Source organism: Pieris rapae, chromosome 5 (genome assembly GCF_905147795.1).
Source record: "Pieris rapae chromosome 5, ilPieRapa1.1, whole genome shotgun sequence".
NCBI classification, from domain to species: Eukaryota; Metazoa; Arthropoda; class Insecta; order Lepidoptera; family Pieridae; genus Pieris; species Pieris rapae.
The window spans coordinates 10987776-11059864 of NC_059513.1; the positions used below are offsets into that span (position 1 = coordinate 10987776).

The window sequence follows — 72089 nt, forward strand, 5'->3', positions numbered from 1 at the left end:
TTCGATGCTCGTACCCAAAACATTCTTCACATGGCAACAAATAATTGTAATCTTATCTTTGTAATCCCTGAGGTGCGAATTTTTTGTGAGCTGCGAAACCAGAGAGTTGTATGTAATTAAAATTCTTTTGGATTCTTATTGTGTTTACATAACTCTATCTTTTGTTTTTGTTAGCGATTTTTATAAGCTGTCACTCTGTTTTTAGTGTTTAGGGTATAAAAATATTATCAAAATTTATATTTAATTTTTACTGCCGGTCTGTTAATTTTTCGTTCACAGCATATGTAATTATGAAATAGAGTTTTTAAATAGGAACTATAAACGCGTATTAAAGATTCAAAAAATGTATTGACAGTTGTTCAGGTGTCCGTGAGACGAATCGTAAATAATCTTAATTTAGGTCAGAGTAATTATTTATATTAGTAAATACATACATATATTCGTGCTGATATTTTAATCCAAAAAGGGAACATCTATGTATATAGTTAGTTTCTTTTTAAATCCCCTTCTTATGGCTATGCGTACAAATACTCTTTTAATATAAACGTAAGTTTGACAAAGTTATGATAAAATAACACACACGTAAAATATTTGTGTATTATACTTTATGGCATAAATGTTTTTATACATTCACTGTTGAACACGAAGAGGTATACATATGTAGTTGAACATTGACGTAATAGGTACATATGTGAAAATGTTTAAGGCCGTTTCATGGTCGCTTGAGTTTACCTACATGTGCATTTATTATTCAAATTTGCTGAAGACTGAAATATTTTCCACTGTGTTTACTTAATGAATAACTACATATGTTAAAAGACATGGAATATAATATGCAACAATTATTCATATTATTAAATTAAAAGGATGGTTCATTAGAAGGTGTAAATACAAATGATTAGGTCATTCATATTTGTGGTTGAGGCTTAAACATTGTTAAAAACATCTTGGTATTTATTTGTAACGTAACTAATATATGTATTATCATCATATTGAAGATATTAGAAACAAGACAAGAAAATGCATCGATCTCATGAAGATCGATCGCAATAAACAAACATAAGGTAAACTGTAATAGCGTAACGGAAGCACAAGATCTAAAGTGCTTATTACACCATGCGATATTCAGACTGGCTTAGTAAGACTGTCTTAAAATCTAATTAGCAAGCTCGCTATTACACTGGACTGAATATCGCACGCTAACTCATTTTTACTCATTTGCAAAGCGTACGTAGTCGGTGACGGATGTCGCCATGTGACTTAAGAAACTACCTTAGAGTAGGAGTTGCCGAGTTTGAATGACAATTAAAATGTTATATTAGTAATTTATATTATTATATGTAATTTAATAGATACTCCATACATTCAATATGGCAATAAAAATGGCATGTCTCGGTACAAATCAAGAACAGAACCAGGCTGGCACACTTTAGTATGTTGTCATTAGAGAATCGCAGAAAATTTATTTAAATTTATTGACACATCGTTTGCAGCTAAGATATTCTATAATAAGATTGATTGTCCGAACCTTCTTTCTAAATTTAAGATTCATGTTTGTTTTTACCAATGTATCAGTGTGTCGAGCGTTGGCTAACTTTATCTATAAAAAATAAAAAAACATTCCAAAGTACTTAGTTTTCTTGCGAACACTCCATGGTGCACGCGGCCACAGAAAACAAACATGTACAAACGTCTTTGCTCTGCGACTGCCGCGCGCTGACTGAATGATTTAGCGTGCTAAGTCTTATTACACTACACGATATTCAGCAAGTAAGCCAGTAAGCACCGCCGAACCCATTCGGTCGGTCTAATTAGACAGGCTAACTGGCTAACTCTTATTACACTAGGCTGAATCTCAGTAAGACTGTCTGAATATCGCGTGGTGTAATAAGCCTTTAAGTGGATGGTCATACGTGCGCGCGCGCCGCTGTTTGTCCATTCCATTGATAAAGCTCGCAATTTCTGCCAGTCGAGAGCGAGCCGCAGTCGTAAACGCTCGTCTCGTATACACTCCGCGTATAATCGCGGTTTACTCTGATTTTTCGTGCACGAGTTTTATTCCTGGATCGACATTACTACTGTATGGCATGGTAAATTGTGTTTATTTTACAATTTTGGACTTAGATGCGGTATCGTATTACTTCATATTTTTTTACAAGTTTTGCTTTAAAACTTAAACTATTGAAATAATGTGATAAATTAGTTACATAATTATGTTTCTATTATACGATTATAATTTTTATCTATTCAGTTAGAAATAACTTAAACAAAAGCAATGTTGAACTTATGACACGAGCTGTGTTTGACAAGTAAACTATTTGTCCTTATCTCCCATAGCTTTTGCAAAATTAAAACTAGTTTCGTATTTTCTACTAAAACTAGGCTTCAAAATAATAGTATAAATTAAAACAGCAATTTCTTTCCCTTGTTTATATTTTTTCGGCTATATTTAAGCAATAAATAGGGCCAGGGTTATGTTTCACTGGGAATCTTATCAGGAGGAACAGCAGAAGGCTAATGATTTGCGCAATCACACATGTCGCGTCCGCTAAATTTGATTGTGTGTGAATCTTCCAGCTTTATAATGTTGAATTTATTAGAACACTTTGGGCTCTTAATTGTAATCGTAATTCCTGATTTGTAATGCTCTTACAATATTTGCTGGCAATTTTCTTACACGTGAATGTTATGTAATAAAACAAAAACCCTTTATCCCAACTTAACACATGTAAAATCAGTAAGTTAGGAGTTTATTTGTTTAGAAAACAAAACACCCATTGTTCAAAGTGGAATAAGAGGATAGACGGGTTCATTTATATTCGCGAAGCTCTAAAAAGTATTTGGAATGGATATATTTTATTGCATGATCAAATTAACGATTTACTTTTAAACATAAATATATTAAAATCGGACCAGCCGCTGATACAGATATGCTGTTAATTTAGAATATAGTTTTTATGATGAACATTTTTAGCTTTTTGTGATTAAATTATGTTTAAATGATATATTTTTTTTAATAATATTAAAGTTCTTGAACTGAATGTCCATTGTAATACTACGAATACATTTTTTTTAAATTGTACTTGGCCCTTTCTAACCAAAGAAAACACCCGTTTAATACGTATATATAATTACTTTTGTCCGTAGCTGATCTGCTATCTTTAATTTCTTAATTACTTCAAGAAAACTATTTTACGTCCCTTTACAATGATATACATATAGATATAATGAGATATTCATTTCAAGAACTTTATACATTTAACATTATTTTATCACATAAAGCTGAATGTGCTCATAATAAAAACTAGGATCTATATTAAGAGCTAATCTGTATCAGTGATATATGCTGTAATAATAATTATTTTAATTTTCTATCAGCTTCCTGTATCATTGTAATGTTCTATCTAATGATTCATGGCATTATCGCATGTTAATTACAAAATTTTGTAAAACTTTTATGTTTCCAACGTAGTACAAATGGCGTTATGATCTCGGTGATATTAAAATATAAGTCACACCTTGATATTAAAACACAGCTTTATGTTGTAATGCGTAAGTTGTTTGTATTGTTGTGATTAAGTTGTTGTCATTGGCCCTTAACACCTCAACATAATTGGCTATTGTATGCATGATTTTATTACCTCTGCTATTACCTAAAGCACGCAGAGCCTTCGTATGCACTTGTACATTGGTGTGTACCCCTTTGTGACAAAGCTTATTCTCGTGTGCTTTGAAATTTTCAGCGTCTTAAGTTATGTTACGTTATGAATTACAAGTTAACATGTAATTTTGCCTATTGTGCTAGTTATATAAAATGTTAGTGATTGCTCAATGTTGTAATAATGTTTAACAGTCATTTGTGGTTCAGTTTTATCACTTGTTATTTGGTATTCATTGCTCTTAAATTATTCGTAACACACCAATTTATTTGCTTTGCTTTTGATAGCAATATTAGCAATAAAGGTATAGTTGGTGCATGGGTTAGTAACAATTTAAATTGAATGAACTACGTCCAGAAAATGTGGAACGGATGTTATTTAATTTTTCATTTACTTTTCTTCTTGCCTTTTTATCTGTCCGTTCTAGTTAGAGGTGCGACTGCGCATCTAATAACTAGACAAACAAGTAAGATAATTGTGCTATCGCTGTTTGTACGATCATCTGAAACTGCTGTTTTACCTGCGTCCTCCACATTCCTGCTCTATTTGCTTAAGTGCATGTGTGTTTATATTGTAATTGTAATATTGCTACATTCAATTTGCATATATAATCGAAAATATAATATATACATATATGCAATATATTTCCGCGCATCAACACTTCCAGATGTCCCATGAAGTATTTCCAAAACAATTTGATTTAGGGTCCATCAAAAAAAAGCTGGCAAAGCACTTGCGAGCCTTGTGGCAATGTGAGTGTCCATGGGTGGCGGTATCACCTTAAATCAAATGAGCCTACTGCCCGTAGGCAACTCCTGTTACAAAAAACATTTTTTAGGTAGCATAACTTATTTATTGAACTTATTTTCTCCTAAAAATATAACATGTATATTTTGATCCAGAACATAATACAATTTATTATGGGAAGAGGAAATAAAGGAAATGTATTTTAAGTACAGCTGTTACCGCGATGCTGCGAACTGAGAACTTGGTGAGGCGCCACACATCAATAAACAAAGCACGTCATAACCACTAACGAGAACTTGTATAGGAGCGGTAGCCTACTGCGGATAAGACACGCCACTTTGTATAACGTTTTAATAAATCATATACATATATTATTAAAAGCTTTAGTATACATTTAGATCGACAACTGTTTAATAATCACCTTATTGTTTCAAAAGTTCTGCCTTACAATAATACAAAAGATCTAGCAAATCGTATCATTTATAAATTAAGCAATTTAAGTACGAAGTGCTCAATGTACAAGGCGGTGTAAGCTTTTGGAACATCAATATGTTTCTGCCGTAGCGCCGGGTTCGCGTGCATCTCAAATCACGCCAAGTAGGCCTTTGATCAGTGAAACACAACCGCTTGCACTTCCTACTCGCTATCAATGGCTTCTATCATCGCCTCTACATCATATCTAATATCGTATGGGCAATGCACCGTTATTTACTGGTATGTTTGTATGTACGGCCGAAATTGGTGGGAATATATCATCTTAAATATAACTTTGATTAGTGGAGAAAACTTTTTTTATGGTTTTAGTTTCGGTTGCACTATATTGGTTAATTCAAACGAGTAGTAGTTTAAAAAAAAATTAAGTATTACATTGTTCAGGTTAGATACTGGCTCTGTTTTCTTATTGTAGTCAATGATTTCTAGTTTAACATCGGTTAAGTTGATGATGATCCTTGCTTCTGTAATAGTTTTTTTGCGTAAAAACTTTGTTTCGTCTTCATGATAGAGCTACTTTGCAGATAAACGTCGTAAATAGAATGTACACGCAAGGTGTCAAGTCAGTAATTTGTTAAACCTGTCAGTACAAATATTTGTTCAAAAATCTCAGAGTAGTTTCGTGATTTTAATATTTGCTATTACACTTAAACATTAATATATTTTTACGTTACATTTTATTGGAACGTTTACTGAGGGAGGCACAGGAATTTCGTTCAGTTTATTGTATAGAGTTGTTTTAGGCGAGGGTTTTACACGGAATAGTTTGTGAAGTAAAACTAATTAAACAATGTAAAGTACATCGTCCTCTAGGAGTTAGTTGTATTTCGGTCGGCGACGCGACCGTTGGTGAATCCCTACAAATTGGGTCCGAACCTTCTAATTGGAATTATTCGGTTATGTGTCGTGCTCGCTATTCTAATGTAAGTTTTAAATTATCTATTGCTGTTGCTAGGAGAACTCGTAATCTATAATTTGCTTGTAATTGTTAAATGTGTGTTAAACGTTATTATCACAATTTAATAGAAAAACTAATTAAAGAAAGATATATTTGAATTTAAACGAATACAATTATCAAATAAAATGTAACAAGTTTTCAATTATTAACTATGATTTATTATAACGTCCCTTAAATATCAGAAATCTAGAATAATGTGATAAAACAACTCATTTCGGTTATCTGCTGGCAAATATTGAACTGAATTCGGTCTAGATATTAATTATTATCAAAATAAATGCACAATTATGTCACGGCCATGTTGCATCAGCGGAAAATCGACGCACTTTTGTCTTTGACAGGACTTCATGAGAACAAAACCATTTTTGATCGATATGTATATTTCTTAACGAATTATTTCTAGGCATTTTTAGTATTCACAATATGACTTTTTTTCTGTTTATTGAAATTACTGTCTAATAGTTTAAAATTCATCGTAATCACCTTGTCCTAGTAATAGATTAGCGTCACATCCTAACCTATAATGAAAATCGGGGTCGTTGTACGTCTGTTTGTCTATGATAAGGGTTATCAATCATCTTGATTGATGCGCTAGGTTATTTTTTAATTTTGCGATCTTACACCTAATGGGCACCTACTCAGGCGCTCGCAGCCCTTTAACTTTTTTGTAATGGTATCTTTTTGCTTCATCAAAGCAGAAATTGCAGGAAGTCCCTTCAGCGAGGAATAATTGTATATCCAATAGCCCAACAACACGTTTTATGCACAGTATTTTACAAGATAGTTGTTGCTTTTTTTATAATTACACGTTTCATAGTTATGACATACGTTTCATTTCTTCCCAAACACCACCAATTAGCTGTGCACCAAAGCCATACATAAGATGCCAAAGCTCGTAATCTTGAAGTTACACAATAGAAATGCCACAAAGGTTTATCTGGGAGATGATCGGATTATCTGTGCATCAATCATTATCTCTGCCGTGACCACTGCGCCGGCGCCGCACTGTCTGCGCACGAGTTCGATGACATTTGAACTGGCTGTGAGAGTTTCGGAGAAATTAAACGCTGACTCATTAATTTTTATCAATTAAATGCGAAATATGAGGTGAAAGACGAAGACGAGCTTTATGCTTATTCAAGTCATGTAGATTGTATGTAAGTATGTATGTACATGTAAGTATTACGTAATACGCCATATATCACCATTGATTAAAATCAATGACTACATATTAATTACCCATAATATTTAATTCGCAAAACACCTACATATATATCTGTTACCTGATAAAACAACGGTTACGTAATCTGCTGCTCCCTCGATACTTATTTACTGGATGCATTTGTATTTATACAACGGTGTTTGATAAAGCCGATCAAATTAACATAGCAATTACAGTTCTAACAAATGGGTGTCGATAAATTTTCTAACAATAATAAATCGATACTTGGACGACTCTCACGAGAGGTCCAAAAAAAATACTCTTTTAAATTGTGTTCGTAGTGAGGCTTTCTGAATTTAATTAAGAGCTTAGAGTCCTGTGGCGTTTGACCCTCGAAGTCCCGTTAAGGGGAAGGTTGTACTTGCTTTTTAAGTATTCTTGGATACCAGGTGACATAGCTGGTATCAGCTGTGTGAATATTTTTAACTTTTACTGCGTCATACATGCTGCAAAAATTATATCTGTATACCAATCGAATTAATATAATATATAATAAATCTCCTAATAAACAAAAGACCCTAAAAACATCTCTATATTTATATTTTATTATATTATTTATATTAATTAATTATTTTCTATTAACTTATATGACAAGCTCGTAAATATAAAATAAATGAAATAAAAAAAGCCTTTTATGCTGTCTAACTTGCATGCTAACTATAAAGTAAATGTACCGAAAGTAATGTAATTTTCGTCTCTATCTATTTATTTACAACTTGTCTTTCGAATAAGCCTCCTCTATTTTTCCCAATTTTGGCTTTCTCTTGCGGCTCGAATCTACATTGGACCCGCTACCTTTACCTTTAATACCTTTTTATATCGTCCACCCGTCTTTTTCTTATCTGCCTCTCTTGTTTCCCAATTCGTATTTCGTAATTTCTCGTAACTAATTTCTTAATAACGTAATTTCTCTCATCATATGGGACATATCCATCTCTACTTTAAATTTTTGGCGCCATCTTCATGTTTTTTAAAACGCCTAAGTTTTCATGTACTTCTTTCCATGCTTTTTTGCCAATTTTTTACTATATTTCCCCTATGAAAAATTCGTCAATATTCATTATAAAGGCACGTAAAACAGATGTAAGTAAATTTTCGTATGAACAGGTGTAAGTTGGTAACGTTATACTCGTACGTGGCCTTAATGCTATGAATATAAAGTAAGGACCAATAATAAGTATAACACTGCGCTACAAGTCGGGGTAGAGTAGTAACAAATGACTAGTCGTCGCGCGGCGCGCGCGCATCTTTATTAACCGATCAATTGAGGATCATTGCGCTTGAATTACTTCTAGTTTCATCTACTGGCTTATCGAGATATTTATTAATTGATCTTACAAGATAATCATTTCCTTTTTTATTTTATATTAAATTTAAAATACATTAAGATTAACATGTTTATATTAACCGAAATACCTATTTAATATATTTTACACTTAGGGTCTTATACGTCTTTCCTGCATATGGGGTATTTGAAATCAATTTGACAATAAAGACGAGGAGCGCAACTTGTGTGGGCACGATCTAGTTTAACGGAGCATATCCGAAGTGCGTGTATTGTCGCTAATGACCGCTCGTAAGCATTGCATGCGCACTACAATACTTCAATTTGTGACCATTGAATTTTTACCATATCACAGCTAAAGGGTCCGTATGTGTGTCCTTAAAAAGCTAAAATACAGTGCCTTATTAACAAGATCTACAGAGTCCAATAGATTGAATATTGATGCGATATCAAGCGTGTGGCCCACATTCAATGCACAAAAGTTAAGAACGTAAATCTTATCTAAGGTCAGTGTTACGAGACTTTGTCACTGATATATCTACTTTATTGTTTTGTTTTATCATTCTTATTGAAATTACTGCTTGACCCGCGATTGGCGGACTATTTTTAACTGCGAAAGTACACGGTAGGTTAAATGCACTCGTGATAAATTATGTAATACATTTTAAGATATTATAATAGGATCAATACTGAGTTTAAAAAACATTCCAAAACGTATGGGTATTATTTCTCCTAAAGCAAAACACTCATATGGAGAGATGGTCGAGCGTAAACAGAGTCCTGCCTCAAATGAATAGACCGTAATGAACTTGCTCCGGAGTCTCATCCACGTTGAAAATTAACCTTGAGTAACGGTACTCGTTACCAAAATATTTATTTATTTTAAGATCTTTGATCTTTTTTATATTCTTTATACCTTTGACGTTTAACTATTAAATGTTAACAGTGTATTTTTCTGTCGGTTCGGATGTTTTCAATGAAAAAACTATGAAGCAATTTATTCAAATAAATATCAATTAAAACCAACGTTGGTAATGGTGTCTGATAACAATAACCTACTGCCGTGCGACCAGTTCATCAGCACTTGATTTGTTTTAGAGACATATCAATGGTTGTATTTATACTTATTTTACATTTTGCTGTATGTTTTAAAACCCAATTTGTATTTTAACTCATAAACGGCACTTAGTACTGGCCATTGTGGTTATTGATATGGAATCACATACTAGAGCGTGTCGGTGAACAGTGATCAGTGATTGCAGCGAATGAGTCAGCCCGCCCACGATGCCTTCCTTACTCTACTTGTGTCGCGGTACCTACCAGAGATGCGACCTTGTCCCTAAACATATTTCAATTATATAAGTTATTAGATTTTAGAAATTCCCTAAAGATAGGCGAATCCTTAAGAGAAGAGCAAATGAGCATCTTTTATGCAGGCATGATCTTGGCCTATATCTTAACTTCTAGCAAGAAAGGCGCGCGATAGCCTTTATTTCACTATCTTACTATTATTATATTATTTAATTTGGGCAATGAAGTATTTCTTAAAAGGCCGGCAGCGCTCTTGCGAGCCGTCTGGCAGTGTGTCGATGGGCGGTACCACTTAACATCAGGTGAAGCTTCTGCCCGTTTGCTTCCTGTTAAACAAATAGAGACATGGTCCCATATGAGATTATAGTGTATGTTAAAAACGCTAAGTTGTAGTGAATCTGAAATGAATCGTGGTAGATATTTAAATGATGTCTAAGCGCTTCCGTGTTAGTGAGATGCCATCTGCAGGATTGTCGTAAAAATGAGATTGTTTACTAAATATAGAATGTGTGTATCGTATTGGCCGGGTCGTCGGCCGTCGTTATCATTTCGGCACGGATTCTCCCCCCGCGGCTTCTAGCCATCTGTCTCTCATTGTTTCAACTATTGTGTTGTACCCCTCTTGTGTCGGAGATTAACTTGTTTTGGCCACTTAAGTGGCTTAATTGAGGGTTTAAGTTGAATTTATGTCGCCATTAAAATCGTTAATATCAAGCGAGTTGAATAAACTTCTGCCGTTTCGTAAATTAACATTAAAAGACGATATTGCATCTCCATTACTTAGCTTAACTTTGCGGTCTAACTCTAGACTTCGTAGCTGGTACATACTCCACAGTTAACAGTATAATTGTATTCCCAGGGTGATGGTGTCACAATGAAGCTCCGACTGGTGGCTCTAGCACTGGTGGTTGCAGCGGCGGCCGCCGACCCCAGGCAGAACACGCCGCGCCCGAGGCATTGGCAACGCGGGGCGCGAACGCTGGCAGATAGATCAACGACTCAATTTGTGGGGTGAGTTTCAATACTACACCGCTATGATTAAACACTTATTTTTCTGGTTTTATTTTTCAATATTATTAATAGTTAAACTATTATTAGTTATAGTACATAATGTATGTAGTATTTACAATTATGTACATGTTCTCATGTATTGGATAGTTAATCAATAATAAGATGTAAAAGATCAAAGGAGCGGTCCGAACAGCTTGATGCGACGCGTGGATGTCAATTGGGTTTGTCTTATTGTCGCTCTATTGACAAACGCAGCTTTTCTGAAGTGGCTTTACGTAGATTATGATTGCTTTTTGCCTTTACATTATTATTGAAACTAATTAATTTGGTTATTTTAATTGCACCTCATTTGTTAAAAAAAAATTTAAAATTTCTTTTTCCTAAAAAGTTAAAAGGTTTTTCCTAGGGCATATACATATTTTTAGTCGGATAACAAGGAGTCAGGAGATGGTCTGCGTGAGGCATCAAGAAGGGTTTCGGGTCTAACTTTTATGTTGTAACAGTAGGAATACTCGCCACCAGTTGAGATATTGAACTTGACAGGTTTTCCTTTGACATTCCCGGGATTGCTTTGTGGAATTATGTATTTGCAAATGCACAAAAACAAAGACATCTGCCGCGAAACAAATCATGACTCACTCAATGAGTTGAGGAATGTCCGCAATGCGAGCTTAAATCACTAACATTCATCTAGGGTTGTGTCGCGTTGATTTCATATTAGAAATATACTAAAAACGTATATGTTATAAATGTGTATAAAGAACATTTCATAGGAAAACAAAATAAGTAAAGCGAATCTATAAAGAAGATAACTATAGGAAGGAATCACCTGAGCGAGTTTCTTCTAGTTTCCTTCATATTTTGTACCTGTCATAATTTTTAGCACTATCTATTCTCTTCGGTAAACTTACTACTAATATTTTTACCCTCGCCACTCTGTAGATTTAACTGTCAATCTACCGACTATTAAATATAGTCTTAGAGCCGGCGTAAAGACTATCTATCTGTCCACAAAATTTCTTTAACTTTATGTTCATGTTGCAGTAAACATTTTATGAAATTCAAGTAAAATTGTTCGAAATGGCTAACGTTAATTCATTAAAACGGTAAACGTTTATATTAAAAAGTCAATGCCAACCAGATAACCTAACAAATGGGTATCTTGATATCATGACTGAATTTGTTTACAAGGTAAGCTTAAAGCGAAAACCGCCTTGTGTCGGCGCGGGCGCATATTGACACGCGCGCGATGGAATCGCTTTCCCTGTTTACGTGCGTTCGCGTGGAATGCACTTTATGTGCATTATCTGATTTTATAAACGCACTTAGTTCAAAACGTATAGTTTATTTTAATTTTTGTTCAGAGCACAACTTAACTTATATAGATTGACAAATGATGATGAAACAGATACAGAACTCTGAGGCTCAGACCTAAAAAGGTGGTAGCATCACTGACTTATTTTAATGCTGTATTTAACTTTTGTTCGGTATAAATTCGATAAAATTCTTCACTTAGCCTATCTACATATGTGATACCAACCCACACACATTCATTTCATATAATCTATAATTCCATTAGTAAATAGTTTTCGTTACGCAAAGTAACTAGTTCAGCAATATTAATATTTGGTGCTAATCTTGTAAGCAGTCATCAAGACGTCATTCAAGTCCGCTCAAGAATATTATAATTAATGTAAACCCAATATTATGACACTTTTGCAAGGTTTCTGTAAGGAAATAATTTTATTGGATTTTGGTCATATTATGTTTCTATTCAACAGACGACGATATTTAGAAAAAAATATTGGATTGTGGATTTTTGTGAGTTTCCGTGTAACTGTTTCAATAAACAAGTTAATATCTTCACTGATCCAAATAAAATAAACAAAATGTTGTGAAATGATGATTTGCCCTGAGACCATTCTTGCCACGTAATGTAAATGCTCGTAACCTACCCAAAACGAAAATCTTACTATAAATAAGTGGCTGATGACAATAAACCTTTATTATTAAATATGTTTGATGTAACAACACTATTCGATATTCATATATGATTCTTTAAAAAAAACATCTCAAGCATTTCTTTATTTTATTTATTTCAGAAATACACACCTCAATACATACAATAGCCTCAATGCGACAATGTGAAGAAACATTTAATAAAATATAATAATATAATAACGAGAAAACTAAAATGTTTGCATAAATAAATTCAAAGCTCACTCAAATACACAAATATGCCCTAATCATAGCGGACTGTCAACCGAGCAAAAAGATTCCATTGACGTACATATATAATAATTACGAAGCATTAAATAATAGGATGTGTGACCCTTTGACCCAAATGCAATTAGCTGAATAATCAACAGGCATAGCAAATGATGCGCCTCTGATATCAACGTGAGACCGGCACTCACAAGGCTGTACTGATCATTTGTATTTTCACACTTGTTGAGATATTAGGTCAGACGGTCAGCAGTAATGGGACATGAGATTCTTAATTCATCTAGCCCTAATTTAACACCGTTACTGCAATATGTAATTAGATTTTAAACAAATCGTTGAATTATTATTTGATGATATGAGTTAAAAAGACTTTTCAATTACTTTTTCGCTTTAGCAGTCGTAATATTGCTTCGCAGCTATACAGTTCCTACATAGTACATCGAGGTACTTTAAATGATAGATGATTTTATTTTTACTCTATATTAAGCACTCGCGTACATCAATAGAATAAAAGCGAAATAATTGAATGTTAATTGATGTGTAACACATGACTGCAACGTAACAGTTGAAGAGGGCGCATACATCTGGCTATACTGTAGGGGCGTCCGACTATTAAGGAAATCGCCACGCTTATTAAATAAACTAAGAGAGCCTGGGCGTGTAAAATGTACAGCCTTGGCTCGTGCAGCTACTCAAGTCATTAATATTACATTATTTAGTTGCTATAGTTTTAGAAAACATTGGCCTTATTTGGCACCCTAATTAGTTAGTACATCGTGTGAGTACGGTCATAACAAGGTTTGCGCCGTGGTGGTGATAGTTTGCGACAGTTGAGCACGTGCGGTCAGGGCGACCTCTGGGCATTAGCGCCGCGCCACTAACCCTCTGCCCTGTCTTAATTACGACATTCGGGCCGCTCATTACGTCGCCGGTCCGGTTTATCTGCGAAAATGTGCAATTTTCTGAACTTAACTGAAGCTACACGTTAGGGAGCGTTCAACTATTACGTCACACTAATTTAAAAAAAATTCTTGACCATACATGGCCCCCTGTAACGCGCGGGACCGATTTTCTGTACCGAAAACCTGAAAGTTGCCATTTATGTATAAAGTACCAGAAAGTCGAAAATAATATTAAAAATAACGCATAATTCAATTCCCGCCCCGCATCGTAACGCTTTACCCAAGCAAAAAATTGAGTGCATTTAGACTTGAGGTTAATTGTATGTATGTATAATTTATTTACATGGGTAATTAAAATTTTTTTTTCGTTTTGTTTTTTTTCTGATATATTAACAAATTTTATGTATAAAAAAAATTGACTTTTCTATACTTGTTAATAAAACCTTTTTTATTTAAATAAAATATTTTTGATTAATTTAAATATTTATCGTTAATCACTACTGCATTTTACTTGTTTTTTCCATACGCCAAAGAAGTATAACTTCTAACGCGTGTACATAAGTACACACACTCTTTTTTATATACATATTATATATCACTATATTTAATTGCAGACCCCACGTGTGCCGCAGCAGAAACAGCACGCATTGCTGTCCAGGATGGACGTCGAGGCCTAATTCTTTACTTTGTGTTGTCCGTAAGTTGTCATTGTCTATTTAAAAACCGGCCAATTGACGTAATTCACTTTCGCTACTCTAGGAAATGCAACTGAATGTGACTCCTGTTTCAGCCTTGTGCCGGCCGGATTGCGGTTCGCCCGGTTCGTGCATAGCGCCGAACATGTGCCGGTGTCCTGGAGGCCTCGAGGCGCCATCTTGTGGCGCAGGCGGAGCGCTTTACTCCTACCCACGTAATGAGTCACGATTTTTATATTTTACCTTAGACAACTAATTGTGATTATCATAAATTATGTACTTATGGCCATAGTTATACATTATTGAGACAATTCCAGCACGACCACGCGGTGGCTGCCGTCGTATCTGCATGAATGGAGGAACGTGCACTAATGGAACATGCGCTTGCGCACCCGGCTGGTCCGGTGAATTTTGTACTGAACGTGAGTCACATATATTTCTAATATTTGTAAATGTTTTTTAACTCGAAATAAATTATGACACGATTCTTGTGGTTCTTTGTATATTTTTCCATTTTTTTACGATATTTCAGTTATACTCTTCGTGATATTTTTGATGATTTAAAGACTATCATAGCAGAAGTTATTTCCAATCTTGTAAGAAAACTAATAAATTTCAGCAATATGTCGGGAGCCATGCCTCCACGGTGGGCGGTGTATAGCCCCGGACCGTTGTGTTTGCTTCCACGGCCTATCCGGAACACGGTGTGAAATCGATCGAAGAACAGGTAGACCATTGTTTTGCATTATTGTCAATATTCTTTATAAAGCTCTTAAACCGCAGATTGATTAGGAAACAAGGAAACGGAATTCAGGACACAGTAGCAACAGCCAAAAAAAACCATTTATGTTTATTTAGATATGAGGCGCCAAATAAACTTACAATTCAAGAGATTTAGGTTACAAGCGGCCATTTCTCATTCACACATCCTGTTTACTAATTAATCTAACTCAGCTGAATCTATATTTCAGGCAAAAATTATAGCCATTATCAATGCTTTAGTAATTAAAAGATTGATCATAATTTTCGCGCATTTGGCATTGGCCTTTGCACAGTAGTTTCAGTGTTTAGTTTCACAAGATCCCGACGCAAATGATGTCATCCGACTGACGCATTTCACTTCATTTGAGGATATCTAAATTTGTTTCTTTATAGTAGCGATTAATTCTTTTATCGATGAAGAGGCAAGTACGTGAACGAGATATTATTTTAAGAGTTTTCTGTCAAAACATTAAGCTACATTTTACTGACTAGGCTGTTACATACTTATGTACGAGTAATATTAATGTTGTGAAGAAAGGGAGGTGCTGCTTTTCCTTCGACCTAAAGGGACTAATATAAAAATCAATACTCCTTTGTAATGATCATCATCATTACCGTAGGGCCATGCTACACGGACACTCGTGGCGCGCTGTGCACGGGCGCCTTGGAGGGCGTGGTGTGCACCAAGCAGCTGTGCTGTGCCACCGTAGGCGTGGCCTGGGGACATCCCTGCGAACGCTGCGGAGACCTCGACTGCCCCACGGGACACCTGCGGAACCTTGCCACCAAGGAGTGCCAGGACATCGACGAGTGCGCGGCGGTGCCCGGGCTGTGCGAGGGCGGCAAGTGCATCAACTCCGTCGGCTCCTTCTCGTGCGAGTGTCCTCCTGGCCAGCGGAGGCATCGCGTCACCAACAACTGCGAGGATATCGACGAGTGCGAGGATCCCGATATTTGTCCGGTATGTCGCCATTCGTCTGGGTAAATGGGTTTTAAACCGTTTTAACAGTTAACAATTAACTCTTACCGTACCCTTACAGAATGGAAAATGTGTTAACACGGAGGGCGACTACTACTGCCTGTGCAATCCTCACTTCATCCCGAGTCCCGATAAGAAGTTTTGTATCGGTGAGCGATACGGAAATGGAACAATAATAAAATTCAATATTTAAACGAAACGTGCGTCTGAAGAAATTTCACCTTTGCAGACGGTCGCGTGGGTGACTGCTTCACGTACCTGGGCGAGACGGGAGAGTGCGGAGACCGCCTGCCCATGTCTCTGTCCAACAGAGACTGCTGCTGCGGATACAACATGGGCAGGGCCTGGGGCGACCTCTGCGCGCCTTGCCCGCCGCGAGGCTCCGGTGAGTCGTCCGATCTGGACCGTGGGATCGAACGCTATCGTTCCGTCAATCCGTCGCGGTTTTCTCACCTGAGGGTTCGTTTGCAGTGGAATGGACGCACCTGTGCGGCGGAGGCGCGGTCCCCCCAGACTGGAGACGTAACGACACGACCTTGGGCTTCGGGGACGGAAGCGACGTTCCTCATCCAATCGCTAAGATCAACGAGTGCATGCTCAGGAACGGCATCTGCGGCCTCGGTGACTGCATCGACAAGGATGTCGGGTGAGTTCCGATCGTGATATACGCACATCGTCCTTCATAACCTTCATTACCTTCCATCGTAGGGGGAGGAGTTTCTTGCCCGTTCTTCTCGGAACAAGGCCTCTTGGAAGTTTTGCGAACGGATGGCGTAGCCTTGCTCTTTCACGAATTTTGTAAACAATCTTAACATTCATAAGCCCTAAGACGTATGTAATCAGTTTACATGAATAAACGTATTTAGATTTGATTTATAACGCTAATCGTATCTGACGTCACCCAGGTACTCCTGCTCGTGCTGGGAGGGCGCAGAGAGTACGCTACAAGACGGTAACCCCACGTGCATCGACATCGACGAGTGCGCCCTCGAGTACTGCAAGGGCGGCTCCTGCGTCAACGCGCCCGGCAGCTTCACCTGCAGGTATGGGCCAAAGCTCACGCGTGGCGCTTTCGAGCGCTCACAAGGTGGCGATTTATTCATGATTTTAATAATCTTTCAGATGTCCGCCCGGTTTCGATCCCGTAGAAAATGGCCTGCGGTGCAGTGACAAGAACGAATGCGAAATGACGCACGGAGGGATGTGCACAAACGGCGTCTGCACGAACGTAGATGGCGGGTGAGAATTTAACTCAAATAAAAAAAAAAAGGATTGTGTGGTTTTATGAAACCACGGTAAAAGTGAAACTTTTTTTCACATTATAGATTTTTAACTAAAATTTTTTGGAATAATAATATTCCATTATGGGTATAAAAATCACTTTATCAATCCTTATTTCATACTTGAAAAATTTGAATAATGATGGGTCATAATAAAAGTAGACTAAGTCTCCAACTAACTTTTATTGAACTCTGTGTCCTAGAGAGTACGACATACATAATACTTAACACTTAATAAACAAAATTTACATTAAACACTGACAAAAACAAACAAAAAGGCGTGGAGCGCTGGCACAAATGAATAATAGTCTATACACTACACGGTCAGCTGCTGCGAACTATGTGCGCCGCCATATTTGCCTTGGTAGCTATGACGAGCGTCTTTCACTTTATCCCTACTCCGCGGCCGACCGTCACGCCACGTGCAACACACAGGCGAAAAAGTTTGGGACGATGTAATAAAAGTTTCACTTTAATAAATCGATCGGTCGTTTTGAACGATTTCTCGCGCAGCTTCGAGTGTACCTGCAACCCGGGCTACGAGTCGACGGAGACGGGTCACGCGTGTCGCGACGTCGACGAGTGCGCCGACAACCCGCGAGTGTGTCGTCGCGGGCGCTGTCGGAACACGCCCGGCGGGTACGAGTGCCTCTGCGAGCCGGGCTTCGCGAGATCCGCCGCCGGCTACTGCGCCGACGTCGACGAGTGCGCCGACAGGTCGCTGTGCCAGGTACTGGAGACTCCCTTTCGCGCGATCTCCTAGGGCCCGTTCGCCTCCACTGTGTCCTCTGATCTCGACGTCCCGCCCACAGGGAGGCCGCTGCGTGAACGGCGAGGGTTCATTCCAATGCGTGTGCGAGGCGGGCTACCGGCCGACGCCCGACCGCGCCGCCTGCGTGGACGTGGACGAGTGTTCCGAGCTCCGGGTGTGCCGGAACGGGAAGTGCCACAATTCGCCCGGCTCCTTCCGCTGCGAGTGCCTGCCCGGGTTCACGCTCAGCAACGACGGACGCACTTGCCTAGGTGACGTCCCCGATTACGCTTTCCTCGTCGACCTGACGTATCGATCGTGTGAGCCTCGTTAATCCAATGTCGTGCGATTCCAGATGAGGTGCAAGACCTGTGCTACGAGAAATACGAAGACGGCCAATGCACCGGGCCCGGAACCACGCCCGTCACTCGCTCGCAGTGCTGCTGTAGCGCTAGCAAAGGTCGTTGTTAAATTAAAGTGAACGCCATATGTGTGGAAAACGTAATGACGCGGCGTTACAATTGGTTTATTCCACAGGTCTGCACCTGGGCTGGGGCGTATCCTGCAAGGCCTGTCCCCCTCGCGGCAGCGAGGACTACGAGATTCTATGTCCCGAGGGCTCCAGCAAAGACAACGCCGGCGCGGACATCAACGAGTGTACCATGATCCCCGGTGTCTGCCCCCACGGCACCTGCGAGAACCTGGAACCCGGATACAAGTGCATCTGCGACCCCGGATATCATCCCGACAAGGATGGCATCTGTAGGGACGTCGACGAGTGCGACATGCATCAGTCGGTTAGTTTGCCGATCATGCTGCGGTTCGACGCCTATCTCATCTCGTCTCCGTTTGATTCATGACATAACACTTCCTCCACAGTACTGCACGGGCGGGCAGTGCCGAAATACGTTGGGCAGCTTCGCGTGCGTGTGCCCGAGCGGCACTCGCTACGAGCCCGACGAGCAGCTCTGCCGAGACATCGACGAGTGCGAGGGTGAGCCCCCGTCGGACCTTCCCCAGCGCGGGGACATCCCGCCCCGCGCCCTCCCCGCAGGTTACTCTCCGCCCGCCGACCCTCGCCCCGCGTCCCACGCCTAACACGCGGACATCTAACCGAGCATGACCATGAATAGGGCCGGGCCATCTCGCCTCGTGCCGCGTCGTCACCGTCGACTTCCGTCTTCGGCATCTCACCCGGGCACAAAGGGGTCGACAGCATTGGCTTGATTCGGCATTCTCATTCAAACGTCTAGTTGAGAGTAAAGCTATAACTCATTTGCACGCTATCATCAGATTCAGGGCACCGCTTCATCAGACGTTTACAGTGGTTTGACAATTTATGATAGTTCTTTAAGGAAAATGCGATCCTGGCGAAAGCGGTTATTATTATCGAAACTTTACAGAACAATCGAACCCCTGCGACAACGGACGGTGCATCAACACTCACGGCAGCTACGAGTGCGAGTGCGAACACGGCTTCGTCCTGGATGCGTCTGCGCAGCACTGTCTGGGTAAGTGACGTGAAGTTGTCGTTAAAGGGGGTGCGACCTTCGTCGATCGGTTCTCGTCTCTCTTCAGTTGTTAAAATTGATGCGATCGTTATGCAGACAACCGTCGCGGGTCGTGTTGGCGCCGAGTGGTGGACGGGCAGTGCGAGGGTGCCGCCCCCGCGCCCCTTCTCAGACAGGAGTGCTGCTGCAGCGTAGGACTGGCCTGGGGCTCCCCTTGCGAGCCCTGCGAACCCGATGACTGCCCGTGCCCCAAGGGATTCGCCAAGGTCAGCCGTCGAGATATTCGAGCTCATCATCGCGAACGATGTTGGGGCTCAGATATTAAAGATTGAAACTGTGCAGTTGGACGGCGTGAACTGTCGCGACGTGGACGAGTGTATGCTGGACCCCGACCTGTGCGCGGGCGGACAGTGCGTCAACACGGACGGCTCCTACCGCTGCGAGTGCCCCGCCGGCCTCGCTCTCGACGCCTCGGGTGAGTCACAGTTCAAAGGGAAATATAATTTCATTTCGTTTCTTAATTATATTTTGATCCGCAACTCGTCAGGCAACCGATGCGTGGACACGCGCCGCGAGATGTGCTACACGGAGTGGGCCGGGGGACGTTGCTCGGGACCGCTTCGGCTGGAAGTGCACCGGGCCGTCTGCTGCTGCTCGTCGCTGGGCAAGGCCTGGGGAGACTCGCGCTGCGAGCCTTGTCCCAAGAAAGGTGTGTTTCGTGTCGAGCGAGAAGCCGTAACTTGATCCTTTGAACTTCAACACAACATACATAAAAGTATATACGACAGTTATGGTAAACATAAATGTTACAAAAATTATAGATTAAATGATAGCGAATTAGTACGAGATGTAAACTCGTTTATACTGAGAATTATACCATTAATTCCACTGTACTGTATTTTAGGAACTGACGCGTATCGGAACCTCTGCATAGCTGACGCGAGCGGCCCTCCGAACGTCTGGACCGGGATCGGCGGGCCGGGCGGACCCAACGGGACCGATATCTGGAGCCAAACCGGAGATGGAGACGGAGACGGTTTCGGCACGGGCTGGAACGAGGGGAACGCGAACTCGTGGGGCAACGGAACAGGGGACGGCCGGGGACCGGGTAGACCGGGAGTCACGCCCGGTCAGATGGAGATCAACGAGTGCGCGGCTTTCCCCGGCCTCTGTGGGCACGGCAGGTGCCGGAACATGGTCGGTACCTTCACTTGCGACTGCTTCCCGGGCTATGAACAGGTAAGAAGAACAAACAGTACACGGCGTTCAGCAGGCGACACAGTATCAGTAATAATGAGGCCGAACATTTTCTCGCTTCTTTGAACATTTGTGTTGAGACTGCGTTTTGAGTTAGGTGTGCGAAATTTCAGGATTCGAAAAACCACACTTGTGTGGACGTAAACGAGTGCGAGATCGTGGAAAACGTGTGCGGGGCGGGAGAGTGTCGCAACTCCGAAGGCGGCTTCAGCTGCGTCTGCCGCGACGGATACCGCACCGACGACCTCTCCAAAGTCTGCGTCGGTGAGTAAAAATCGGCTTTATTTAAATGACGATGTTTTTTCCCCAATGGAATAGACAGAATCCACAGTTCACCACACGTCCTGACATACCTGTTATAAGTCCTACTTGTCAACCGCTTCCCAGTGATCCGTTCTACATGACCGAACCATCTAAGCATTCTATTTGTAGCCTCGTCACCCCGTTCCCTTAAAATCTACACGCATCGTTACACAATGTTACACACACATACTTCTGAATACGGAAATGTATCCTGTATCTACGTCGGGATAAGCACTCATGTTTCTATATAATCTTCATGCTTTCCATTCGAAGTAAACATAACTAGTAGAAGTAACTCTCACTCACTCCTGTTAACATATGTATGTACTCCTGCGCAGACGTCAACGAGTGCGCAGAGAACCGGGCCTTGTGCCGCGGCGGGCGTTGCCTAAACACACCCGGCTCCTTCCGCTGCGAGTGCGGCGCCGGCATGGAGCTCGCGCCCGATCGCCTCTCCTGCAAGGACATCGACGAATGCTCCATCACTTCCGGTGAGGCGTCCGAGCATTTATTTATCTATTTTATTGACGAACGGAAATTTCTATACGTCGTAACTCATATTCGCACGTTCGTCGCAGGTATATGCAGCAATGGTGCGTGCGAAAACCAGATGGGAACGTACCAGTGCGTGTGCGACGAAGGATACGCGCAGTCCACCGTCAAGTCTCACTGCGAGGACATCGACGAGTGCTCGGAGGATCCCACCCGCTGCCAACACGACTGCATCAATACGCCCGGCTCTTACCACTGCGTCTGCCGGTATTTATTGACGGTCTCTTTCGTTGTTATGCGGTGTCGGCTAGGATGGCTCAGTAACCAGTGTGACGTAATACAGCGAAGGCTGGCACCTGCGCGCAGACGGTCGGTCGTGTCGCGACGTGGACGAGTGCGCGAGTGGCGGCCGAGTGTGCGGCGGAGGCGAGTGCCGCAACACGCCCGGCTCCTACCGCTGCACCTGCGCGGAGGGACTGCTGCCCTCACCTGCCGACGCCAAGCCCACCTGCCTCGACGTTGACGAGTGCGCCGATGTGAGTTAGCGGACGCTCCGCGAGAGAGACGACGATGCCCTCGCTCTTCGACTCGTACTGAAGGTGATCGTTTGCTCGCACAGATAGCGGACCTCTGCGGCGCCGGCGAGTGCCGCAACACCATCGGCAGCTTCGTGTGCCGCTGCCCCGACGGCTACAGCGTCAAGCCCGAGCAGGGCCCCGCCTGCACCGACGACGACGAGTGCGAACTCGGCACCTGCGACTGCCACCCCGCCGCCGACTGCATCAACCTACCTGTGAGATTTACCCGTTTACACACACGGCACCCGACTTCGATGGATGTTCGTCTTTTACATTCGCGTATGCCTTTCTCAGGGCTCCTTCCAGTGCCGCTGTCGGGACGGTTGGCGTGGGGACGGCGCAGAGTGCGAGGACGTCGACGAGTGCTTGACAAACAATGGCGGATGCCATCCCAGGGCCACTTGCCGCAACACCGACGGCTCCTTCGTATGCCTCTGCGACACGGGATACAAGGGAGACGGGTGAGTGTCGATATCGTGTCGACGGCTACGATCAGCCAAGAGGAGAACGGAAGTCAAACGAGTGGAGAGTTGTTCCGCATCTGTTGACTCTGGTCTCACCTTTAGATACTCGTGCGTGGACATCGACGAATGCGCTAACGACCCCACCCTGTGCGAAAACGGCCACTGCACGAACATACCCGGAGGCTACGAGTGCGACTGCGACGTCGGATTCACAAAGGCCGACGACGGCAAGTCTTGTCTCGGTGAGTCGTTTTTGTTTTCAAAGTTAACTTAGTTCGCATTCAGACGTCTCATCTCACCTCCACTAGTTTAGTCCATTGTAGTTTTAAATAAATAATGCTATCACTTACGCGAGTTGTTCATTAACTAATCAGATTTAACGATTCCAGATATGGACGAGTGCGGAACGTTCGATAACGTCTGCGTGTTCGGACGCTGCGTCAACACTTTCGGCATGTTCAAGTGCATCTGCGATAAAGGCTACCAGTCGGACAGCATAGACGACCGTGAGTGCACCCCGTGGACTCGCAGCATCAGAAATTCAGAGTTACAGAAATTCATTTCCTCTCCCCAGTGATGCCCGGGTTCAACTGCACGGACGTGGACGAGTGCAAGTCCCCGCAGTCGTGTCAGTACGGCGAGTGCGTCAACACGCAAGGGTCTTACCTCTGCCGCTGCCCTCCCAACTACGACCTGGTCTCCGACGGCACGGCCTGTTTCGGTAAGGAGCTCTCGGGTCCTATTTAATGTACTCGGTCAATGTCAAAATCCGTCTTCGTGTTCGTATAATTATCTTCACGTTTTGAAATAAGTATCGTAATGCAGACTCCCGCAAAGCTCGATGCTACGGCAAGGTGGACCTTCGCTCGGGAACCGAGCAGTGCCGGGACAGCGACGAATTGTCCGAAGACGGCACGATGGCCGCCTGCTGCTGTTCTGTCGGTTAGTCTTTTTGTATACCTGTTCGATAGGGATTTCTGATTAGCTAAGTGTTAGTGATTTCATTGACGCGTTCCGTTGCCAGGTGCCGCGTGGGGTAACTACTGCGACCTATGCCCCGAGCCTGGCTCGGAAGCGTACAGACAGCTGTGTCCGGGTGGACCCGGATATCAACCCGTTTTGGAGCCCGTGAGTATTGGGCGACACCCGATCTTCCCCTGTCGATCGACAGTATTCATATTTGTTTCATTTTCCTCTCAGCCGTCGTACGTGGTGACCCTGGCTGACATCGACGAGTGCTCTCAGCATCCGTCGCTGTGCCAGCACGGTACGTGCACGAACACGTTCGGGTCTTTCGTGTGCACGTGCGGTGAGGGCTGGCGGCTGGCGGAAGACGAGCTGCGCTGCGAGGACATCGACGAGTGCGCCGTGCCCGACGTGTGCGGCCCCGGCGTCTGCCGCGACATGCCCGGCTCCTACGTCTGCCTCTGCCCCGAGGGATACGTCTCCATGCCTAACGGAAGTGGGTGTCGTCTCCATACGTGTTTCGAGAGCTTCCTCGATCGCCCGTATGCCTAAAACTTATCCTTTCGTCGGCCCGCAGAGGAGTGCGTGGACGTCCGCCAGCGTCAATGCTACATGGACTGGGAGTTTGAGCGCGAACGGTGCTCATCGCCCGTGGGCGTTCCGCAGACGAAGTACCTGTGCTGCTGCTCGGTGGGCAAGGCCTGGGGAAGCCCCTGCGAGGCTTGCCCGGAGAGAGGATCGCCCGACCACGTGGCCCTCTGCGGGGAGAAGCCCGGCGAGTACATCAACCCCATGACCAACGAGACGCGCCCCATCAACGAGTGCGACATAATGCCCCAGCTCTGCAAGCCCGGCACTTGCCACGACACGCCCACCGGCTTCCAGTGCGGCTGCGATCACGGGTGAGGCATCATTTGAAGAGCCATCTAGACATTAGCGATATCATATAATAATCGTCGAACGACCTCTCGCGTGACAGGTACGAGCACGACAACACCTCTCACCTGTGCCGCGACGTCGACGAGTGCACGTCGCATCGGTCGCCCTGTCGAGGTCTCGCGCAGTGCGTCAATCTCCCGGGAGCCTACGAGTGCAAGGTAACCATCGCGGAAGAGACGGATGAGACGAAGGGTGGACGAGGTGGTTCTGCGCGTCTGTCACGTGTCATTTCTCTCGCAGTGTCCGGCGGGCTACCGGCTCACCGATTCGCTGGACGAGTGCGAGGACGTCGACGAGTGTGACGACGAGCGACTGTGCGAACACGGAGAGTGTCGCAATACGGTTGGATCCTACAGGTATTTCAAATAGGACTCAGGACTGTGGACTTAACGCTCAGTAATTAGTGAAGAAATTAGCTTCGAAGCCACAAAAGCCTCCGCAATAAGTGATTCCGTACTAATTCAATTTTATTATCTGAGCGAGAGTGAATATTAAAAATACTAAAAAGCGACAGACAACTGTGTGTGTGTCTGTGTCAGTGTATAAACTTTAAATTAAGTAAACTTTTAAGTGTTGTAAGAAGTTTTAACTTAAAAAGTTTCTATAATTATTAAATAAATAATGTAAATTAAATTGATAAAATTTATCTAATTTTGTAGTTAAACTGACTTACTTTTTTAATTTTTTGACCATCTAACATAGATGTTTAATTCAGAAAATCAAATCAAATACACACTAATTTTAAGTTATATACACTGTAAAATGCCTCTTATCTCATTCTCTCCAACGCCAAATCCTATGAATTTATGTGTCTGTCTTTTTCTACTATGGCTTTCTAGTTTCAACGACTTTGAAAATTTTTAAGTAAAAAAAAGAGTGTATGTACCTTTGTACACGCGTTAGAAGTAATACTTAAGTGATTAACAATAAATATTAAAATTAATCAAAAAGATTTGATTTAAATAAATAAATAATTAGTAAATACTATCTCCGTCGTATTCGTATTCGTTGTTTAATTGTACTGTTCCGAAATACGTGTTCTACCGAAATATATAACTTGAACACAATTATCGATTTCCATGCCACCTAGATATCACTTTACGATGTCGGATTTAGGTGTTGGTGTGCGCGCGGATCGTAAAAATTCACTCTCATCATTTTTCTCCATCGCGCCAAAAGAAGTATAACTTTCAAAAATTTCACTTCATAATAGTGTGTATATTCTCTCATTGTTTGCTGGCTTCTTGCATTTGTGTCACCGATTCTAAGAAAGTTTCATTTAAAAAATAACGGAACAAATTAAACGGAGTTGTGAACGAACAAGCGGACTACCTCGATATAGCTAATCTTCTTATCTGACTCTTCATTGAACTGAAAGTAAATTCTAATCATGGACACAAGTTATCTCCGAGGTGAGGAGGATTACCAAATGGCGGAAATGTGTTATCGTCCATTTTGACCTACTTGAGCTGTTCTGAACTTGTGAGTGACCGATGTGTGCCCAGGTGTAAATCGCTCGAGTTCCTTAGTTTTAATTTCAATGGCATTTCACTCTGTGCTGCTTGTTATATTGATATGCTTGGAAAGGTTAATTTTTAATGGTATTCATACGTTTGTGTGTAATAATTTATACATTAATTTATATAGACAAAACATAATTTATGATATTATGTTTTGTCTGTAATTCTTTGTATATCTAATATGTGAATTCAGGTGTGAATGCAAGCCCGGGTACACTCTACGTGAAAACGCATGTCGCGACGTGGACGAGTGCGCGCGGCCTCGGCCGCTTTGCCGCAACGGCACCTGCGAGAACAGGCCCGGCTCCTACGTCTGCCACTGCGACGAGGGCTTCAAGCCCGGCGCCAACAACGATTGCATCGGTATGTCCAGCTTTTCCAGTTTCACCTGAACTGTTAACAGTCTGTCGTTATAGTTACGGGTTTTCTTAAAACATCTGTCGACCGCTCGTCGGACACGAAAAGCTAAACGAACAGTGTCGCTCTCAGACGTGAACGAGTGTCGCGAAGGCGGCATGGTGTGTCGCAACGGGCGTTGCCGCAACACGCCGGGGTCCTTCCGCTGCGAGTGCGCGGCCGGATACACATTGACGGCCGACGGACGCCATTGCCGGGACGTCGACGAGTGCACGGAGCTGCCGGCCCCTTGCGGTCGAGACGGCTCACCCTCGTGCACTAACACCAACGGCGGGTCGGTACTCCGGCGGGACTGGGGGGTGAGGTGGTGAGTTCCAGCCGACGGGCGACGACTGACCAACCGTCTGACACTTCAGGTACGAGTGCTCCTGCGGGGCCGGATGGCGGCTGACGGGTCGGCGTTGCGTCGACCGCGACGAGTGCCGCGAGTTGCAGTACGTCTGCGCCGGAGGGGACTGTCACAACTTTAACGGCGGGTTAGTTAAACTGACATTTTTGAAAGACGGCAATAATATTCATTGTTGCGAGAAAATTAAAAGAGTTTTTAAAATAAAAATATGACATTACTCCGTCCGGGTCGTAGTATTTTAGATAGTTGTGTCTGGCTTCGAGAAAGTTCTTTTCTTCCCTCTCTATTGCGCATCGTTCTGATATTGTCACACTGTCTAGAAAAGCCACCTTTTGACAAGCCTCACTTTTCTCTCACCAAAGGGTATGATCGTTCCTCAGAACGGGTTTCCTGAAAACTTTATAATATTCTTTTTTAAAGTCATTAGAAAAAAATTGTAATAATTGCCGATGCACAGATACCGCTGCGACTGCCCCGCCGGTTGGCGCTTCGACGCAGCGGCCGCTCTCTGCGTGGATGAGCGCAAAGAGCTGTGCTACGACGAGTGGTCGGCCGGACGGTGTCACCGCGCGAGGCCACTGCAGCTCAGCAGACCCGAATGCTGCTGCTCTGAAGGTCACTTTTCGCTTTCAGTTTTCGTACGCTTATGTCCTTTATTTTCACGCGAATTCCTCCTTAGTTCTCGATTGACTCGACGAATTGCATTCGCAGGTGCCGCCTGGGGAAGATACTGCGAACGCTGTCCGACTCCCGACTCTGCCGAGTTCTTAAGAATTTGTCAAGGAGGAATGGGGAGACCCAATTTGACTCAGGTGAGCGGCGATCGGGAGATATTGTTCGACGAAAGGACGTCTGCGATCGACACCGATTCAATTCGACGTTTGTTTTCGAACGATGCAGGACTTGGACGAGTGCAAGGTGCGTCCGGACGTGTGTAAGGGCGGACGGTGCGTGAATACGGACGGCTCCTTCCGGTGCGAGTGCGGGCCCGGGTACGTGCTGGACGCGGGCGGCCTGAGCTGCGTGGACGCCGACGAGTGCGCCGCCGACCCCAGGATCTGCGGAAACGGCACTTGCACCAACACCCCGGGGGGCTACGAGTGCCGATGCAACTACGGCTTCACGCAGGGCCCGCAGCAGGTCGGCGTTTAGTCGAGTTCTCCGCGTCGCGTCGAATGCAATCTGCGAAGACTATCATTGAACAATCTTTGCAGACGTGCGTGGACGTAGACGAGTGCGCGGAGGGTCGCGCGGCGTGTTCGTTCCGCTGTCACAACACGGCGGGCTCGTTCAGGTGCACCTGTCCCTTCGGGTTCACGTTGGCAGCCGACGGCATCCACTGCCGGGACGTCGATGAGTGCGCCTCGGACCGCCACGTGTGCCCTCACGCTTGTGAGAATGTGGTGGGATCTTATATCTGCAAGTGTCCCGAAGGTTAGTCGCAGTTAGGTAACGTGGACTGCACCAAAAAAACTAAGCCATGTTTCGGCACCGGTAAATATGTTTTAATTAAAAATCCAAATCTTGAGATCTCTTTTTGAATTACCTTTGAATGTTAGTTAGTTTTTTTTCGAAGTATCGTGTGAAGAGTTTGGACACGCGTGTGCCGCAGGTTACCGACGGACGGCGGCTCCGCACGACGCGGAAGACGCGTGCGAGGACGTGGACGAGTGTGCGGAAGAGGGAGACCGTTGTGCGCCCGGAGTCTGCATCAACACGGACGGCGGCTTCTCCTGCGACTGCGACGCCGGATACGAGCCCAGTGAAGACGGACACTCTTGCATCGGTATCTCCTCGTTTTGACGTCCGATAGGTTTTAACGGATCGTGACTATAATAATGAGTGACAATCTCGCTTTCCGTTTAGATCACCGAACGGGAGCGTGTCACAGATCCTTGGTGTCGGGCAGGTGCGTGCCGGAACCTTGGCCTCGCTCCGTGGCCTCTACGCCCGCTCCGGCCACGCAAGTCACCAAGTGAGCACACATCGTTTATCGAGGACCACGAAGAACAGCCGAAAGCGTTTTCACGCACGTAATTAAAACGAATTCCAGAGCGCAATGTTGCTGCACGTTGGGCGTGGCCTGGGGACCGGAATGCGAGCTGTGTCCCGTCCCGGGCACTCCCGAGAGAATGGAGTTGTGTTCCCGCAGCAACTTGATCCCCAAGGGTGGTATCGGCGGCGGCGGACTGGGAAGCGACGGCACGACGGGCCTCGTCCCTGACGTGTACGGGGACATCGATGAATGCGCCGCCATTCCCGGCCTCTGCGCGCCGGGACGGTGCGTCAACACCATCGGAAGGTGAGACTCCAACGATGCCAAATGAGAATTATAATCGATAGACACTTTTGATCCGTTGCCATCGGAATAATCTTCGTCTTCCGTTTCCAGCTTCCGCTGCGTGTGCGGCCTGGGCTACAAAGCGGCGGGCGACGTGTGCGCCGACGTCGACGAGTGTGCGGCTCGGAGGTCTCCTTGCGAGCAGCTGTGCCGCAACACGGAGGGCTCCTACGAGTGCCTCTGCCGCTCCGGCTACGAGGTGGACGAGGACGGGGCCAACTGCCGGGATGTCGACGAGTGCGAGAGGGGTACCCACACCTGCCATCAGACTTGCACCAACACGGACGGCTCCTTCGAGTGCTCCTGCGAAGAGGGATACGAGCAGCGCGGCGACGCCTGCATCGGTGCGTCGAATCGTGGACGACATTGGCGAGTATTAATCGGACGCGAGTTCCGCTAATCGACCGTCTCCGTTCTTCCAGATATAAACGAGTGCCACGAGGAGGGCGTGTGCCCGTCCCCGGGAAAGTGCGTCAACCTGCTGGGCTCGTATCGCTGCGTGTGCCCTCGCGGCTTCCGCCTGGACCTGTCGGGCTCGCGCTGCCTCGACCGCGACGAGTGCGAGGACGGCCGCTGCCAGTCGCCCTGCCGCAACTACGCCGGAGGCTATCGCTGCGAGTGTCCGCCCGGTGAGCGCTCCGTCATCTTCTAGCTCCTCGTGCGCGGGACGCGTGTCTGCGTCCGCGGCTCGTATTGACGCTTGAGTCTGCCTCAGATTCGATCCGGTCGGCGAGCGGCGTCTGCGTGCCGCGGGACTCGTGTGCGAGCGGGCCTTGCGGGTCGTCGCCCTGCTTCCCACTGGGCGGTTCGTACCGCTGCGGATGTCCCGCCGGCTACGGCTGGGACGCTGGACACGCCGTCTGCCTCCAGGTACCGTCGCTCGCTCTCACGTGGTGGAAGCACGTCAAGAATATTGTAACGACGAGTGTATCCCGTAGATGGCGGGCGGATGCGCGGGTGCGTCCTGTCTCTTCGGATGCACGGCGCTGGGTTCCTCGTATCAGTGCGGGTGTCCGGCGGGTTACCGATTGGTCGGCGCCGGCCACTGCCTGTCCGCCCTGGACGGAGCTCTGCCGCCGGACGACATCGGAGACGCGCCCGTCTTCCCTCTCTCGCATCAGTACAAGGTCGGAGGAGACAACGATCTGATTTCCACCGAGGGATGCTTCAGTTGCAAGGTTGGGCTTCGCCGCACGTTCCGCGACTCTCGAACTCGGGAATCGCCCAAATCTCATCCGTCGTTTTCGCCTTCAGGTCAACGGTCGTCACCGTCGAGCGCCGGAGGAGGGAATCGTGTTCGCCAACGGCACCACGCTGGTCAGGAGACTGCGGCGGCGTAGCCGACGTGAGTCACGAGTCTTTCTCTTCCTTGCCTCGTGTCCTACGACGGGAGCGTCTCTCACTCGTCCCTGACGCTTTCAGGTCGTCGGTCGTTGTTGGAGCCGGAGGCCGAGCTGATCGTAGTGAGCGCCGACCCGAAGCAGACTCGGGGCCGAGTGCCCCTGCTGAGACTGGTGGGGGCGGAGGCCGACGGACGACCCCACTACCGCATCGCCTACGGGGACGACCGTCGCGACTTCGTTCTCAACAAGAAGGACGGCACCTGGGCGCTGCGGCTCAGGCGGCACCTCAAGACTAACGCGGTACGGCTCCCTCGGCCGAATCGTCTCGGTGGCCGGAATTCGTTCTGATATATGTTTTTCGACAGGTGTTGGAGAGGCAGCTCGAGCTGGAGGGCCGCTTCGTGTCGGCGGGATCCCGACGAAGAGGCCGGCGACACGTCCGCGAATCGGAGGCGCCGGCACCCTTGCGACTCTACGTGTCCGTTCGGATTGCGCCCCGATCGCCGTGAATCGTTCGATCGACGTTTACGCGACGCGACAACGACTCGAATTCATTTTTACTACTTTTTATTTCACACGATTCGTGACGACGATGACATCTTCCGATTGTCGTCCGATCGAATTAATCACTGCCATCGCAACCGATCGAAACCTGTCGATCGGGGATCACTGCCGTTTAAGAGTGGGTCGAAATATCGGAATATGTTATTCGATGCTATCGTGTGAGACGCTTTTAGAGGAGCGTATTGTGCGAAAGCTATCACAGTCTTCGTCGAGGCAGGCGCTGACGACGTCGGCAGTATTAATGTTAAGTAATAACGGAGTGTCGCCTGTCGAGAGTACTTCACTAGTTCGATAACCGCGATCGTCGCTGCGATACCGGTTTATCGATTCGAAGCACCGGCATCATTGCAAGGCCCGCCGACTCTGTGCCAGTCTAGCTGTTAAGTGACGATTATTTATTTTCTTTAATATTTCATACATTTGTAAAAAGATTATACGTTTTAATGTATTTAATTTATTATTAATATGGCGATTGACACGAGCGAAATCTAGTTTTGTCCAGTTCGAGAGATGACGTCGACGTCAGATCGCTTTGTTTAGGAAGGATTTTTATAGGTTTGTACGTTTACCCTCGTCGGCACGCAGTCGATGCGCAATTCGATAGACTAGGTTCATTTTGTAAATATGTGCATACGATGAAATGTGGTATATTTTTAATTAAGTTAAGAGATATAATTAAACCTTTTTAATAATATAATATTGGTGTTTTATTTCGAGAGCCGACCTGCGCCCGAACTCGTCAAATTTGATTTAACACGCGAATCAAGCGATCCTTCGCTTCCTCTGACATGTAGGCGCCGTCGCAACTTCTCTATGGCCTATAGAGAAAACTCTGTCGTAAAAAAATAATAAATCCGAAATTGTCTCAGTTGAATGTGTATCCTGTCAATATGCTTTGAAGTAATGAATTTATATAAATTTCCCAAATATCTTGGGCCGTAAACTTACGCCAGAACTACAGCAGGAGCGTCACGAGTGTCCCAAAAATGTCGAAAAAAGAAGAGTTTTCGTGTGAGATGTTCAGCAACAAGTTCTTCATGTTGTGTGCCGCGGGAGGCGCCGTGGCCTGTGGCTCCACGCACACATTCGTGACGCCTCTAGATCTCGTAAAGTGCCGTTTACAAGTCGATCCAGGAAAATACAAATCGATTTTTAAAGGATTCGGGATATCTTATCGAGAGGGCGGCCCCGCCAATCTCGTGAAAGGTTGGGCGCCGACGTTCATAGGATACTCTCTGCAAGGGGCTGCTAAATTTTCCGGTTATGAATTTTTTAAATATAAATTCGCCACTCTCGTCGACGAAGAGACGGCGTACTTGTACAGAACTTACATGTATCTAGCTGCCTCCGCATCCGCGGAACTGGTCGCCGATTGTTTTTTGTCGCCTTTCGAAGCCACCAAGGTACGAATGCAAACGACTCCAGGGTATACTTCACAAATGAGGAAAGCGATGCCTCACATGCTCTCCACTGAGGGTTTCGGAGTTTTCTTCAAAGGCCTCGTCCCACTATGGGGACGTCAGGTTCCTTACACGATGATGAAATTTTCATCGTTTGAAAAGGTTTTGGAGTATTTGTATACGAACGTGGTTCCGAAGCCGAGAGAGGAGTGTACGAAGGCGGAGCAGCTGGTTTTGACATTCACGGCAGGATATATAGCTGGTGTGCTCTGCGCCATTGTGTCCCATCCTTCCGATACTATCGTGTCGAAGCTAAACAAGGACCCGAGTGCTAGCATCGGTGGAATCATCTCGGAAGTGGGTATGTTCGGCATATGGCGTGGGCTTGTCGCGCGTATCGTGATGATAGGTACGCTGACCGGCTTGCAATGGTTCGTATATGATGGCTTCAAGGTGTACACGGGAATGCCGCGCCCGCCTCCCGCGGGAATGCCCGAGTCCCTCAGAAAAAAAATGCAAGGAAAATAAGTTTATATGCAAAATGTATCCGATAGTTTGAAATGGTGTGAGGTGGAATGTTTTGATGTAAAATTAATATATAAAATATTTTGTAACTGAGGGGTTTTGGCTTACATGAAGTAGTAAGATAGTGAGTACGTAAAAATAAAAATAAAGTATATAACAGTATCGTATAAAAATATTGCAAAATATTTTAATGCACTTAACATAAAAAGTTGAGACGGCTAAATTCATGTGATTTCAATGGTTTATGTGTAAACAAAATATGATTGTGGTTTTTCATTTGAACGTAACGTCGGCTATCCGGGGACGCAATAACAATAATATGGGGATTTATCCGAACATCGTGCCACACTTACCGGCTTACCCGGGTCCGGTTAAGACCCGGGCAAACGGTTCCTCTATGTTTTATAAGTGGCCGCTCGATCGCAAACACTATTCTGTCCATTTAACATAAGCTCCGACTTATCTGGGGAGCCTTATTTGTTTCTTCCTACGACGAGAGAGACACCAGATGAAATATTCACTGTTTTCTCAGAAAGAAACCCCAATTTGAATAAGGAAAATGTGATAGGTAAAACTATTTAAAAGTTGAATAATCTTATACAAAATTGGAACGAAGAGGCCAGGAGGTCCTCGGAATTTCACACAAATACCAATAATAAAGCGATCTAATAATAAGATAGTTTTGTGGAATTTAGCGGTTAGAAGTTATGCGCCGTACGTGATGCCGGGCGTAGAAACATTTCTCAGTGAAGTTCAGAGTTAGAAACAAATTCTACGTGAGCATTTTATAAATATATCTTCTTTGAAAGAGTTTAAGGGATTTAACGTATTATATTTCGTTTTATAATATAAATGAAAATGTACAAATCGAATGAATTGATTTAAATTTATCTAAAAGTGCTTATATTGTTAACATTTATTTATTTATAAAAACACTCCTGCCTTAACAGGTGACCCTAAATTGACACGAGTGAACAATAATAATACACTTTACAGACGAAACACAAAAGAAAAACATGCAATTACAAAATAAAAAATACAAGAAATTTACCAACTAACTGTAGGAACTAACCAAAATTATATTACTTTTGCCAGCTCACTCAACGGACAATGAAAAAGGTCAGCTAACTTATGTATTTTGTTATCTAAATTAACACACCGAATAACATGTGCCTTTTTCGAAGATGTCGCTTTCTGTCTACCCATCAGGCACATTGAAGCTAAGGTACTTATTAAGTACATGACGAGCAAGAATTCTCGGCGTACTCTTAGCTCGTTGTAGCCTACAGAACCAAGAATAAATAATGTTAGATACATGAGTAACAAATATAATTATACATTTACATTTGTACATGTATAATTTATATGAGATATATGCTTCTAAATAGTATTCACAATTGCAGTTCATAAGGGTCTTTATACACATCGTTGTCATTTGTTAAAAAAAATATTTTATACATTATACGTCATATTAGTGTTGAATTACAGTTCATACAAATGTATTTCCTTCACCAATAACGAACGAAGCCCAACGCCCAACAAATTACGAAGTTCAAACTCCAAACTGTTGCAATTTTAAACTGGCTGAGAAATTCTATCGGCATCTTCACAGATCATTTTTATTGTGAATATTACTGGGTTGAAAATAACTTTGCAAAAAATTTGTCCGGAAGTATACAGAGCTAAACTAGCTACATTTGCTATAAGTTTTAAATAAAACTCACTGAAAATGAGAGATTTGAAATAAATTATATACCTATTGCATCTTTGGTTTCCGCGGCATAAATCATAATCTAGGCTGTTTTAATTAAGTTGAACGTATTTCTTTTTAAGAATAAAATATTTCCATGAGGAAGGTCGTTGATGAAAGCTTTTCATCAATTTAAGCTTTGGGGTTTCGGGGGCGATAAATCGATCGAGCTAGGAATAAATGATAGAAAATAACAAAAAGGTGGTGTTTGAGTAGTCTCGATTCAAACTGAAAAATGTATCTTCCTGACATCTATCGGCGAATAATAATACTATTTTTTTTAAATTGCTTTAACGACACAACAACACTGAAGCTATTCCAGCATATATTATCTATATTGTTCATATTTCATCATTTTATAAGTATGTAATTCGTACTTATATATAATTTCCAAAAACACAATTTATAAAAAAATAAAAATACCGGCCATCCAGGTACTATATATTATATTATATTGTATATGAGAGATTCAGAATTCTATAAGTATTTATATTAAAGATTAACAATGAATTATTATTATTATATCTTGATTTTTCGTATCTTGTCTTTTTCTATAAAAATATACACTTTCTCTTGCCATCGATCAGTTGCAGAGCAATAATAACAGCCTCCGAGCCAACTTAATTGCTTCCTACCTCTTTAATCACTCTGTTTGTGGCCCGTAATTAAAGATTCACACAATGCGATGTTGAGTACCATTAGGGTTGGTCTATATTAGTATTTTGAGATATCCTTTTTAAAACAGATAATAGTGTACAACCACACGTAAGTATTTTAAGTTCGAACTTCCATTAAAGACTGTTAGTTGAGAATTCAACCACATTATATTTAATAAAATTGGGTAAAATTGATAATAGGTACTTTCAAAGGGTGTTGAGAAACTTTATTGGAGCTGACTTCTATAATAAATTAACAAACACTTGTAAAAGATGTAAATTTTAGCTGTATGGAAGTTGCCAGCCCTACTAAAACGATACGGTTTAGGGTGAATGTATATATGTGTTGGTGTGTACACTACGAGTACAGAGGACGATACAAATAGGGAATTTAATTATTTCTTTGTCATGAGTAACGATTCTTGGTATAAGATTTAATAAGTACGTAGTTGCTGATTGAGTTTCACTTGTTTAATTATTATTTAAGCTTCTATTTATTAGTAAAGTGAAGCAAAATAACCATATTATAATATGTATATTGTTATTGAAATATGTATTTTTTGCATTCGTAAAGATTAAAAATTGTTGTATTTGAGTAATCAGAACTATTCAAGTTTAATTTTTTCCTTCGTTGAGCGATTGTGGCATGTTGGCAGTATTGATTCACTGCATTTTTTTCTCGTGCCAGGGTAGTTCGTGCATCCTGCCTAAGTTGTTATCGAAATCACAATAGCTTGAAACAACTACTACGACGTAGTTAGTCAATTACTTGGTTTCGACCAAGTAGACCGCTAGCCGGTCTAAGTTGTAGTCTTAATTCAGTTCCGGTGTAGTTATCGCGGAGTTGCCTGCGGTCGCCGGCAACTCGCGGCGACTCACACCGCGCAAATGGTTGCAACTTTTCCAATTATCATCATGCTATAAAAAATTCATTCAAGGAAATTGTGCATATTTTACTATTTTGAAAGTATAAACGATATTGTAATGTCAAGCTTGGAATAATTAAATTAAATACGCAGTTTCATTAATTATATTTAAAGAATTCAAATTTTTCAATTGTTACAATTTTTTTAACAATCGTGAAATAATTTATTTAAAAATATTAATTGCATTTAAATTATAATTTTAATTTAAAAAACTGTGAGCTCTATAAAGCCAATTTCGCAGGGTTGTTTATGAAATATACATTAACCAATAAATTTCACGTATTGGGTGAATTCCGAGACGCATCAGTTGTGTAGGGATGTCACCCACCACACAATGGGATCGGAATTGTCTAACAACATGTGCCAGGGCTGCAGGTGCTTTTAGAACCCGTCAATAAAATCAAGGTTGTTATTGATAAATTAATAATATTTATAATTTATTAGCTTACGCCTTGAAGGTAATTTATTTGTGCCACGTGACCTATTAATCTACTAATCGTACTTTTTATTTTTTTAAAGAAGGAATTTTCCTGCTTATAAATATTTCCAAAAGCTTTATTTTTTGTCTTTCAAATCTATTTTATCTACGGAGGGTGGAAAGTGAGTAGGTAGATATGAATGTAAATAAAATAAGAGATACAGTTTTTTATTACAATACAATTTAAAAGGTTTTTCTTAGTATTACGAAACCGAGCAGCTACCAACCCTAGAACGAGCAAAGTGTAATGAAACAGCAACTCAGTGGACAGTGCTTGTTGTGCGAGTGGCGAACAGACAGGCGTTACACTCACTATTATCTACGAAAACAACTTTTCAAAATACTGCAAATCCTAGAAATATCTCGCATCCAAATAAATGTAATAAATCGTGAAATTTTTAAGTATTATAAAAAATATTTGAATTTAAATATATTTTGTATAAACTGCCTATTGGTAATGGTAGAATAGACATAGACTTGTGCTGCCAACGTACGTCTAAAGCACAGGCCATAGCACAGGCACACACCTAATGTTTTTAGTAAAAAAAGTTAAGATCACAGAAATAGAAGACCCCGGAAATGAACTGAAATAAAATTGTTCAAGGTAAAATACGACTTAAACTTTACCGAAATATACAAACTGTATATTCGTAAGACTTAAAAGCCGCATACGGTTGATTTCAGATAACCAAAACGATAACTTGTTTTCGCTCGACTAACTACTAACCAGGAACGGTTAAAAACTCTAACGATCGAGCGCACAGAGCTTTCGACCGAGCTTTGGTTATATGTGCAAATTTAGTTCATTTTATACCCGTTCCAAATCTCTAGGGGTCACCCTCAATACTTATATGTAGTTTGCAGGTACAAAATATGCTAATATTTCATTTAGAACATTTTTATTTTATTTTAAAAGGCTCATAACGTAACACATTCACAAACTTCAATGACGTGTGCACAACATTTAAAGGGAAACATTACAATGATAAAGAGAAAATAACTGATACATGAAAAGTAAAGACAAACTAGAAAAAAAATACTATTATGCAATTTAAACATTTTAATATATTTCTACGTTGCTACTGTCTGTCATGGATAAACAGTGGCTGCAGCATCTTACGCCTGAAGACATAAAGACTGTCATTTTGCCTTTTAAGTAAGCAGTTTTTCAGTAAATTTCAGTTGATACCCATTAAGTATTTATCAATGACATCACGGGAAATACTATTGTACCTCCTACACACCTCTGCGGTTATACGTCACTGGGGTAGGGTTACCAACGTGTTTAGGAAGATATAACGTATAATATCAAGAAACAAAGAAAGATTCTTTTGTCGTGTCTCCTCAATTTTAACGCTCTCCTTAGTACTTCAATCGGCCTCAGTATGCTTGATGTTGGCATTTCGAAAGAAGTCATATCCAGAGTCATCTAGAAAAAAAGCCAAACTGGCAAGTAAAAAGTTGAATGTTTGGGTAGTGTTATATTCCGCTGAAGTACAACGTATACAGATCTACAAGGCCTCTATGTAGAGACGTCTGCGTCTCTATGCGTATTCTACAAAGTGTACTATGTGGTCAGTGTTGTGGAGAATTGTTTGGCTTGAGCCGTCTTGCCTCATTTCAGCACCGTGCCAGCTGTATCAATTTAAAATTTCACAGCATCATCTTGATGGTTTCACAAGACACTTTCTAGCTAACTATGGAATCGACCCCAGATGGGTTGTTGCATCGTTGAGTACTGACTGTGTTTAAATATTAAGTAAAAATGTCGGACGACACTATTGACATTAAATTTGCCATTATTAATCGTGTTGTCTCTGGGCCACCTGTAATATGAAACCGTATCACTTTTATCAATTATTATATAATAAGACAAACATGAATAGTTTGTTCGACTAGATTTTTTCCAGTACTTCCAACCTCCGTTATATTTCAAGCAATTAACACAAAACTTTGAAAAATAATATACGTAAACATTCCTAATGAATTACTCTTTTAATTGGTGTGTTAGACCATATAATAGATAAATATTTAGAGACATTATAATGAGGTGGCAACCCTAATGCAGAGATTCTAACGAATTACTCTAGAGATTGGACCTTTTAAAGGAATTCAAGTGTAAAATTGAATTTTTTACAAAGTAATTTTGCATGGTTATATGTACGAGTAGGTAATTACTCTGAAGCTTAAAATGAGGTTACGAATTTTATACTTAACAAAAAAAAAGAAACCTAAATAAGTATATTTGTAACACACTTTATAGAGTAGTAAGTAAATTTCGTAGTTTAAATATTCTATTAGTAACAAAGGATCAGATTTGTCATCGGCCTGAAGGGCAGGACGGAAGCTCACTGCACTACGAGCGAAGTACGAAGTATAAGCCCTATTCTGATCTTGACTTTTCTTTACCGCGTGATTGGATTATCTGGATTCGTTAGGACATGTAGGGGCCTCCTACGGGGCTTTTTTCTCAGGAAAATTGATGCTTTTACGCACGAATTGGTTAGGATTATGTTAAGCGTTGTCGAAGTGTAGACGCCAACTTCATCCATTGGTTTATGGTAGGAATTAGGATATTGTATTTCATATGAAATTTAATTAAATATAAAGTCCTTTTCCCACTTCGTTATAACAGGTTCATATTCATTCATAAACAATAAAGCATATTAATAAAAACGCAAAGCAGGCCGGAGGCTGTGGCATTCGGCGGCCAAATGTGAAAGTTACAAACAATTCCCGAAAAATTAAAAATTCCGCGTAAAAAGTTACGTTATGCGGAATTAAAGTATTTTATTTGAATATTCCAGCTCAAGTATCAAGTTCTTGTTGTTGATTATTTTGTTGCGAGCGCTTTTCGTTCGACGAAGTTCATATGAGTTTTGTTATTAAAAACCTAAAGTGGACAATCGAATTGTTGCCAATCATGAGATTCAAGTGCCAGCGAAATTGTGTTTAAATAATCTTAAAATAATTCCAAAGAGGAGAAGCTAATATTTCGGTAAAGAAAATGACCTCTCAACAGAAGCAGTGTCAATCACTCGTTGACACAAGTCACATGGGGCACTTTTTTGTTTTTTATTGTTCCATTAATTAGTTAAACGTACTTCGATTTCAAGACAACATTGATGTTTTGCGATGGATATACATGCTCATTGTTTTCACAGAGAATGGCATCGATCGTTTTGTTCAAAGACACTCTTTGTTGTTGAATGAAAAAGTGTTCTGAACGTCATTTCAAGGTGCAGATGAAATGAGTTTTTGTACTTTTGTTTCTTCAATACCGACGGAGCAACTCTTTGACATTTTAATTGCAATAGTCTTTTTAAAATTAAAGTTAGTTTATTCATTTTAATAAGATCGTAAATAATATATTCCTTTGTAAGTGGGAACAAATTATAAAAGTAGTCTATTAGAACAGAATATTTGGCAATAGAATAATTTGTGAATAACCCACATCAGCGTACCAGTAAATAGAGCAATCAAAGGTATTGAAATATTTTGAAAACTCCCTCATGGGCCAGAATAAGTAAAGTAATTATATTTGAAAAGTTTAATATGAATTTGGGACGAGCTGAACAAGACCCGCGGAGCGATACCAAATATATTGTGTGGAATGAATTTAAATTTGTTTATGAATTTTGTTGCCTTTTTTATGTTTGTATAATAACAGTTAATAAATTTTAGAAATAATGGACTCGATCTTATTATTTTTGATATAAGCTAGAAATACATGATGCTCTGATTTTACCATCAATCAATCAGTAAGATCTTCCTTAATTCGCCAACATCCCCTGCGTCCTTGTTTTATTACGGTTTTTGATCGATGAACTACTCTCTTGATCAACTTTAATTAAGTTTTGTTACGAAGTTCTAATCTAGTTCAAACATGTTTCATGCTGTTACAAATTTTTCTTTATAGAACAGGGGCAAACGAGCAGAACTGGGAGAAACGGGTCACCCGATGCTAAGTGATACCGCCGCCCATGGACACTCTCAATAACAGAGGGCTCGCGAGTGCGTTACCGACCTTTGAAGTATTGATGGGTTCTTTTTTTTCTCTTCTTTTTTTAGTAATTGAAAAATATGACAAGTATACTTTATACCACTGTAATAAAGTGTTATGACAAAAAAATCTTTTCTATAACTGAATTTCTAGGAAGTCAATAACTAAAATAATAACTAACCACAAAAAGATATCCATCAAAATCAGGGGCACCAACATAGATAATGCAGAAGAATAAATGTATCTCAGCCAGATAATATCTTTCAAATACCTAACGGCAAACGTAATAATGTAGGCTGCAGTTAGCATGGAAGCGGATCTTTCCCCCAGAAATAAGTATTAAAAATATACAGACATGCTACTGAAATCTAAAAAAAAGGCTCTTTGTCTCGTGCATTCTTCCCACCAGGTCATGGATCCCGAACTAGGGACCCTAACTAATCAAATATTATCTTTAGACCTGCCAACAAAACATATGAACATGGAGCGAAGTAAAGAAATTCTTAAGGTAGAACTTGAGATAAAATAGAATTGGACAACAAAAATCATTGACGCAATATACTAGATAAATAAAAGTGGAATAGGTAGGTCACCTAATTAGGAGTATTAAAGAGAAGTGGAGTGGAGAGGATCGACTGGTACCCGAGAGGGAAGAGTAAGGTAGAGGATGACATCGTTATGGGTATAAGGATAACATTCTGAAAAATAGTGGTAGTCACCTGGACTAGTGGACGAGTAACACAATAAAAAATATAATATTACATTTATTTAACGATTGAGTAAGTTTTGTTGTAAAACTTTTAACTATTTAATATATGCGTAAATTCCAATTAAATTTAGCTGAAAATTTAAGCAATTGCCATTCGGAAATAAAAAGTATAATTCTTAACGAAGATGGCCAATATAATTTACAAATTGCTTTTTAAATTCCGCGATAATAATGAAATGATCAAATTATGATTGTACGCGGTACGATGAAATCAACAATTCAAATGAAGTATTATGAACGAAATCATAAACTTTGCAACATTCACGCGATAACGAAGCAAAACTTTTGATTGGGCTAAAATTCGCGATTCAAATTCAATTTCGTTTTTTTTTAATTCTTATAGATGTATAAAATCAATTTTAATGACCCTTAAATGCCATATATATACACTTACTCTTCTTAGAAATGCTTTCATCATATTTAAAACTTGAACGAACAACTAACTGCGGTAAAACAAAGCATAAATATTTCGTTGTCATATATGTATTTGTAAAATCGCGATGTCGGCGCTCGGCGGTCGGTATTCACTAAGTTATTTCCGCTTTTTCGCTCGCTGAATATATTCACCGATAAAAAAGCACTAAATCTTACCACTTTCTATTTTTACGTGTTATTTTATTGTAGTGTTTTGAGCCGATCCGTTAAATCAATTGTGATAGGTTTTGGTCGACCGCTTCACCACAACGATTTCATAACTTAGTATCTAATTAATATAAAAAAATACATCCTACTTAGGAAGATATAAATCACAAATAATAAGTGTTTGATTTATATTAGGCCCGCTCCTTGGCTCAACGATGAAATCAAAACTTTGATTAAACAAAAAAACCGCTCTAAAGCCAAGATGAGAACAGCCAAAACGGACAAGGATCGTGTATTTTACAAAACCTTATGGAACCGTTGCAACACGCGTTGTCGGGATGCGCAGAGACGACACATTCACGACTCCGTGTCAAATGGGGATCCCTCGAAAATGTGGAAATTTTTAAAATCTCTGGGTATCGGTAAGCCATCACGTACTGCCATGACTCCAATTTACCTCTCATTCTACTTCAAGTAATATCGATCTGGACTTGACACTTGACTATTTAACATCTCTCCTTCGTCCTAGTTTTCCGTCTTTCTCTTTCGCTGAATTCTCTAGCCAGAACGTTGAATCGAGTATTAAGTCTATTCATTCCAATGCTGTTGGCTCTGACCTGATTGGTCGTGCTATGATCATACTTAATCTCTCTCTTATACTTGCTGTAATCACACATATTTTTACTTTTTCTATTTCTACGGGTGAATTTCCTTTTTGCTGGAAGGATGGACTTATCTTACCTATCTCCAAAAAGGCTAATCCTAGTACTTTTTCTGATTTTCGACCCATCTCGATTCTGCCTTTCCTAGGGTACTTGACGACTACTGCTCTGGTCACAGTAGTCGATGATATTCGCGAGGGCATGGACAACAAATAACTCACAATTCTCACACTGCTAGATTTCAGCAAATACTATTAATTTTGAAATTCTAATGGGATTGCTTAGGTCAATTAATATTTCTTTTCACGCTGTTAACTGGTTCTCTAACTATCTTAACGGGCGTCGCCAGTGCATTAAGACAAGCGATTGTATATCTCAATGGAGATCGATTGAATCTGGCGTTCCGCAAGGTGGCGTACTTTCTTCTCTTCTTTTTGCTTTTACATTAACTCCTTAACTTTCTGTCTTTCAACTTATTTTCATTTATACGCCGACGATCTACTAATCTACGTATAATCAAGTCTCGATGATCACCCGCAAGCTATACAATCCACTAATTATGAGCTGGCAAAGATAGTGAACTAGAGTAAAAAATTTGGTCTTCTAATCAATCCCAACAAAAGTAAGGTAATAATTATTGGCAGCTCCTATTTCGCGACGAGGATTGATTGGGCCAGGATACCCCCTGTACACATCGACGGTGTAACTTTAAAAAGTGATTAACGGTGTAATTTTACCCGTACAGTAAACATGAGGAGGTTTTATTTGATCAAAAGTTTGAGTTTGAGAATAGCATATTAAAGAAGTTGGCCGCAAATTGTACAGTGTCTCCAGTATTCTTCGACGTCTAAGTAATTTTCTTCCCTTTGCATTTACTAGACTACGCTGATTCTTGCTTCTCGGATCTAAACGTTTGCCAGGATTTATTTATAAGGATTTGCTAAATAAACTGTATCCGATTGATATTCGGTCTAAGAAAGTACGACCGTTCCGTAAGCAGCTAGGTTGGTTACCCATTCATCAGACGTGATGCTCATATTCTCCATCTCCTATATTCCATCCTGTTCAAATCTAAAACTCCTCCCTATCTCAAAAATGATTTGAAATTTTTGGGAGCTCATAACTATAGCTTACATTCTTCTGAAAACTATATCCTTGAAATCCCATCTCATAACTCCTCCTTTATTGGCGTTTTCTTTAAGGTCTCTGCAGTTAGGCTGTGGAGTTTACTTCCCATCCCTATTCGCTTAGCTCCTTCTTTATCTTCCTTTAAATTTCTTCTGTTCAAACATTACCTGTCAACATCGTATCCCTAACATTCGTACTAACTACTAACTGACGTGAGACTGACCTTGATTCAGATTTTCGTGATTCATGTGCACTTTTTACTTTTCAGGGATCCAGTATCAGTTTAGTTTAATTATTTTTTATACCTATTTAGTTCCTTCTTAATATCTATAAGTAATATGTATTTTGCATTTCTTGCCTGCCCTATGTAATTTAATAAAAAAAAAATCCTTTCCCTCACAGTGGTTGCCTGGAAGAGATCGCTCGAAAGCGATAAGGCCGCCAGTTGCTGTCTTTTTCATTTAACTATGTTCAATTTTTATTGTATATATTTGTGTTAATAAATAAATATAAGTTACAATTCCGTAGTATATCCCAAAATACCGATAAAATTGCTTATTAACTTAAAGCCACGAAGCAGTGTATCAGGGGAGTTCGCTTACAAGTAAATATTTCAACGTGGAGGCAACAATTGTTGTAAGTCTAATAGACCAGTGCCGAAGCCTTCAAAAATAGTAAAAAACGAAAAAAAATTACAGTAGGATGAAACCCATTAGAAATGCAGGGGAATATGATTAAAATGAAAGGAAAAATAAATTACGGTCGATCCGAGTTCGGGAAGTGGGAGGGGGGTGACTTTTAAGGGGGAAAAATTGTTTATCTTGATTTCCGGCGAAACTACCAATCCTATGGAAAAAAGTTAAATGGCAAAGTTGTAGGTCATAAAAAGATCTACAACTTTGGTATTTACAATTTTTTCACATAACCTCAAAATTTAGGTGAAAAATTCAAAAAACCAAGTTTTTAGTTTTTTATTTATATCTTTTTTTAAAAGTTTTTTTTTTCTACGAAATTTGGTGAAAACTTACCTTATTATGTCCCAAATATACTGTAATTTATTTGATTAAAAATATTTATTTTTTCGCCTCATTTTAACTTAATATCAAAAAAGCACCCTAATTTTCAATCGAAAATTCTGACGTCAAAATTTCAGCTTTTTTCAAAAAGTTTGGGGGCTTTTTGTTCGTTGAAATATCTACTTTCTGATGGTGTAAAAAAAAATATACATTACTATAGGAAATATTATTAAAAAATGCAAAAAATTGAAAAAACCTCAAATTCGAAAATGTTCTTTTAATTATGTACAATTTTGAGGTATTTATTAAAATTTACACTTTAATTACTCAAAAAACGTAAGATTTCATGCTTCATTGATAAACGAAAAAATTGCAAATTAAAATATACTTCTATAATTAACAAACAAATAAGTTAATAAAGTTAATATTTAATAAGACATATACAGTATTTTGAAAAAGTTGTAGAATCTTCTGTAAATAATATTTGTAGATGCCTATTTATTGCTGTTTTAAGATAATTTATATACCTGAGTGACCTTCGGTGAATTTTGAATTTTTCTTTGAATAAAGTAAATTTCTCACAAATCACTTAGAGTAACTCAGCCTGCAGGTGTATTTTTAAAAACTGATGTAGTACACTACTCTGTATCTCGAATACTGGCTAACGGTTTTTACAGCTGCTACGAAATAGCAGGTAGCAGTAAGGCCCAGACCCTCCTAGGTCCATCCCCACTTCTCAATGAAATAACTTACACTGGGCTAAAAATCACCAAAGGTCACTCAGGTATATAAATTATCTTAAAACAGCAATAAATAGGCATCTACAAATATTATTTACAGAAGATTCTACAACTTTTTCAAAATACTGTATATGTCTTATTAAATATTAACTTTATTAACTTATTTGTTTGTTAATTATAGAAGTATATTTTAATTTGCAATTTTTTCGTTTATCAATGAAGCATGAAATCTTACGTTTTTTGAGTAATTAAAGTGTAAATTTTAATAAATACCTCAAAATTGTACATAATTAAAAGAACATTTTCGAATTTGAGGTTTTTTCAATTTTTTGCATTTTTTAATAATATTTCCTATAGTAATGTATATTTTTTTTTACACCATCAGAAAGTAGATATTTCAACGAACAAAAAGCCCCCAAACTTTTTGAAAAAAGCTGAAATTTTGACGTCAGAATTTTCGATTGAAAATTAGGGTGCTTTTTTGATATTAAGTTAAAATGAGGCGAAAAAATAAATATTTTTAATCAAATAAATTACAGTATATTTGGGACATAATAAGGTAAGTTTTCACCAAATTTCGTAGAAAAAAAAAACTTTTAAAAAAAGATATAAATAAAAAACTAAAAACTTGGTTTTTTGAATTTTTCACCTAAATTTTGAGGTTATGTGAAAAAATTGTAAATACCAAAGTTGTAGATCTTTTTATGACCTACAACTTTGCCATTTAACTTTTTCCATAGGACTGGTAGTTTCGCCGGAAATCAAGATAAACAATTTTTCCCCCTTAAAAGTCACCCCCCTCCCACTTCCCGAACTCGGATCGACCGTAATTTATTTTTCCTTTCATTTTGATCATATTCCCCTGCATTTCTAATGGGTTTCATCCTACTGTAATTTTTTTTGGTTTCAAAAATTATCGACACTGGTCTATAAAGGATTTATTAGCGAGATGCCTGACTCGCTGCACTGACACAGATGAGAATGTTTAATTAATTTATACTATGTTGGGCCATTACATTTGCTTTACGTGCTTTCTTTTCTGAAACCAACATAACTTCATCGCATTATTTATATTTGTATTTTGATTGTTTATACACAAGTAGAAATTATTTTGTATGCTTTTGTTAACATATAAGTTTATTAAGTTTCATTTGATTTTTATTAATATATTCTTAAATTAAAACAGTTTTTTGTCGTTTTATATAGAGAAATTCGTAGGTTTTTAATATAAAAAAGGCATTAATATTTCAACGTGGTAAAACAAAAGCTCCCGAAATTATTAAGGTAATACATACTTCAAGTTGTCATGAAATTATGTCTGAAAATGTATCCGTAAGTTTAGTGTAGTCGATGCAACAGCGAGGCTGTGTAACGAGATTATGTACCTAGTGGTCGTAATTAATTGCCACAATGGAAGGAAACCGTAAAAGTCGATAATTAATTTACGAAATGGGCTTACAACGCCGCTATTTGGGTTAGCGAGAAAAATTCAGCCGATCGACGGTCCGTCTTCGTCCTATACCTACTCTTTTTTACATATAAAAAAACTTCCAATTAAGTATTGTATGCATTATATGCTTTCTTGTTGCTGATGTGGATAAATAATGAGGGAAATGTCTCAGTACAACACAATGATACAATTAAGTGGTCTTGTCGAAGCAGGGCCATTTGTCGTGATGCCGCCTTTATGTGATGCCACAGGAGACCTTAATTTATACCATTTCAGAAAAAATAAATTATATATTTTCCGATATTTACAAGAAATATATACCTACTCACACAACAAATATTTTCATTGTAACCCGAGTAAATCCTCTCCAAGCGTTTCTTCTTTGAAATTTTCAATAAGTTTGCATATGTATACCTAAAGTAAATGAGAATGAATTCATGGGAAATAGTACATAAGTTAATTATGATTTAATAAGCGTACCAATTAACATAAGTTTTATAAACTTACTGCTTTACCCGAATTTACCTAACCTTTCATCCCTGCCATTTTCTAACACTAAATTACATAATCCAGTGTTTAATGGGCTCCGATTCAGTACAACCACATTCAGGTTGCGATCAGGCTTTCTGAGGCTCTGTAGTGGGTATGTCTGTATAGGTGTGAACAGAATAAATATAAATTGTATGATGAATTTGTTAAGACTGCTGGACTTGATATCTCTTTGAAATAAGGATATTAGATATTAAATATTTCTTGTTGCGGTAATTTGAATTAGAATAATCACAACAATACTTACGACCTATCTGTCATAATAATAAAGTGACGCTAACATTTAAAAAAAATATAAATTCTTCCAGTATCTTTTTTAATTGCAAGGGTAGAATTTTACGCTTGACCAACTGAAAACTGAGGCTCTGTGAGATTTGAAAAAAATTTTTTTTGCACAATTTGACAGTAATTTTCAAACGATATGTTTACGAAAAAAATATAATCGGTATACACGATTGAGAGTCTTTCTAAACCTGTCACAAATATATTCAGTTTTGGTAGAACTGAGGCCAGTTCGTGAGCTCCACTTTGATCAGTGCCTCTGCAATGTGGAATACTATTCAGGCATATATACAGTTTAAGCAATTCCGAAAGCAGGCCCATACAGTCTGTTCTACCCGTCAAAACAATTGCATAAGCTACCTAATTATTGAATATTGCCTCAAATATATATTTATACACCTCAACAATAAAAATACTCCCCTCACAACGAAAGACAAAGCACTTGACAAAGGCCGATACGGGATAACCCGATTGATCGTCAATGAGTCGAAATTCATTTATCTTCATTTATTACGCCACACTAACTTTGAACTGTATAATTTGATCGATAGAGTTCTATTTAGCGAAAGCATTCAAGTACTTCAGATTATCTTCATTTAAAGATGGATGTAATGATATAATTAGTAAATTGACTTTGCGTTTTGCGTGAATTATTGAATGAGGTTAACATAATGTCAGAAGCAGATTTAATAGATTTTATAAACGAAAGCCGGTCTCTTTGAAGTAATCTTTTTGATACAATAAAACGTTAATAGTACATAATGGTTAATTAAGTTTAGTTGTAGGTTTTAGTGGCTTAAATTTCTTTTCCAATAAAAATTCTTTTTTAAGCTTTGCAAACATTATAAAGTTGATGTATTCTCTTTAAGTGGTGAGGATCTTTAATGAAAACTCAATTTTAATAGTCATAGACTATATTTATCTTGTAATTGTATCGATTGGAACGATGAATAAATACCTAGGTATAGATGCAACCTTGTCCTGGGCGTCCCTCGTAAAACAACGAGCGCTTTGATTAAATCTGAAGTGATGAGGAGTACCCGGTGCCAACCTAAAGAGCCGATTTAACTTTTCCCTCCCTGAAACCATGCTGTAATCAATGCACTGTGTTAATAATGAAGATAAAATATATCTAAATCGAACAAAGGCATATACCTAAAAGAATATTACAAATTAAAAAAATTCATCTTACCTTATATACTTTATTGGCAAAACGGACCAGAGGCTCGCTTAATGTTAAGTGATAGTATCTCCCATACATTTCCACTAAGCTCTGATACTTAAGAGTGTATTACAAGTAGACTGTATTAATCACTTGCCACTTCTTTTGAGAAACTAATCTCATCTATTCTGAGAAGTATTTTTCAATTCTAATTTTTATGATTCGACCATTTTAATTTTTAAGATTCGACAATGCCTTACTTTCAGAGGTGATGAACGGTAATCAATGTCTTAAGATATTCAGTTATAGAACGACTGATTGGTGGAATGATAAATACAAAAAAAACATTCTAGAATTTAATTTAATTAATAATGTAACCAGCCTCGTATACTTATTGATACACTTTGTTGTAAGTGGAGGTGATATTCAAAGTTTAATCTAGGAAGGCAGGTAGTTTCTGGACATGAATTAATTTAGAATAGCTGTGGTCCGGCGATCTGACAGCTCACCCGTCTTACTGTTGTTGTTTAGGCCACTCAGCAATTCGCACTTTCTCAAATACTAATTAAAAAACATACTTATTGTGGATAATGTATGAGTGTATTAATAAGGATAAATAGCAATGTCGTGAAATAAAAAAAAATATTTTGATCCGTGACATCTTCCAATTAACATTGACAATAGTATCCGACTGATTTTGATTAATTATAAATCAGCGAACAAATTAGGTTTTACGGCAGTCAAACCGCAGTCATTAGGAAAGTTCTCGGTATAACTGCAGTCCAGACGCAATTTATGGCCTGTTACTAGAACTGAAGCTCCCTTACACACTATAAATCTAAACATCTTAGACTCGGTATTACTTTAAGGGAAGATATGAACGAATATATTCTCATTATAATATATTTGGAATAGTTTAACCAAAATTATTCATTAAATTAAGTAATACAATCATCTACTTCGTTAATATATATGAACGAAAGAAAATTTCAACTAATTGTAATGCAAGCAGTAATTTTTGTTATAATACTTCGTTGCCATACTAAGTAATTACGAAAGTTAAGTAATAAGTATGGAAATGAACGGTCTTATACGAAAGCATTATGCTAAAAAAGTTTATTTTTCTTTCTATTTGATCTTAAGTATAATACAATATTCTACTAGATATTAGATAATGACAGAAAAGCAATTTATATTATCAAACATTGAAAATACGTTTACAATAGATGCCCTAAAATCAGCCTTCTATTTTGTTGCATTTAAGAAAATCGAACAACAACACGTGTAAATCTAACAATATTTAACTTTATTCCGTTTCAATAAAGTACAAGTCCGTACAATTGAAGCGAAGTAATGTATTCTAAATACATTAAGCCCGTCTCAAGTTGAAACGAATATAATTTATTCAATTCAAATAGAGTCATTAATCAAATCAAAGTGGAATAGTTTACATCTGTAGTTCGCTCTAATCAAATTTAAATATTGAACAGAAAGTTGTAGTTATTATAAAATACTCCAGTGAAAATATTTTTACAGTATTTAATCAAGTGTGTTTGAATTTTTAAGTCTATTATCAATAATATTATGTAAAGCTTTCGTACGTACTCATTTGAATAAAATTATATTTTAAAAAATAAAATTCAGAATTATAAACTGAAGTTTGAAATTTCTTATCTTAATATTCAAATATAAAATGTTAAGATAATATACTAAATTTGTGGATCAAACGGACGTAAATAATTTTCAACTCGAATTGAATTTTTTTTTTAAATCATAAAAATATTTCCTGCCGTTTAAGAGGGGTTCAGTGACAAACACGCGTATAGTTGAATTATAAAAATAAAATATATGACTAGAAATAAAATAAAGACTAGCGAATTTACAATTTTAGCTCTGGGCGACTCCAATGTATAAAAAATATTTAAATTTGATAATATCAGTTTAATTTAATATCTTATTGTTATTCATTAAATATAATATGCACATGCAACATAGCATAACCAGAAGCAAAATTAAAATTCTAAAATAATATAATGAATAAACCTATAATTCACCAGTACTATCGCAATTTAATTAGGCGATCCAACTAAAGAGATGCCTAACTAACTATTGAAGAGAATTTTCATTTAGTTGCAGAAGTAATATCTTTATAATTTCGAGTAAATCAGAATAAAGTATTAATATTTGAAGAATCTTTATGTCAGTCGAGTGAAAAGCCATTACTGGGCTTTCGCAATAAAATTGTCAGTTCGCTGTAACTAGTGAATACGGAATATCACAGAACCTTTTAACGGGCGTAAAAGTGCACCAGCATTTTGTTACAGGGCTGTCACAGTGCGAATAGATTATTATTAAATTGCATTTCATGCATTTATTATCTGCTAAAACGTTTTAAACTATTCCAAGATGCAATTCCTATGACTAAAGAAATTGAACCAGCAACAAATGTAAACAAATCGATATAATTACCAATATTTCAGCTTATCCTTTATATCTAATCACTAATGTCACCTGGAGCAGTGTCATATTAAAATTGAAAAACTTATACAACTAACACACTACTTCGGTCGAGAGGACTTTTTCTTTTTCCCAGCCCTGAAACCCTTCTTCACATTCAGCACGTCTTCACACTTGTTTCATTCGGGATTATAATACGGCGGGAGTGTTCTGCAAATCGCGCGTCGTGTGAACTCGCCCGCGCTTTGTTCTCATTCAATTTTGTGCTTTTGTTCTTGAACCTTCGCAGTGGGACCCCCTGAAATGTTTGTTTCTGATTTACTCTGTTGTGTCTCAGTTCTTTCGGCAGTGTGGAAATTATTTTCAGTGTTGTACTATGTTTTATGAAAAGAACATGTTGTATCTCCACTCCTCTGCATGGTGCATGTTGTTTATAGGTTACGCTTACATACAATACTTAAATATTACTACAATTTATCTACATTATCCACATATGACTTATTTTGGACATCATTTTTCTAATGACATCTGTTCATTTACGTATAGTTGATACGTTTAATCAATGAAAGATCCTGTGTAACTTGTTTTGAAATCGACTAAATTAAGTATGTAATTAGAAAAAGACTTCCCACGGGAGTCAGTCCGACTTTTGCAAGTTATATTCATATTTATTATTATCATTTATGAGAATATTTTGTAGATGCGGAAAAATATAGATATTTTTAAAAATTATAGTAGCATCCATAATTATAGTACTCGTAATAAAATTAACACGCCAACCACAAGGCTGCATAAAACGAGTAATTATTTCCAAGACAATTGCATACGTTTTTTCAATTTAATCCCTAGTAAGATAAGTGTTGTCAATAAATTTAAATCGTACATAAAAGTAAAACTTTTTTTATTTCTTTATTTAAACGACCCTAGTGCTTGAATAAGAATTGCTCCAGTATAAAGAGGTAAAGTGACTGAATCTCTCGGCTGCTTTTCCAGACTCTGGAGCGATCGTTAACATCCACGACTGTTTTAATGTAAAGTGATTTTAATGTAAAAAGATCACAAACCGTGATCCATGTGGTATCAAATTAGTATTATTATTATTCAGTATAGTGCTCAGTATTCTTATTATTTTCTTTTGTAGCCAAGTTCACATTTCAAGGATCGTCATGCTCACATCGTCATTGCTTGTGGCGGTGCCCATGCGTTGGGTTTCTCTCTCCCTAAAATATAGCGAGGGGTCCGATGCAAGTTATTTGGATTAGGTATTTGAGTGTCGTTTCCACAGGAATGTAAGTGCGTGCTCCTGTTTCACCCATGCCTCTTGCTGATAGAGGATCTTTAAAAATCCAAGACAAATCTTTGTTTTTAACTTATATTATTATTTTTTTCTTAAGATGTCATGTGGAACATGGTGTAATGGTTGCAGCTCATTACAGACGTTGTGTAAAAAAAATAGCGATTAAAAAAAGCGGAGACTTTATGGCCAGTTCTTCTCTTCCGTTTCACACCCTTGATTTGAGAACTGGCAGTAGATGTAAAATTAGATGCATTTACACTGTGTTACCGATATGAATAAATGATTTTTGACTTTTACTATTGTTGCTTCAATATTATTTTCTTATTTCATTCGCATGTAGCAGCGGCGTAGAAGCGGTGTAGAACCAGCGTAGCAAATTTCATATCAATATTAAAAAGAAAATACTATATCTTAAAAGTATCTCTACATCGTAAGACAGTGGTTGGAAATTGAAAGGTATGAAAAACGTCCCATATCCTCGAGAGCAGCGGAAATAGCTGTTAAGATTGGAACGCAGCACGCTCTATCGCTGTGTATATCCGGTTCGCAGCAAACGACCACTTCGCTTTACTTGTTGTGCTCGCAATCTTATTTAATATCTTTCGCTTTCCTTACGTTTAATCTTATTTTTCTTAAAAATATTATTAAATTTTGTTCTATTAACGAAGCATTGTCGAAGAGACGAGAATATTGCAAATTTGAATTATTTTATTTATTACTTTTTAACGTAAATGCAATATGGTTCACTGTAGAGTATTTTAGCGAATTTTGAATTAGCTTAAAAACGGTCTATATATTTAATTTATATATTTAATTGTGGAAATTTACGGGGACGGAATGGCACTTTTACAATATTATATACTAAATGTTATTCTATTGTGAAATCCAAAGAAGGTCAAACCCATTGAGAAACGTTTTTAGGTAAAACGAGTGTAGCCGGATGATAGGCCTTTCATTAAAGATAGTATCTTTGTTATAATAAATAGGCTCACGGCGACCCTGGAACCCATTAAGGAGCCCATAAAAATACTTCGACCCATATTTATAAGTCTATTGGAATTTCATTAGCCCCGGAGGTTCAGGAGAATACAAACAGTAATGAAGTGTCGGAATATGGTGAAACTACTTAAACTTTCACAATTTTTTGAAACCCCTGAATTAAAAAAAAACATTTTTTAATATATCCAATATTATATTATAAAATTGTTATAAAAAGTTAGCAAAGAACACATTATGAATCTTATATAATACTATTATTTACTATGAAATTATATAGGTAATTTCCAAATGAATTGTTCCAAATTGTACTTTTGTAAACTACAAGATACTGCTGGTTTTACTGTGCCGCGCGGTAAAAGCCAAGACATGTTTAAAGTTCATTACAATTTAGTTCATTATGTAGATAATAATAAAGCTGTTAAATTAAACCATTTTAAAAAGACATTTATTTTTTTAATTAGAAATTACCTAGTTTACTATAAAAATATTAAGCTTTTAAGTACCTCGTGATAATTTTAACTATTCATTAGAAAATACAGATGATTGTAAAGTGTGATTATTGGGAGCGAAAGGTTATTGCGTAGTGCGTTTGAGTAATTAAATATCGACTAAGCGTGTAAGGCACAGAAGGTCTCACTTACTAGAAATTTAATGAGTCACATATAAATTCAAAATTTTCCAAAAAGGTGATTTGGTCCTCGATTTTCCGAGAAGCCTTAATGTAGGCCTGGAATACAAAGAAGCTAACTAGCTTTTTTTTACTTACTAATAATATTATAGTAAAATTTACATATGAAAAAAATATTTTTTTACAACTTATAGTTCACAGTGCCTAAATTCTATAGATACGGCTCACAAAATAAATATTTGTACATCTGATCGAAACTTTGAAATAAAACATCAACTTTTCGTTGGCTGTAAAGAGCCCACGGGCTGCCATTTATTTCAGCAAGAAATTACTAAATAATTCGAAGCAAGATTGAAAAAAAAAACTAATGGTAAAAGTTCTTTCATTAAACCGTAGTTAGATTCTTGGAAACCTTAAAACCTTTGAAGGTAATATAAGCCACTTTGCCAGGAAAAATATAAGTTCGAACTTATATTTTTCTTTTTACCAAATTGATAAGGGCTGATACTCTATAATTTCCTGTATCGTCAGTGTTTAGTATAACTGAATATAAACTGATCGTATTATACTTCAATGGCATTAATTATAAATTTTTAAATTAAAATATATATTCAAACCATCTCATAATAATTACATAATATCAGAATAAATTTATTTACAAGAAAAATAAGCAGATGATATCTTTTAGGTATATTTCCTTCGTAGAGTTTTTTGCAAATTCTTATTTATTGGAAAGTTGATAGCGTAGCTTCGGATTACCGAGCCCAGAGGTTTCACAATTTCCTACTTAAGATAAATTTTATTACTTCCCTATTTTGGATAATGCTATTTTAAATCAAATACGTCGGTTTCTTATTTAAACTTAACTCAAGCCTATTTAGGCTTGCCGACGATTTGGTTTATATACTTTGTACATTTTTAAACAGCTGACAGTTCAATCCTAACAAGAGGACTAACGTTCAGGTCGTAATATTCTATTTATGCTTGATTAGAAGGTATACTGCTTTCAATATAATTACAATATATATAACTATGTTGTGACAGTAATAGAGGACTCCATATAGTGCTTCTTTTTTATTAACTAATTAATTAATTAGAAAGCTTTGTGACAAGGCATAATGTTCCTTCTACGCCGTTACAAATCATCCATGATGGGGCACAGATATTTCTGTGTCTGTAGCATCTATGTAAATCATTGTCTTTTAGAAGAGTATGTATGTAATTCCGCTTTCCCACGATGTTTTTCCTCAAGCTTTATAAGTGGTACTTACTAAATTTTCAAGTAATATTTATTGTTCCTTTATGAAACTAGCAATTCCGTTGAGTTGTTTCAAAGAACTTATGACATGCAATAAAGTGTCGCGCCACTAAAACGAGTAAGGGAAAAGGACAAAATGGCGTCGATCGGAGCATGATAAAGCACACGAGCCAATTTGGAAAACCGCCCAATTGCTAATAAAGGAATGGTTACAATGAAGTTATCCTGAATTAGATTATGACTGCAACTAACTCCGGTGGCGCGCGTCGTTTGGGATATTTCAATGAGAATTCAACTTGCGGGCTTCGAATGTTCACTTTTTATGCCTTTTTGTAACTGTGACGAACCGTAGCTCGGTTTTTTTCCCTTAAACAATTTTTGTTGACTGTAATCTTATGAAATAGAAAATTTCATTTTTAGTAACATGAAATATGTATGCGTAAGTGATTTTAATTCATAATATGATAGTGCTTGGCATCTGCTTTGTAAATAAAATAATGACAGTTTCAAACGTTTTCAGTGAAATATGCAAATTCTTTAGCATCTCTTCTAGTCTATTTATACGCCTTGGGCATTTAGCTTACAAGTAAATCGAGTGAAAAAATAAACGTAAGAGTTAGGAAAAGTCGGAACATTGTTATCAGTTGTATCTATAGAAAAATCAGCGAAGTAGAAAGCTGACGATGCGTGCGTTTCATTACGAGTTCGGTTTTACGAGGCCCGTAAATCTGATTCGGCTGCCACTACTCTTTCTGCCTCTTTCTGCCTCTTTCTGCCTATGATAACGGAATTTTCAATTGGGATCCTTTTTATATATATATGATTGAGATATCAACATTTAAATACAATACACATCGGTAAAACAATTAAATTTGTTCGAATATTGTGAGACAAAATTACACAGATTTAATCAATGGCAATGGACATGATCGATTTGGCCTCGCGTTTCATATTTTCCGTCGCGAGCAAGGAGTGGCTTAGCAGCTGCAAACAAAGATTACTTTGCAATTGAAAACAAATAATAATAAATACAACTCGGAGCAAGGAAAATTGCAAAAAGGGAAAAACATGTACCTTCCGAGTTCCTAAGATATTGTACGACGCCAGATGTTCCAATATGACTATTTCGAAATATACTTGTTTTATTTTGTACCATATCTTATATACGTTTTTGATAACTTGGTCGAATGATTAAACTATTGTTAATATACTTCTTCAAAAGAATTAGAAGACCAATCTCTACCCGATTACAAGTTTCAGATAAAAGCGATGTCTGTGTGTAGTTAAGTCTAATTGTGTTTGTCGTAGTTAGTAGAATCCTTGCCGCGGGCAGCGTTTAGTCTGTATTGAGTATGTGTGTGGGTTAAAGCAAAAGCAGTGAACCCAAAAAAACATGGAACTGACTATTATTTTTATTTATTATGATTCACTACAAAATATTAATATTTTTTAAATTGTTTCTAGTGATAATGTAAATAGGAATAAAACTAAACTAAACATGGTTTTGTATTTAAGCCCTATATCTAACGGCTAATTCAAAATATAGTAAAATGTAAGAAAAGTCGCTTACATCCCATGTTTGGTACCACTTTCCAATATTGGGTATTATTGGCTATATTTGAGGGAAATCAACCTTTGTTCACCACAAGCAAATACTGAAATAAATATGAGTTTGATTTCGGAATTATTCCACTTGCACGGTCGATCTTTATTCGCATTAAGGACATTTTGGACATTTAATTATTACATAGACTTATTATATATTTAGAGTTCGTAACTCAAAGGCGGCGTTATAAAGTAATTGCGCGTATATTCCAGTTTCTTCAGTCTAGGGCATCGAGTCTGTAGCAATATAAAACAAGCGACGCTTTATTTCGACATTTGTCGCGAATAAATCACAATTTGAAAGAACTATGGCGGTGCTCTGCCAAGAACGTCGCGAGTTGAGTGTTTTCATATTACCACACATACGACCACATCTTTTGAGCCGACCCTCATGATCTAAAGGCGGTAGTTATCAAGCGTTTTATTAAAATAAGCAAGTATTATTCATGGTGGCCGTAAGGTAGGCCGTATTGCAGTCAAATGTCCTTCATTCATTAAACATTATTCATCAATATTAACAGTAAACTGTAAGGGTGTATATTATAAAAACAATTAAATTTAATAAAACATATGTGAGTATTTAAACGTATTTAAGACAACCAAATCGCAAAATGTTTTATTACAAAATGAATACGCTAGGTTGAAGATGATCCAAAACGAGGCCCGTATGTTTCCACACAACCTGGCCGCATTCGCATCGCCAATGTTGATATGAACTTTATATTCTTCACATTTACATAACCTATTTTATGAAAGACATTGTTTCCTGCGCTGGTGTGGCGCTTCTTATTGCATTATATGTTATACCGCTGTCATAGCGATACGCGAAACGTACCGATTTGCGACCAAACGTGCCTTTACATCCAGTACAATTTGAATTTGATTCTGATGAGATTTGCTGAAACACAAATACAGTAAATCTCAGCGGAATGAGCTTCAAATCTTCACACCTGATCCCACAATGATTAAATTTAAATTTTCAGTGCGTAGGATGTGTAAAAAGAGCACCCATGTCGACAACGCCACGGGACGCCATAATCCGTCCGGTGACGTCATAAAACGTCCGAAATCGTTTATTCATTGCCACATCAGAGACCCTTGTTAAAATTCTATTCGTTTTCCCGCGTATTATCGCAGGGAGCCATGTGGGATGTCACTAGTTATACGAGGACACTTTTTTATTAGAAACTCTGATTATTAGTTTTATGACAGCCTCTTCGCCTTGCCCTCCAAGATGATATTCATAAAAACAGGGAAACACAATTTCAGATTCTCGCAATAGATATTCATCTTCCTTTGTAACCGAAACATATAATGAAAATGTTATTTAATAAAATTTAACGTACAATTCAGCAGATACTATTTCTTCTTGTTTTAAAGATTCATACTTTTCTGTTATTATGAAAGATAAATGTCTTCACTCGGAGTACACGAGTTTTCCTTCATTTGCTAAGAAAAAAAAAAACATATTTATCTCACGTATAACGCGCTATACTTAAAAAAAGTAAATATTGTATTATAGTGAATCAGTGTGCGGCTAAAACCAAGCTAATAAAGACAAATGTTCCACCTTCCCCATGATTAATGATCGGACAGACAGAGCTTTCTCTATTATTACTTTTTGCAAACTGAACAAACCTGGCTATCGTATACCTGAATTCTTGGTTAAATGTTTATTACTTTTAAAATGTATGAATGAAAAGCTGTTGCAGTTTACTCATTTTAATCTAAGAACAAGACAAATAAGGCTTAGGAGTTGTCGTCGGTGGACGGCGGAGGAAGCGGAGGAAGCGGAGGAAGCGGGGCCAGCGGGAACGTCACGAAATGCCAGGGTTTTGTGTCGGTAACTTCGTTCTCACGTTTTCCGGCACCAAATCAAATTTACAGCCTCACCGAACTGAATAGAACACTATTTTGACAAGGGAAAAGACTTCTTTTTTAATCTCTCTAAAATACTTTTCAACTCTATATCGAGGTCAGCCTCAAAATGGGATTCGAAATACCGGGCATGCCCCCAGGAAATAGGAGTAAAATTTGTGGATGCATATTACTCATCGGTATGAAATATGCAAAAACCATGTTGCTTCAAATTTCTAAGAAGAGAGTATTTTATACCTAAAGGCATAATATATAAACAAATGTCTTATACGTATGGGAAGCAATACGCTGAAATCGTTTTGAATAAAATCTAAAAATAAATTGTACCTGTGAGTAACAATGTGTTCATCAACATGACGTCATCCTTGTAACAGCCTCGTTTAAGCGTAGTTTCCCTATTAATCAGTTTTCGTACATCGTATTCAGTTCATCAATCAGATGCCATTGTATCCACCGATGATTAACAAATTCCCACATATTTTATATCGGTCAGGAAATTAACTCGTGAGCCAACGGGTCAAAGTGACATGTCAGCTGATCGCGACCGCCAGTTTACATTAAGCCGAATTAGCTGCTGTGGCCAAAATTGGCAGTGAAATATGGTTTTGATCGCGATGATACTTTGATTTTGGATTATCGTGGGTGATTTATATAATGATAATTTTCTTTAAATGTTGCTTTTTATCGGCGGTTTCGGTTCTAATCTAAAACGAATTAACTATAAACATTTATGATTCAATTACCAGTCATTTCAACACAAATGTTTATGTGAATGTGAATTAGTATTAAATAGGATAGATTCATTTTTTTTACCAATTTCATTAATATCTTCTCTATAGTATCTTTTTAATAAGGTTATATAAAATAGAAATTATTTTTCTACAAGTTTTAAACTCATAAATACACTATGAACATTACCGATACAAAGCATATGTAAATCAGAGGGGTTTTGGGTATTCACACGACACCTAATCTACAATATGAATGGCGGTGTGGGGCCAACGGGGCGTAATGAAAAACCCAATATCGACGCAATTATTGCTTGTCGAATCTCGCGTGCCGGCCCTCTTGACTTCTTATTATTTTTCAATTCCACCTTTTTTGGGTATATTTTAGGGTGCTTACGGCATAACTGGCATTAGTGATTAATCTTGAAATCAATTTGCTAGGAGTCCAAACGTTTATCAAGTTACGCTTTTTTATTTACTCATATTGTTAGCAAATAAAAATAAAACTCCCGTGGATTCAAACTTAATCGAACGGCATTGAAGTAAGTATAAAAGTTTTTGTAAAACTCAGATTAAAGAAATTTAAAATGTCTGAAAGCACCTGTGTCGTAGTCGGACTGAAAGGAAGTAACATGGCGGGAGCTCGTTGGAAACAAAATATTAAACCGTTCCGCGCTTCGGCGAGCAGTTAGCGCAATTTTAAACTTCACAAATCGAAAATCAGTTGAGAAAATTATAAGCGGAGAGTCACTGAACAATTTTGCTCCTTTAATGTCCAGATACTTAGTTCGTTATTTAAAAAAATAATTGTATTATTTTTCGGTTTAATGTTTTTAGAAGATTACCAGTTGCAATTAAAATAACAACAACTACAGGTTTAAGTGGAACATAATATGCCCCGGCTCAATGCAAACCTGGCGTCGTGGTTCCGATATCCATTTGTGCAATATTAAAGGGTCTAATGAGTGTGTACTGGATAATAGGTACATAGCAATGTGTGTGCTTCATACTCCAGTACTACTTCAAGTGTTCAATTGTCAATCAAAATGTCAGTATGATTTTTTTATAACAATTATAGTGGCTATTAAAATGTTGTATATGTAAAACCAACACTAGATCTAAGAGAAAAGGTACCTAATGGAATAACGTAAAAGTCGACGTAAGTCAGGATCGACAAGATTTTGCGCTCAATTTTACAAACCTGCAACTTTCCACGACAATCTCTCAAACTATATATGGGTAGGTGCGCCTATTTTTATCGGCATTTCCTTTATTATTAATATTTCATATTGGCTGAGATTTATTATATAATTGAAAGATTTTATGTATTAAAGTTTCTTAATAGTAAAGTTTGCTTATAAGGCTATAGGCTACACTTTTCACCCGTCAGGTTGTAAATGTACACTGAATACACTGAGTAGAGAGAGTTCTCTCGACAGTATCTTCAAATCTTAATCGTATCTTAAAAGTAATCATTGAAACAGGCATGGTTCTCCATAGTACCTACAATATATTGTAACATTATGTGTTGTAAATATATTTTATATTACCATTTACATTACCATTTAACAAAAGCTGGTCATGCGATCTCGTTGTTTCGATGTAACATAATAATTTTGCTGTAGTCTAAATAAAAGATATATTTTGTATATGAGGTCTCGGTAACCGATAGCAATGTTCTTACAATACTGTTTGTAGAGGAGCTAATAATGTTTGGTATTGAGTTACGCTCAAACCTGACTTAAGGCCAAGTTCTGAACGCTTTTTCGTTTAACCGAGAGAAATACTTTGCAAGTAGTAAGTATTTAATCATTCTTCTATTCATGCAGTAGCTAATAAATAACATGAAACGTTACTGTCATAATGTCATCATCATATGCAAAAAAGGAAGAATAATAGAATATAAAAAATGTAAAAGGTTGTTCTGTTTTCCAGAGTAACGTCAATTCGTACGTATATAAAATATTCAATAAGGTGACATCTATTAAAGTCAAGCACAGATATTGGGAATGCGCCGCCCCTTAACGTGTTTTCCTGCGAGGATTGGGTATGAATATAAAGGGCCGATACAATATTACCGGGACTTCGAGCAAATAGACGATTCCGGTAAATATTAACTTATCAATATGAATATATGCTGTCTTGCGGTAATCTTTTTATTTTATCATATGTCTAAATCAGTGAAACATTTTAGAAACCAATTACATTATGTCGGTTTGTGTTGAGAGTTCATTTTGAAAATGATATAAGGGTAGCGTTTATTAGAACAAACGTAGAAGGTGGATTCTTCGTTTGGTTATCGAAAAATCTATTTTGTAGGGTTTGTACTGTTTGTGTATTGATTTCATTCAGTTGAGTTTATATGAGAGTTAACATAAGCGTTGAATAACAATGCGCTAACTTAAATGAGCAAATGTGAACAATTTCCTTTTAAAACGACTTATAATTCCGGATCTAATTGGTCAATTTGTCCGTGTGTGAAACAATGGTGAAGTTGTGTAATCTCATAAGTGAGTTCAGGTTCGCACAGCACAACGTCAGCCGCGCTAAGTTATTTCACGAGCGATTCTCTGAGGAGTATAATTTGATTAGCAATGCTAATGTACACTGGTGGGATTCCGACTTACGACTTGGCACATCGCTGCCACTGTGACGTGCTGCATTATACTGGCTGCATTACTAATTAATTCGTAATTTATTTTATTCTCTCGTATAATAAGAGCTTGTGACAGAGAAATATACGGCTATTAGGGCAGCTAACTGTTTCATGTTTTACTATTTTTTTAAACTCTTGAACGATTCGATATATTAGTAATATTCAATTGACTTATAAACACCGTCATTATCAGATTGCACTATAATGATATATATACATATCCGAACACGTACCGTCTTATAAATATAAACCTAGAAACAATTCTGGGAAGGCAGTCATAAGTTGTACTTTGATAGAGCAATATTAACAGATAAAAAATACATTACAATGGACCAGATAACTACATAATAGATAACACACATAACTCACAAGAAACTAAAAAAATATCTAATAAAGTATCATTTTGTCCAGAACCGGAATAATACCAAAAGCTGATGAAATGGACATAGACAATAGACCTTCCAAAATCTATACACATTCCTCAAAAAGCAGTAATATTAAATACAGCAAGAATAATGCAGTAATTCTTGTAAGAAAAAAACAAGTGCTAAATACCCCTTTCGGAAAAGTCTCCTACTTGATATATTTGTACGAGAGGGTTTTAATTATAAGCTTAGAATGTATATTCCAAGGTCATTACCCTTAGCCTGTTAAGTTCAATTAGTTTCCTAGTAAGCCTTTGATCCACTTAGAGACTAATTTATTGAGTACGGCTTGTAGTCATCTTGATATAAGATGGAATTTGTTATTAATCAAGCTAACGACTGGAAAATGTCTTTAATTTTAAAAGACACTTGTCTTTCGAATCATCAAATAGCATTCCTTTTGTAACTGATTTAAATTTAAGTAAAAGTTCATTATTGGCGATACATCCATACACTATGGGCGATAAAACGTATTTAAAAAGAATAGAAAATACTCATATGCCTTGCTTTCTTTACTGATTAATTGTTTAATTACTTATATAATATATTTAATATAGGTAATTTTATAAAAACAATTTATGTGTCCAAAAACAAATTCAGAAATGCAAATCCAAACCTTATTGTTTTAAGAAATAATTCAAAACTCAGCAACACAATTATACTTCTCTTATTTACTTGTATTCATTTCATTTGTATTGGTGTTTGCGTGTTTGCAAACATTTTTATTAAAACTTCGCCAAAGTGAGAACGCTCCGATTAATTTAACTTTTTATGACACAATTTTTTTCTGTTGTTCTCTCAAGAACCATTTACTATGTGCTAGTACTGGCACGTGCTGTGATATACCTCACTGATTCACTGAATTATTATTTTATACGATTTTAGACATCATTTTCTACAAAAATATTAAATTACAAAACATATATATTCTGACTGTACTGTTTGTTTAGGCGGGGTATATCAATATTAATTGTTTATTTACTATGGGTGTAAAATAAATAGTGATAATACGATCTTTGAAAATAATAATAATCTGGCAGACATTAATTAATATCACATTAATAGCTTTTGTTTTTTTTAATAGAATTAATTTGTATTTTTACCGCGCAATAATAACGAGTCGTTTTATTGCGTTCAAGTAAGAGAACAGAAAGAGAACAATTTTTTATTTTTAAATATTATTTAATTTTTTTCTTGACATTCATTTAACCAAACTAAGAATCAAACGGTTAGGCTTTTTAATATTGGTAAAGATATATAATATCTGTTCAGTTTGACGAAATCAGTAAAACTTAAATTAGTATTAGATTACTACGCTTAAGGACTTATGCTAAGATTCTTAACCAGTTAGAACTGGTTAAATCACATTTCTGTAGAAACAACGAAGATTATATAAACACTTGGTGGACGGGTAGAGGGCTTAAGACTTTATTTGTCTCGCTCCACCACAAGTCAGGAGTGAAGCTGTATAAATTGATTTTTAGACTAAAATCCACATTTTTATTAATTAAATACAATTAATTCAAAAGCACGATCACCGAGACCGACCATAAAATCATCAATTTAAGGGCTATGGAGAGAAAATTCAAATGTACACACATTATTGTATCACAGTAGAGCGTCAGATCGCGACGGCGTGTGACTTGTGATCAGAACGTTGAAGCCTACGTCTTAGACACAGTTCGTTGCGTAATTTCAGTGAATGAGCTCTTAAGGCCCTCCTGTCCTGTCCCTCTCGAGATCTCCTCTTAATTACTCTTCACCTGAACGTTGTCTTAATATGTTTTTACAGAGCACGTAATTTATGCTTTACTTAGCTCGCTTCGCTATTTTAAGGGCTTTATTCAAATTATAAAGTAAGTTTTAGTAATGAAACGAGCAGTTTTTAATTAAAAAAGTAAATTTAAAGCCTCAAAGTTCGGTCCATTGTGAAGTTCACCAGTTTTCTGTCTGCTCATTAGCTTGCCAAATTAGTTTGTGGTTGTCTACTTTATTGTTTAATTTCGAATTTACAAATTAATTTAGCTTAACAATCCGTAATTGTTTAGTATTTATAATAAGTTTATATATGTTTTCAATTAAATCAAATGCATCCTAAAAGTGTATAGTAATGAGGAAAAAGTTACGTCCCCCAAACTCCGGATATAAATCAGTCAGTGTCAAAATGTAAGTACAATTTGATTACGCAAAGGTACGTCCAGTTGGGAGACGCGAGAAAATTAAATTTTATAAGTGGATCTGCTGAGGATGATTTTGGCAAAGAGGCAATTTGAAAACAATCCTGAAATAAACTTCATTTTAAATGAAAAATTTAATTTATATATAATATGTATACTGTGCTTACATGAATAATATAAATTTTAGATGTTTTAATATAGATTAGTATTGTACCAACACTCATATTAAATAGTCGTGTCTTGAAGAGCCTCGTTTCATTGCAATACCAGTATCTTATAAAGACATACGAATACCAAATAAGGTACAATAAAAGGGAAATATGTAAAATTATGATACTTTAAAAGTACTTGTCAGGTGTCAATTGTACTTTCATGGATGCCATAGAGGTATCAGAATTTCCATAAGCTGAGTTGGTCCACATCAACCAGCACCATAATTTAACACATCCCATAAATCCAGTTTGCGCGTTTTGTCCGTAGCACAGTCAAAGTTAACGGTCGAACCGTACAAGAAATTGATAAATGTCTTTTCCCACAAGATCAAACAATTAGCAAATTGAATTATCTCAGATATAAATTGTGAGAGCTCTAGACGCTTTTGTTATAGAAAGATGAAGTTTTCAATTTAATTCCGAATAAAAAGTTTCAAAGTTTTAATCCAATTTCAGTTATTCGAACGGAAACGTTCTCTGAGTAGTTGTATAATTTTGCTCGTAATACTAATAATAGTAGCCAACTTAATAGTTTACGCTTTTTATTTGTGCTCTTCATTTTTATGCTTAACAAAAAGCTGCTATTTTCAACACTTCTAATTATGTTGAAATAACAGAACGAGTTTTCGTATTACTCATAGATTGAATTAATACGAAATGTAAATATAGTTTTTTGTATTCACAGTATGTTGTTAAACTAATGAAACGTTAATTATTTCTGCATCAAAAAGTTCTGATTGATCTTTGGTAATGTCCATTAATACTGATATAAAATGTATATACATTGTTGTAATAGAAATAGATGAATGCTATTTTACCATACTTAAAATGCAGACAAAATCTCTTCGTAATAACGCTACAAATAAAGCAGTCTGTTCAAATTTATCTTTGATATAAAAAGTCGAACGTGATTTCCAAAATAAAAATTTATTTTATAAATTAAATATCTGACGTTAAAAGGAAATGAAAACAAATGGAAGGGCCTTACGTGCCGAAGAGCCGACTTGCCCGCTTAACACGTTCGCTGACAGTGAGCACTTACCCTTGAAACCACATTACGGCAGTAGAATTTTCCATACTAAATGACAAACGTTCCACGACGTAGTGTGATGGTGGCCATATATGTGCCTGTCAAAACTCGATACTACGTCGATGGACGTGAACGTTTCTCGACGTTGTGTCATGTTGGACATGTGTTTTCCTGCCCAAATGTGACACTACGTCGACAGATGTGAACGTCTTACGACGTTGTGTCATGTTGTACATGTTTTTTCCTGCCCAAATGTGACACTACGTCGACAGACGTGAACGTCTTGCGACGTTGTGTCATGTTGGACATGTGTTTTCCTGCCCCAATGTGACACTACGTCGACAGACGAGGACGTCTCTCGACGTTGTGTCATGTTGGACATGTGTTTCTTTGCTCGAATGCGACACTACGTCGACAGACGTGAACGTCTTGCGACGTAGTTTCATGTTGGTCATATGTTCGTCTGCTTAAATCCGACACTACGTCGAAAGATTTCAAGCCTTTTAAGAGAAGGTAATAAAACACATATTTGTGAAACAATCATCTATTCTCAAAAACAAATCTCCATGAAATCTACTAAAATTGAGTTATAAAAAAACTAACTTTCATAATTAATCAACGTAAAAAATAAACAAAATCTTAGCTATTATCACATAAAATGGCAATTATACTTGTTTCACTACGATAAAAAAATCGACAAATCGTCTGAAACTTATTTAAAACTAAAAGTAAATTAACAAACAGCTATATATTTCTTAAAGGAAAAGAAATCACATATCCTAAGTGGAGTAAAGTCTATAAACTTTTTAATACTTATTTATGAATTGAGATCAAAAGTCGTAGTTACTAACAGTCCTTGCAAAATCTCTCTCGTTAATAAAATCACAAAAAAGGAACGTAAATCTACAAAATGTGCAATAATTCAGACAAGGGTCTCTTGTTCTTCCCGTTCAAGGAGTTTGTGATAATCTTGGAAACATTCAGGACATAGCGCAGGAAGTCCCGGGCAACCAATGCACCTGTAGCTGGTTTCAACTCTCTTCTTGTTCTTAGAACACATTTTACACATCAGAAATGAGTATTTTTATATACATATACTTTATTCTTCCTTACCCAAACATGTTCACCTTTTTTTAATTTCCTGTCCACCACATCTTTTGGATTATCTTTTCTGTTGACACGAAGAGTACCGTTTGTGTGTGTTTTCAAATCTAGCAGTTTTTGAGAAAGAGTGACTGAATTATAATAATTATCCATAAAAAGACCTTTCAATAAAAATGGTCTCATCAATCGCATTACCAACCGTTCAAGTTTTTTACCCATTGCACCCGTGAATTGGGTGTTTTCGCCTTTTCCACTGTACATTATTATGTTCAGAACGTAACCATCAGCTGTTGCCAAGATGTAGAATTTAATGCCATATCTTGCCTTTTTGGACTTAATGTACTGCCGAAACTGAAGTCGACCTCGATATAATAGCAAGGACTCATCTAAACTAAGCTCTTTATCGGGTTTATATATATTTCTAAAATTCAGAGTCAACATGTCAGTAAATTTGTTAATCTTTTCTGCCCCCTTTGCACCCAGCTCTGAACAACACATACACCGAAGTATTTGCTCATAACGCCGACAAGACATTGTATATGAGAACACCGGGTGATAATATAGTGGGTCATCATATGTAAATAGTTTCTGTTGTTTAGGAATGCGAATATGTCCATGTAGTAATGAAAGTCCAAGAAATTTTTTGGGTTGATGGTTTGTTCGAATTACACAAAGCCGTACCATAATTATTAGTACACTGGACCAGATACTCGATTAACTCTTTGGGAAAAACATGATCGAAAATGTGTTCAACCCTTGTCTGAGAGCTAACGTCAAATTGTATGCCAGGTGAATCGGTATCAAATTCAAAAACAGGAATATCATCTATTGTATGAGTCCATGGCTGTTCCTCTGGTACAGGAGATCTTTGCCGGTTCAGCCCTGGTGCTGGATCTATATTATTATTATGCTGAGACTGAGATGTAAGAAGGGGTGGCGAGTTGTCTATTGATTCTTAAATTGGTTCCACATGTTCGGTAGATCTATCGTCCCGCTCAAAATCCGAACTTCTATTTGAGATATCAGACTTGAATCCGATGAAGCGACAGGGCCTCCAGACGTGGGTTGACGAGGTCTGAATGAAAATATTTCTTCTGATGAACTAGAGGCGCCAGCTTCGTCTATATGCTGTGGTTCATAGTTCATGTCAGAGCCATAATCCCCATCCTTGTCCTCGAAAGGATCCTGATCCCGTTCAGATTCTGAATTTGATGACAGATCGTCGAACAAGCGTATTTTTGGACGTTTTTTGGAATTTTTTGCCGACATCTAAAATAATAAAATGTTCATTGGGAGCTAAATCTCAAATTTGTTTCTATTTCAAGTTTATATTATGATAAAATATAGTAATATTACATTGCCCAATGCTAGGATTGCATTGCTTTCAATCAATAGGTACACGTGATTCACTAAAAAGACATAGCTTGTAAATGCACCATAACCATGGCATTTTAAAAGACAAAAATGCACAAAATATCAGTTTTTCAAAATTTACTTACGGTTTGAGCGATGTAAACACGTGCTTGTTCACAAAATGGCACCGGCCGCACTGATTGTTCGAAAAACAAGGCGAGCGCTCACGCCGATCGACGTAGTACTCGTGCACCAACGGTTTACATGTGTGTGTGAGCGACTGAGAAAGCAATATGAAACTTCCCACAAATGCTCGTGTTACGACAGTAAGAAATTTGAAATTGCTCACAATATGACAGTGGATACTACTCTTCATAATACTTATATGAAAAATTATCGTTGGACGACGTACTGCTAATACTCCTAAAATTAAGTGGCCCGTCCTTCGACGTACTGCCATAACGCACTATTTTAATTTCCCGCCTAACAACGTACTGTCAGCGAACGTGTTAATACCTCCCCGACAATTCTTTCATTACCGCTCGCCTATTCTAAACGTGTATCGACAGATAAAAATTATTATTCCTCTCATTTATCGTGACGATTTTTAAATCTTGTTATTTCGAGAGCTCTCTCTGTAAACTTTTAAGGGTTTTCATTCAATTTAATACATTATTTAATCATCTTTTGTTCTCTCTGATTTAGCATTTTACAAGACTATGATTCTTTGCTAGATAACATTTAAAATTTAACAATGACAGAATAGTAAAGCTTGCTTAAAATAACCCTTTGAATTTTTGAAATACTAATTTAAATTGCAGACTCGATTATACTTTCTTTTTATGTTTATAATATTATTTTTTCACAACAATCGTTAATAAAACTTGATGAGCGTACATTTAACAATATTGTAAATTGTTTTGCTCATCTCGTGTGTCAAAGCGCGAGCTAATTCCGGCAAGCAATTATTCAGTCGCATGCCGCGTCTTTGTTATTCAAATGAAGGCCACTCGCAGCCTGTTCTCTTGGTATACCTTGTCGTGTGGCATCTACCTACTTCTACTTAACGCATCCACATGTTGACAATGCAAGGATAATCATTATGTGTTAAGCAATCCCTACCAAATTCAATTTTCGTTTAAAATGGAAGAAGAGTAACAGTTTGCTTGAGATTGCCAATTCGAAATGTATTTAGGATTATGTAGCTTGCATTGTATGTAACACCCGCTGCAATTCTCACTGTGCTATAGGATGTTTTATCTATTGTTTTAACTGCTAGTTAAATAATATATATCATTACAATGTGTAAACGTAAAATAAAAAAATGTAATTCTTAAATTTTTTGATCCATATAATTAATGTACACTTAAATATTGTAAATAAAAACTAGGCATCAAATATTTTATTATTTGTATAATACTATGCAAACCAATATTTAAAATTATGAAATGGTATACTTACCTAGTTATAAAAGTAATAACAGAAACGTAAAACATAATAAACGACAATTAGGAGAATTACAGTTAAAACTGGATGTGTTGTATAGTGCGTAGAGGCTCATTGCAAAGAGAGATTAGTTTTCCATTTGTTTGGCGGAACGCATCATGTGGGCACCGAAGCTGCTCCACGATTCGCATTCGATTGTTTTGATGATTGAAACCGATTCCATTGAAACAGAACGGTATTGATTGGGTTCTTTGCCTCCGCTATATGCACTTCTTGATGAAACAGCTGCATTGTTTTCCTTCATTTAGTCAAATATATACCTACACAGGCGTAGCTTAACAATTGTTTACTGTGACCCTAATATATTACGTAGTTCAAAATGGTATCGGAATAATGTACTTGCCATTAATTAAAGTCTAATTTTAGTCGCAGCTCTAAAATTAATCTATTAACTCAACAAAAATCCCACGAAATCTAGTTTTTAATCCGCCCAAAAAAATCTAATTCTTAACAATTACTCTTATCTTTAAACTTTTATTTTATTCTATTTAATTCACACCATATTACACACACCTTTACTATTATTCCTTACTTTTACTAATATTATTATTATCATTTTCTACTAAGTGTTAATATATTATTTTTTGCGACTGAGGCGCAAACTAGCTGATGTGGTCTCTGGCAAATTGACCAGCGCTGTGGAATATTCTGCTCCTCAGCATAATGCTGAGCCATTTACAGCCACAGCACACATGCTTGAGACGAACCGAATGGGAAAAGGAAAAAAATATATTTCTCTCATTATATCTTTTATTTAATTTTTTCTCTTTGATTATTGTTATTTTGTGGGTTTATGTGTGTGTGTTTTTGTTTGTAATAAATGATATATCTATGTGTATATCTAACATAAAACTAGGCATTTACCTGCTAAGTAAGTCCATAGATGAGCGTGTATTAGATTCGGTGGGTCTGTTGGCTTTCAAAGTGAAGTCTAGAACTTCCGACTTAGTTGTGATAAGTTCAATGACCCGATGCATGATGACCGAGCACATAATGACGCTCGCTGTGGTCGAAGCCTGAGGGCAAAGTTGTCGCGGCCTGGTTTACTCTGGACTTAGTAACAACTTAGTCCACAACTATTCACTTACCGATCTACTTGGCCGAGATTACGCGAGTCGCGAACTTTGGATGAGGACTCTATTCAGAAGATAGTTTGAACAGAGTAAAGTGTACAACGAAATGACTTGCATTGCACTCAATATTTGGAATATGCAGGCATTAAGACATTATATTATCGAATTTAATATTACAAATTAAGCTTAATGAATCCTGACGTATGTTTTCATTGCAAATTTTGAGCAAATTAAATTATAATATTTTGCAATCAACATATAATAATTTAATTTACTCAGAAACACGATAATTTCCAAAATA

General features: G+C 38.3%; 2 protein-coding genes across 3 annotated transcripts; both read left to right on the forward strand.

Annotated features, from left to right (window-relative positions):
* Positions 1 to 1952: 1952 nt before the first annotated feature.
* On the forward strand, positions 1953 to 32011 carry LOC111003644 (fibrillin-1). Of its 2 annotated transcripts, none has more exons than XM_022274274.2 (54): positions 1953 to 2090; positions 10534 to 10685; positions 14428 to 14510; positions 14604 to 14723; positions 14826 to 14930; positions 15128 to 15235; positions 15891 to 16231; positions 16311 to 16398; positions 16479 to 16634; positions 16721 to 16895; positions 17155 to 17292; positions 17372 to 17488; positions 18043 to 18259; positions 18342 to 18552; positions 18636 to 18740; positions 18818 to 19077; positions 19160 to 19334; positions 19684 to 19791; positions 19888 to 20057; positions 20134 to 20266; positions 20339 to 20500; positions 20696 to 21030; positions 21162 to 21312; positions 21690 to 21842; positions 21930 to 22110; positions 22187 to 22379; positions 22463 to 22636; positions 22716 to 22882; positions 22988 to 23127; positions 23275 to 23391; positions 23460 to 23606; positions 23711 to 23827; positions 23910 to 24013; positions 24086 to 24347; positions 24429 to 24753; positions 24831 to 24948; positions 25031 to 25146; positions 26504 to 26673; positions 26800 to 27001; positions 27084 to 27203; positions 27534 to 27691; positions 27788 to 27888; positions 27977 to 28216; positions 28291 to 28510; positions 28689 to 28862; positions 28943 to 29051; positions 29130 to 29378; positions 29469 to 29761; positions 29840 to 30046; positions 30133 to 30287; positions 30356 to 30595; positions 30672 to 30762; positions 30840 to 31060; positions 31126 to 32011. In XM_022274274.2, exons 1-54 carry the CDS (start codon positions 2088 to 2090, stop codon positions 31267 to 31269), a joined length of 9021 nt encoding a protein of 3006 aa, XP_022129966.2. In that variant the 5' UTR covers positions 1953 to 2087; the 3' UTR covers positions 31270 to 32011. The 2 variants fall into 2 exon arrangements, with proteins under 2 accessions (XP_022129966.2, XP_022129967.2); XM_022274275.2 differs by having other exon boundaries at positions 19160 to 19274.
* A 193-nt stretch (positions 32012 to 32204) lies between these two features.
* LOC111003645 (phosphate carrier protein, mitochondrial-like) lies at positions 32205 to 33292 on the forward strand. The gene has a single exon (XM_022274276.2). It carries the CDS (start codon positions 32311 to 32313, stop codon positions 33250 to 33252), a length of 942 nt encoding a protein of 313 aa, XP_022129968.2. The 5' UTR covers positions 32205 to 32310; the 3' UTR covers positions 33253 to 33292.
* Positions 33293 to 72089: the final 38797 nt, after the last annotated feature.

Coding starts and splice junctions, on each gene's coding strand:
- LOC111003644 (XM_022274274.2), top strand. Junction 19,335..19,683: donor GCCCCGCGCCCTCCCCGCAG/GTTACTCTCCGC, acceptor GAAACTTTACAG/AACAATCGAACCCCTGCGAC. Junction 22,111..22,186: donor TCTTACCACTGCGTCTGCCG/GTATTTATTGAC, acceptor GACGTAATACAG/CGAAGGCTGGCACCTGCGCG.
- LOC111003645 (XM_022274276.2), top strand. CDS start 32,311: ATGTCGAAAAAAGAAGAGTTTTCGTGTGAGATGTTCAGCAACAAGTTC.